We start from the raw sequence: 60948 nt of genomic DNA, 5'->3' as shown, positions 1-60948 counted from the left end.
GTTTTAAAGATTACAAATATGTTGATGCTTGCTATGATTTCAGTTTCATTTTGCTTCTACTAAAGGGTGGCTGCTGCAGAAATCCATTCTAACTACACTTTTTTAGATTGTTAGGGGTTTTTTTGACAATAAGCAGAAGCTAATGAACACTTTTTCTAAAGCATAAAGAATGACCTGGTCCAAAACATCTGCTGGAAATATTTGTAGATTTCATGGAAGCAGGAGGAATCATCCTTCACAGGAAGAGTTTGGCATAATTATTCTTAGGACACAAAAATTTACAGCTCAGTAATTCTTTCATAGATCTTGCATACTGAGATTATGTCACTACTGTGAGGTTACACTGGCAATGAACATTCCCAGGCACTGGAATACCATCACCTACATGACAGCTATTCCAGTCTTCCTTGACACAACTTCAGCACTGTGAAATAGCCCTTGCACAAATTTTTGGATGTTTTAAGAGTTTGCTATCCTGGCAGCAGGCTGCAGCATGCCAGTTAACCTCAGCATCCAGGAACATTCCTAGGCACATTTAATTGTACTGGTCTAAGTGCAGCTTCAGAGATTCAGGAACTAGTAATGCTCTGAGCCTTCTGAATGAATAGGAGAATGCACCTTCTGTCATGTGGTAACAAAGCACTTTTCCCTTCCCAAAGCTCTCTGTTCCCAAGTTTTTACTTTGGATTGCATAATGATTGAATTTATTTTTTAATTATTTCACAAAGCCGATGAGAAACTTATAATGTAAAATATTTTCTAACAAACAATGTAAAACTCTAATGCAATATTAACCTGTGAAAGAAGAATATCAATTAAATACTTTTAAAGCCAAAAATCATTTTTGCTTTTATTCACACCATTATTTTTTATTATTCCAGACATCTGTATTTAATAAACAATATAAAAAGATTTTTAAAATATCGTATTCACTTAGAAATCTGAGATAGTACCTTTGTAAGTATTGGCACTTCTGGCAAGATTTAAGTTTGTTTTCTGTCTGGGATTTTCAAGGAGTCAGTCTTTCACATATTATTACTGATATATTAGTTTTTCTGAAATGTCACACTTGTTCAGAACTGAACAAGGGTACCAGCATGTTTCAGGATAGAATCTAGAAATTTTGTATAACACCTTCTCCTTCAATCGATATTACTATTGCATTTGGTTGTTACTATCTTTGGACAATCATTTTATTCAGAAGGAAGATGCTTATATTCTTTTATCCTCTGGAAGACCAATTGTCTTGACATAAACTTCTTGATTTACGGAAGGTATTCACTGAAAACTGCTTGGCAGAAAGAATGTGTTCCAAAAAGTCTGTGCAAAAAGGAGAGCTCCAGAGAGTCTGTTCAGAATTATTACTTGTTATTGGAAGGCCTTCAGGAAAAAAATACCCTCATTTCCTCCCAGTTCTCAGTCAACTTGTTCCTCATTGATTTGCATCAAACCAGTAAGGAGATCAAGTCTGTGGCAGCCAAAGAGGGCTTTGGCAAGCTTTCCAACGGTGGCACCTTTGGAGCCCTCCCTCATTACCCACTTCTGCAGCATTTGGTAAACTTTTTCTTTTAGTCCATCTCGTTCACAGTCGTGATCAATTTCTTCAATCTCGGGATCAGAGAAGCCCAGTTTACGAGCACAGTGCTTCCAGTGTTTAGCCAAATTTTCTCTCACTAGATCCAGATGTTTCTCAGTCAGGACAGTAGTATTGTCTGCAAAAAGAAAGACAGTATAAGCAAATGGCATTGATTAACATGTCTTCTACATTTTGCGCTATAGCACCTGTCTTCTCCCAACTATTTATTGGTAATATCACGAGACAGAATTTTAGTGACACAAACAGAAGTGGGTTTCATGGAGGCAGTATTACCCAGTGATGCCAGGAAAGAAATGCCCACTCACAACACGTGTATTCACAGGTCAGTTGCTGGACTTGGTTTTTGATCTGAGGCTATCATAATTTGTCACTTAAACCTGCAAAATTGAAAATCTCCTTCTTAGAGTTCTGATGTCTGTATGATATGTTCTATATTCTGAAACACTACTTAAGAATACACAGGGATAGTTTAATTTGGTATTGACCAATGAAAATAAATTAAATTTCAAAATCTTCCTACCCAGATGAAGTGATCATGTCTACAACCCTGTCAGTGTTCAAGAAGCATGTAGACAATGCTTTTAGATACACAGTTTAACTTTTAGGCTTTCTTGTGTGGTGTCAGGTGCTGGACTTGATGACTTTCGTGGGTCCCTTTCAACTTGGGATAGTCTATGATTTAAACTATAACTCAGGTGAGGACCACCAATCCTAGCCATGCTTCTACCTCTTTGAGTGTTGTTATTCCTCTTGTTCTTGATGCATATACATCCATACTTGTACTGATCTCATAAGAGGTCATGAAACTACAGGACAAATGAGGTACATGGTATTACAGAACAGTATTAGCACAAACCCCTACTTATTTTATACACAGTTAAGTATGTATTAGAGAGGGATTCAAACAGCTGTTTCTCAGGTATGAGAGGGAGAAAGCTGTGCTACTTTCAAGCCAAATGATTCTCAGATAAATATATGGGGAGAATACATCAAAACTAAGGAGATATTTCCCTTACCAAATATACCCATTGCTTCATAATGCATATAAACTGCTTCTGTAGCAACAGGAGAAGTGCTGATGTGTTGATTTTGCTCTTCAATCTTCATGTGATTGTAGGATCCAATTTGAATTCCAGAACTGTTAGTTATGTTGTACTTGACTGAATCTTCTGTATAAGGGAATTTAATACAATTTTATAAAGAAACTTCACACTTTTCTTCCTTGTCACATGTGGCTCATAATCTAAAGATTCTAAGGGAAACCTGGGATTTCAAGTTTTCTTTGTGCCTATAAACCACTTACAACCTGGACAAACCTTACAAGGGTTAATTAAAGAGTGGAGGGTGCTCCAAACAACACAGCTTGAAAGGAGCATATATTAACAGTGCCTGAGGAACAAGACAGCATTTCAGGGGTTTAAAACAGCTAAACTGTAGAGACCTGTGGCCCAAGGAAGGCTGATCAGTGTGAAGCCTGCAGCTACAGATTTGTATTAAAAATCCAGAGTGAGAAAGGACAGGTGTTCCAAAGGCATATGTGGTTCAGGACTTGGGTAGCGTCACAGCAACTTGACGTTTAAACCAAGGAGGTGACTGGTTTAGGTGTACATGAGATCTTGCAATGCCTTTATGTTTTTAAAAGCTCTTTTACATAAAATAAGATGTTGTCTTTGATCAATCAGATACATGTTTAACATTGTTTACAGGTCATTCTAGAGACAGGAATTATTTTACATACCAGTACTGATAACTTCAGCTACGGTTAGAGGTATTACAGAATAACATAAATTATTTCAAGATCCTGAAGTTTTTTGCTGTACTGTTCAGGGTGCAATGCATAGCCTGTTGGCTACCAGGACAGATGAAGGCTACAGCACTTACCTGTGCTTAGTCTGGATGCAGAAGGATAATATGCAAAAGTTCCCTTTGTGAAAGAAGTGGAATCCTTGTTACCTAAACAAAGAGGGAAAACAAAAGGTGCTAAAAGCATTATGTAAATAAAAAAGCAAATGTACTTAAAAATGACTGCTGTATTTGTAACAGTATGAGTACCTAGTTTGTGCTCTTAAATACAAAGAGATGACAAGCTTTTTAATTAACACGACTTTATCTCCTTGAATAACTCTACTTAAAGCAATGATCTTGTTGTGGTTTTGCTCAGTGACTAACAGCTTTGATCATCCTTGGATCCCAGGGAAGGCTATAAGCTTCCACGTGGGTATATGAATTCCTCTCTAGTAAGCAGCCATGCGGGACCACAGCACACCACAGTTATGGACTGAGCTGCCTCATGTCAGGCATTGAAACTGGAAAATTCCAAACTCCCAAGTGTGCTCCTACTGCTGAGACTAATTGCAGTTTTTATTAACAGGATGCTTGTGACTGGCTCCAGCAAAGGTACAGGATACCACTGCATCTTCTGCAGTACCAGAGATGTAACTTCTTGCCCGGGGCAGGAATCAATCTGGATGCTCACAGCAGAGCTCTGTAGCTCATGATAGGGCAGGAACAGTGACTAGCTTATGGGCACCCAACAAGACAATGGAAGCTCTTCTGCATCCCAGCCTGATATCTGCTACACTAATAACTGTTTCCTTTTTTTCTTTTGAACAGAAGACTTTATTAGCTATGTTGACACTTCCAATCCCTGCCTTCTTACATGACAGCTCTCAGATTTATTTCAGTAAATGAATTCACATAAATCAGTAATTACAGCCTCTGCATAAATAATTTAACAGAGTAACACCTTTTGTAGCACTCTGTCTGTGAATGGCTAGGCATCGCTGATTTTTTTTTTCTTTTTTTTTTTTTTTTGTGGTACTATCTGGAAAAGAATGCCACACTAAAAATACCAAGCATTCAGAAGCAGGCTAATGTATCTCATGATACCTCTAGTTCCCAGAAGTTACAATTTATAGGCCTCTAGTTACCATTTATTTATACTTTTTGCCAATGCTCAGTGTTGTTTTCCTCCTTTGTCTCATACGTTTCTACTCCACAGCTCACTAGCAAATACTGACAGAAGCTCCCCATCAGCACCAGGTACAGCCCTCTAAAGAAACCAGTTAAGAGCCTCAGTTCCCTGCACTCAGGAGGCTCTTCTCATGCTGCAAATCAAGCTAAAAATACCCATTTTTTTTTTTTTTTCTGAAATGCTACAAATGTTGTTTCTGCACAAGCAGAACCTATGGTATGAATGTTACAATTTTGAGAGATAAAAGTTTTCCATTGCTTTCCTAGAATTACTGCTAGCAGCTCTTGGTTTTGGTAGCTGCTGTAGCATTATCTGCTGTCTGCTTTTAGATGATTGGTAGCTGAAGAGTTAAGTATTGGATCTGAAGCTCCTCTATTATGCTGATACTTTATAAATGGTTCACTTGAAGTTGACAGCCAGAAATCAGTGAAAGCAGCATAATGAAGTGAAAGCTAGAGTATTTTAGTGACATGAATTAACTTCAAGTAAACAAAGAGAACTTCATGAAATAAATTCACCCTTGCTGTATCACAGATTAACTGTTAGCAATAAGCAGGTCATTGTTACATAAACTACAAAACACTCTTGTCCACTTCAGTTTCAGAGAACAAGTGTAGTTTTAGAAACATAGGTGTTGAAGGAGGAGGAATCTCACCCGTATCTGTGTCTGCATTCTTTGGATACCAGTTTATGTTGGTCTGTGATGGCAGGTTTGGGCCAGATTCAGGCACAGGAGGTTTACTTAGGCTAAAGGTACTGGCTAGATGCAATCCATAGAGACCCTCTGTGTTTCCTATTGGAAAACTGTTACGGTTTGGCTCATAAAAAATATCTACAGTTCCTTGTTTTGGTGTTATTGCAGCTGGTTGTGGCCAATAATACGGATTAGTGTTTGATCCCATTTTGTCTGCTCTTGGATACAGTTCACTCCGTTGAGGAGTAGTAAATGATTTTGCAAAGGGATCGTAGGAAACTCTTCGTCTCCTTTCTTCCTCTCTCATTTCAGGGGTGTATGCTACAGGTGGAACTGCTTTATCCATCCGGCTCCCGAATGCATGGTAGTTGTATTCACACTGAAGTTTTCTTTCTAGGTTATCAGCATGTGTAAATGAGGTCTCACAACTCTCAGCCGGCTGGTTCTCAGGGGAGGCAGCGAACAGGGCTTGGTTAACCTGACTGGTCATGGGACCTTGAGAGCTGTGTAGAGAATTAGGCTGATCTGAAAGGGAGAAAAATGAAATATTTGAAATACATCCAAATGCAAGTATATAACTTTTTGCAATGAAACTGTAGAATCTATTATTTAATTTACCTTTAATATTATGATAATATATAAAAGGTGAAAATATATGTTACTTCCAGCATAAACTGTGTTTTATTTTACAGAATACTTTTACTGAGAAGTATTATTAGTTTCAAAATCTCACTTAGTCATGTGGTGCCAGAATTGCACACTCTGGTTATATTGGCATCAAGGCATCACTGAAAAAAACAGTTTGTGGAGGCATATGTAGGGTCTGATTTACTAGTGTGTCTCAACCAGCATTAACTGGAGTTTAATCAGTGCAAAATTGGAGTGTAACAGGATGGAAAATAACATCACTGTAATAGGTGTTATTTCATACAGCGCAAATAATTTGTCATTAAAGTCATGTTTGCAAATTATTATGTAAAATACCCCATCTGGGTATTTCATGATGCATCCTAGTTTATTTTTCATAGTCCTCAAGTATACATTTTTACAAGTAACACCTACCAGATAAAATAGTCTGTGCCATCTACATCTTTCAAACTAATTCTTACTATCAAAGGAAGCTCTGCTTCAGTCCTGAGTTATGATCTGGATCATGCTGCAGCATTCCAAGGCTAAACAAGAATGTAAAAATCTGCTTGTTACTACTTATTCTTGTGTTTTTAAGGGCAGGTCTACAGTTGCTTTCTTAAAAAGTTCTGAAAGCTTCATAGTAGTCTAAAAAATCTGGTACATTGCCTAAAGCAAGGGACCCTTAAAGACCACTGTAAAATTGGAGTATATGTTTGGGGTGTATGTTTGTGCTTCTGTTTTGTTCAGATAATGCCAGTGAACTGTTTTGTGGTTTTGTTTGTTTTCCAAATGACAAGAATTCAGTCCATATGAGGCAGGACCAAAACTAGTTCCTTTTGACGGCTGTATGTTAGTACACATTCCGTCTGACTTACTCTGCTGCTTTTGTTATTGCTGTTGGAGAGGGAGTGGGAAGAATAAGCTAATACAGAAACAACCTCATCAAAAGTGACAGCTATTAGCAATTCAGTATTAGTATAAACTATATGGCATCCATTCTTCAGGGCACACTTGAGATGTATGAACAGATCCTGTGGGATATCTTTCACTGCTGCTGTGTGAGTAATGCCCATTGACTGGAGAAAAAAAACTGACTTTGACTGACAGGCTGTCAAGATAGTATCTTTCTGCAGTGTAGATTCACAATAAAGCATTTCATACCTAATCCAAAAGAGCATCTTAATCTGCTGCAGTCATATATGATTATTTCTGCTAAGGAAATGCAACTATACTAATTTAAAAATATAACAGTGGGGCTGCTCTACTGAGTCCATCAGTTCTACTGAAGAACAGTTATGGCAAGCCTAGCTTTGGGGAAGATTTATTAGTTGCATGTTACAGGTTAACATCATTAATTTAATAATGTCTTTCAGATGCAGTGAGAAAACTTAGCAGGACTGTTTTTCTACTGAATTTGATATTGTTCCTTGTAAATCAGCGTTGCAAATATGATCCTATATCCTTTGCCATTAAGAAATTTTGGTAAAAGAATTCCAGATACACTACTACAAAACTGTAACTATCATCATGTATTAGTGAGGCAGCTCTCTAAAACACGTGAAACATGCAACTCATGCAAGATTTTTAGAAAATATGAGAGAAAATTCATCTATTAGTACTCCTCAGATAGATTCCATAGAGCAAGATCATAAACAAAGGAATATGTTATACTTATGCACCCTGGTCATATTCAGAGCATTCACAAGAAAGGCTAGAGTGGGAAAAAGGAAAGTCTTCCTGAAATTAAAGCCTACAGTCAAAGCACTTGGCATGACTGAAAGAACGGGAAGAAAGATCAAATATGAAGAGTAATTATCACAGTGACCATTGAAAAGTCTAGTGTTAAATAAAATTTATTGGAATAGGAAAGCAGAAGCATGTAAAATTAAATGGGTTCAAACTGTAGATTGTGGAAAATTTGAAACAGTAAGTATGACTTCAGGGAGCAAATTTAATCTCTTCCGTGATTACAATTCTCTATGAAGCACCGAACAATTGAGTTTCTCCATAACCCCTTAGTGGTGAGATTACTTACTTTGTACATGTACACAACTTTATCTTTGGCAGAATACACAGAATAATGATGTGCTAGTAACTGACTCACCTACTTGACCGCTACTGGTATCTTCTGCTACAGCATCTATTTGAAGGGACTGCATGCTGTTCAGCAGATGATCTGATTCTTGCTGCACATAAGGAAGAACAAATGATCAAGTTATTGTAGGCAAAAGCTTAACCAAAGAGAGTACCTGTAGGGTAGAACACAGCACAGCTTCTCAGTGAACTGACCTGAACAGATTTCATGAATCTGTGGGAAGAGATCCCATACTCTCACAGAAAGCACAGCCTGACAAAAAATACCAAGTGCGTTGCTACAGGTGGACAAAATCCTTCCTTCAGTGAAGGGAGGAAGGACTGCAATGCAACTGCAATACATATAATACTCTGAATTGGGCAAATGATACCCTTGTATATCAATACTCATACCAGCATGAGTTTAATCCATACAGAATGGTTTTGATTGTCTTTCTTGTACTTAATGACTAGACTTTCTGCAAGCAATCTGTGTGAGAGGATGCTGCTGAGCTAAAGGTAGCAAATGTGCATTCTGTTTTGTGAATTTATATTTAGTAAGTATTTTCATCAACAGGAAAGAGGCAAGGAAGAAGATTCACATTCTCAGGTATGGTCACATTGACTTTTATGAAGAGTATTAGGAACAAGGAGTTCAGAGCAAATGTTCACAAAGATATAGTACAATTTCCCTTCTCACCCTTATCCTCATTTCACTGTGAGTGAAGGCAAAATCCATTCCTGTTCTATTCTTTTGATGTTCCCATTATTCAGAATTCACTGGAAGTGGCCCCTAATGCCAGGAGTTATCACTGATAGCTGTCAGTACTACTGAGTGAATTAATAAAATCTGTGATTGAAAGCTTCCATAGTCAGCCCAATTGTTCAAGAACTTCTCATTCTCTTATTTCCAGTCAGGAAATCATTCTTTTTTTCATAATTTACAAAAAAATACCTGGAAAAATTATTTCTCAGTTTCCCCCAGTGCTTCTTACTTGTAAAGTAATTTCTAAAAGTAGGGTTTGTTTTGTTGTGTGTGTGTTGTTGTTTTTTTTAATTAAATGCCAGAAGCACTTTCACAGATTAAAAACAACTACCATCTCTTCCTCCCCCAAAAATCTAGTCCCTTGTGGAAACAAAAGATGACATTCTAAAGCACATTATAACCTTAGTGCCCTAGATTTTACTTGAGTAACTGAATTGCTTGAACATGGGGGTTGGACCAGATGATGTGCAGATGTCTCTTCTAACCTCAACCAGTCTGTGATTCTATGGTCCTTATAGTCAGGATGCTGTGGACTCTGCTTCTGTGATTGCTGATGGGCGGATGAGGAGAAGGCTGTGCCCAAATCCTCTAGCTCATGGTGCTATGGAAGCTGTATTAGTAGTTCACTGCACTGACTTGCCTTGGATGCTGTATTCACGTTCTGTGCCCTGATCAGAACAAATGCTTTAATTCCTGAGAAAGTAATAGACACATGGCCCATTTTCTAAATGGTCCTTTGGTCCCTATGATTTGAGAAGTATATTTGCAGAGAGCTAATGCAGCTAGTATAATTGGCCATGATTCTGATTTGGGACTGCTATCATAAATTAGATGTATATACTTCATGTCATGAGTTAAGTTCGGTTAAATCAGTCCAGGAAATCTGCTTCACCTGTTTCATTTTGCAAAACTCTATTGCTTTTTTGAACAGTCACTGGTGCTTCATAAACATCACATGTTCTCTAAACTAGAAACTTTCATTTCAACAACTGTAGACTGAGTGACAGAAGGAAGCACTTTAAAGAGTAAATGAACGGCTTCACAAAGCAAGTTGTTTTTATTTTCTTAGTTAAAATAACTGGGTATGTGCTCTTCTAACACCCACTTCACTGCAAAGATTAACCCCCTAATGCCAGGAGTTCTCACTGATAGCTGTCAGTACTACTGAGCGAATTAATAATATCTGTGATTGAAAGCTTCCATAATCAGCCCAATTGTTCAAGAACTTCTCATTCTCTTATTTCCAGTCAGGAAATCCTTCTTTTTCTCATAATTTACAAACCAAGCCAGAAAAGTAAGAGAAACCAACTTGGACACTTGGAAAACACATGCAATTTCAAATTTTCCCTGTTGTTATTACTGTGGTAAAGCTTATTGCTCTCAAGCAGTGTGGGACTCATTAGACGCTGCCTGAATGCAGGACTAAAATTACCAATAGTTTACAGAGTTTTTTATGCTTCTTCTAAATCAGATTCTGCCACTTTTGAATCTCTAGGAATAGCATTTTATTTCATGAGTGAGACTTAATGGAAATATGAGGAGCTTTTGCAAAGTATTAGCATAGAACCAGAGTGTCCCTCAGGTGGGAACAGACCTTGGAGGACCTCAGGCTGACCTCTTTCTCAAAACAGAGTCACTTATGGGATCAGAGTTGGTAGCTCTGAGATTTGTGCGGTTGTGTGTTGAAAGTCTCTAATGATGGTGACTCAACAAGCTCCTTGGATAACTTGCCCCACTGCTTGGCTGTCCTCATGGGGAAAAGATTTTTTTTTTCCTCTTACACCCAGTTTGAATCTCTCTTATTTCAGTTTATGCCCACTGTCTCTTGTCCTCCTACTATGCACTGCTGTGAAGAGCTTGGCTCTGTCTTCTCAATAAACTCCACACAGGTAGGGGCAGGCTGCTATTTATGTCCCTCAAAACCATTATATGTCTGGGCTCAAACAGCCCCGGTTCCTCAGCCCCATCTCATATGGCAGGACTAAAAAGTGCTGAGCAGGTCTGCTGCTGCCTGTGACACTGTTGACACAGTCTGGGATGCTGGTGGCCTTCCTGATGCCCAGGTTGCTGCTCACCACCACCCCCAGGTCCTTCTCAGCGGCACTGCTCGCCAGCCAGGCAGCCCCATGCTGGCACTGAAGTCAGGGGTTATTCCAGGTGTAGCACATTGTATTTGTGCTTTCTGAATTTCACAAGGCTTCTGTCATCCCATTCCTCCTACCTGCAGCTGGAAGCCTTGTCCTTGTGACTGTATTGACTGGTCCTCCTAGTTCGGTGTCACCTGCACACCATATGAGACCATGCTCCATCACTTCCCTGAGGTCACTGATAAAAGGACTAAACCAGGGAAGGTCCCAGTATAGCAGAAGCAAGCACTACTGCAGTTGTCACTGGCCTCTAGGTGAAGTAGAACCCATTATCTGCTGCCCTCTGAGACTCACCTTCTAGCCTGTCCATCCACACAGTAACATACAAACTTGGACACAAGAATATTTTGGGAGACAGCGTTGAAAATCTTCCTAAAATTTGGGTAAATGACATGCACTGCTCTCCCCTCATTCACAAATCCAGTAATTTTATCACAGAAGGAAACTGGGTTAGTCAAGCATGACCAGCCTCCAAATGGCAGAATCTGGACATAAGTGAAGTTGAGGAGAACTGACAATATAAATTGTTTAGAAAGTTACTTACTTTTAACTCCTTTAGATCACCTTCAATGTTTTTTTCTAAATTTTGATAGTAAAATGGCTTGTATCTTTGACAAATTTCTGCAAAAAGAAAATAATTAAGTGAATGTGGTTTTCAATGGAAAATAAGTGTGATTTATACTGCTAAAATTTTTGATGGATAAGGATTGAATAAATACTTGTATGAACTCAGAAACAGGAAAATTATATCTGTTCACATGGCTCATTCAGCCTTAATATAGTAACAAGAACAGGATGATTTCTATTTTTTGTTGTTGTTGTTGTTACATTGCATTTTAGGATCAAAGCTCTCTGTTTATGATCTGTGGCTGACAGCTCCTTTCCTTGACTTGACTGGCCAAAGGATTGGTTGCCACATTTTAAGAAATGAAATGCATTCAATTGCATTCAGCTATCTGATAAACAAATATCCCGTCTCTATTAACGACAGAATTGCTGAAATAATCTACAAATGTGAGAAATATCAGTAGTTTGCATATGAGAAAACTAGAAGCTAAAACCCAGTGCAAGCATAAACTCAATCCATTAACAGTAGATTATGCAGGTTAAATACAGAAACAGTAGATGAGTTTCTTCTGGTATGCACATTTCCTCTGAGTACATGCTTGTTGTATATGAAGCTCTTGGTGCCCCTGTCTAAATCCTCAATTTCCTGTTAAATGTAGGAGTTTTTTTGGTGGGTTGGTGTTTGTTTTTTTCTTGTTTTGTGGTGGGGTTTGTTTTGTTTGGTTGTTTTTTTGGCTTGGGGTTGTTTGTTTGGGTTTTTTTGGCACTACATATTGAGACAGAAAGAAGACACAAGAGGAGATAAAGACTTCTGAATTATTTGCTGAATGCTCAAAGTCTCCTTCCCAGACCATTCAGTCAAGACTTTTACTGACTGCAAGCGCTTTGAGAACTGACCATACAAAAGGATGATTAGTTAGTCGAAGACTGTTGCATTGCTCACGGAAGGCTAAACTAGGACAGCTTTTCAAGCTAGCTTCAATAGGGTATTTTCTCAGTCATAGCCATGATATACTATGTCCCTTGATATTAGCTTTTCTGTCCATTTCAGCAGGAAGATTATGCTATGCTGAAGGCAAATTATCAGCAGGTATAAAGTGTCTTAGCTCCATCCACTCACTAGTATTTGTCAAATCTCTAAATGTTGGACCAGATCCTATTTTTAGTCAGGGTACAGGGAACAGGCTTTACTGGGCATGTGAATTCACACTTTTATTTTCAAAGCAAAAATTTATATTTTAAAAGGAAAACACTGATTTGTTTTGCTGCATTACAAACTATTGACAGATACAGAACAAAAAGAATCCCAAAGCAATGCCTTACCTGCAAAGACTGGCCGTTTCTCTGGCTCTTGCTCCCAGCATTGTTTCATTAAGTCAATAATTTCCACTGGACATTTATCAGTGATCTCCTCTATGTCTGGTCTGTTGCCATTCATGATGCCAAAGCAAATCTGAGCTTCATTTATACCATCTGAAAAATAAAATTTCCTATCAGATCCTGATCATGGGTTTTGCTACATTTCTGTAGGCAGAACTAGTGAAGCAGCTCCTTGTGCATTTGTGGATATGTAAAAGAAGATTTCAAAGAAAGATGCCTGATTTACAGCTAAAAATCCCTCACATTGGTGAATCTGGATCCACTGTCCCAACTTCCAAAGATTAGAGATTTATTTTAAGGTTGATGGATTTACTTCTATATGCAAGACATGCCCAGTCTGAGTAAGGGTAACAGATTTATCTCTCTAGAACCTGAATCTCAGTTGTGCTCTGCACTGGTTATGAGCACAAAGATGGCCACACAGGCAACATTTAGCCATTTAGTTAGCAAAAGATCCATTAAAAATTATAAAAAATGTTACTCTGGAATTGTACAGTCTGCTCCTATTGCTTTAAATGAGCACATTACTGCATGTTGAGAAAATCACACCACAGGGCTGAGAAGCAGTAACTGGCTGTGGGGCCATTTCTGTTGAAAGAAAAACCACACGTAACTAGACCACTTCAGGAAATAGCGTAGATCAAAGTTTTCATCCTGGCCTGCACAAAGTTTGTCTAATTCTGTCAGTGAGTGCAGATTTATGACCCCACCATGTGGATGTGAATAGATTTGTTTCATGCCTGCATTTCAATTCAGAATTCTTGCATCATTCCTGACTTGTAAGCATGGACAACTAATGCCTCTTAATGGCCCTGAGGTGCTAAACTGGTGCTATTTCTGGGCACAGGCAATTTAATCTACTGATCTTAATTTGATAGTTTTAAATGCTTAACATTTGTAATATAATTTTATGATAGCATCCTTTTGGAAGTAACTTACGTTCGTATGGCTCTTTGTTAGCAAAAATTGCCCAGATCACTATGCCGAAGCTGTAAACATCTGATTTCTCCGTAGGTTTTACATTAACACAGCGTAAATGCTCTGGGGCCATATAGAAAAGAGTCCCAGCATTGTTCTGGCAAGTGCTCTTGATTTGCTTCTGTCGGACAGCCTCTTCTTTGGTCAGCCGACTCCAGTTCTTAAATGAGGCAACACCAAGATCTGCAATCTGAAAAATGAGACAAATCAGAGCTAGTGCTGTGATGAAGAGGAGATAAACAAGTATTTCATGCAGTGCTCAATTTTATAATGAATAGCTGGTCTAAAATAGCTCTTCTAAAAATGAAACATTGCAAACAATGCAGCTATGAGAAAGGAAAACAAACTATTTACTGTTTCATGGGGTTTTTTTGCCTAAATAAAGTATCACTGCCAACTGGAAACCATTAGGCTGAACCTTCATTATTAACTTAATCCTACTTGCAACAATTGCACAATGTAAAGAAAAAAGAAGTTTGGTTTTGCTCAGATTGACAATCACTTTCAAGATCCGCTTGCAGTGCTTGTTGCAGAAGATTCACATGAGAATAAGCTAGGATTCAAATCCAGAAGTAATCTATGAGATGGGCAGATATCCCTCCTCCCTTACTGCCCATTCCACTTAAAAGTCCATTTAACTCAACTTCCTTAGATCTTCCTGCAGAAAGAGGGAGGAAGAGGATCTAAAAGGATGTGATGTGTATGGCAAAGAAATGCAGAAAACGATGGAGTAAGTTAGAGCAGGGATACCTGGGTACTGTAAGCTTCACAAGGTGACATTACCGAAACCTTAGGGTTCAGTTTTACAACTAGACTAATGGCTGATGGCAAAGAAAGTAATCCTTCCCTCCTGTCTCCACAGCCTCCTGTTATGTGCTCCCTCTGCACCTCCTGTTCAAGCACTGCCACCTACCTGACACTGGAAAGACCTCATGCAAGGCCCTCAACCAGTTTGCTGAACCAAGTGCTCCTCAACAGAAGGGTAACGCTGCCAACAAGGCAAATCATCATCTGCTCCTTCGGCTGCCTAAACCAGGGCAGGGTGGTCAGTTTATAGCATCAGTGCTAACACAAGTGAACAGGAAGTCAACAGGAGAGGGAAAACAGAAGAAAATGGGATTGCCTCTCTCGGCCACAGGCAGCTGTCAAACTGAGTCATGTAACAAAATCACTTCAGATAAAACAAGGTGACACCTTGCCTCACTTCTAGCTTGCTTTTCTTTATCTCTTTTTGCCTCTAACTAGCTTATTGTTCCTCTTGTGTTTCTAAAGCTTTGGGCTAAATTTAGAGGTCATGTATTCAGAGGAAGAGGAAAATGTGACATCCTGCTGAGGAAAAGGAGTCCAAGTTCCTGTCTGCAAGTGAGAGGAGGTCTAACATGATTGAGGAAGATATAAATCTTCGTATATTTGCAGTTTCCTAGAACAACTATTTCCCTTTATAAATATCGTCAATGTTAGACCCATTCAGGCAGATAGATCATACAACAGCTGCCCTAAATTATAATTTTGATCAAGCTGCTTAAGGAAGTCTTATCTGATTCTGAATTTCATCCTGGGTTCCAGTTCAGTTTGTCATGCAGTGTGATGATAGCCTAGTTTGGTCCTGTCCATATAAGCAAGCTGAAACCCAAAAAAACCCCATCGAATTTACATTTAAAGCAGATTGTGATTTTTTTTTTTTAATTTTATTTTTGGCAAAAATAATATTTTATACCTCTTATCTGCAAGCTGCTCATATTGTACTGGGACTTGCTACTGTATTAACCTTGTCAAACAGCTTCTCACTAATTTATGTGTGAGAAATATCAAATATCAGAGCTCTCTCTACAGGAATTTATTCTGTAGTTTCAAACTGTAATGGGGTGATTATTTCAGCAACTCACCTTGACCAGAGAGGACATTTGATGAGGACTGCTGCATATTCTACTGAGGTTTATTCAGCAGTAGGCTGTGTATCTATGTGTATTGATCTAAAACCCCACTAAAGTAAATAGAAGGGCTTTGGAACAGGCTTGTAAACCATTCATTGAAGTAGTCTCCTGCTGCTTTTTTTGTAGCTTCTGGCTGTCATTTTAAAATGATGACTAAGGGAAAAAGAGGGAGACAAAAGAGGAAAAGGTAATAGGCAAAAGAAGGGAAAAAAAGGAGGGGGTAAAGACAGGAGGATAAATTACAGCAATAGAGGACAGAAAAAATGATCCATAAGTCATTCTACTTTGCTTCAATCTCTACATGTTAAGGTTTATTCTTTCTAGCTGTTTTGTTATTTGCAGTTCATTAATTCTCAACAATGTTATTCATTTTTTAACAACCTTAGTGGATTTTTTTCACAGTTGGGGGAAAATCATGCGCATCTCAGGCTTGGAGATTGTACAGGCCACCATAGTTCAGTGATCCACTGCTAACACACTTAGTGATAGCTCGGTAGACCGCAAAGGCATTGCTCTAGCAATGAGGAATACTAACCAATGCAGCTGAACTGGGTTCTTCAACCCAAATCACCAGCTCTCTCCAGTTATGTTCTAACAAGTACCTTAATGTGGAAATCCATGTCCACAAGGATGTTTTCTGGTTTTAGGTCTTTGTGTACGAAGCCTTGCTCATGCAGATAAAGCATTCCTTCTGTGATCTCCAGGACGAAACGCCCTTTCACTGACAAAGGCAGTGAGAGCTAAAACAAAGAACAAGAAGTACTATCTATTAAAAAATGCTACTATAGCCATCAAGTTAAAAAACAGTCTTTAAAAAAGCTTCTTCTCAGTCACAGGAGTACCACTGTTCAAGCTATGGTAAAAAAAAACTACGGTCCTTCTTGGATTTAAATTTTTGCATTAAAGTAATTTGAGAGTCATTCCATATTTATAAAAGCATTCTTCTTTAGCAAGTTCTCCACATATCCCTACAGACACTCCTATAGCTTTGAACCTATAAGTGTGGTCTGCTCATCTGTGATGGGCAGGAAAGCCATAGTTGTCCCCTGCCATCTCTAGAGAAGGCAGGGCTGCCCATGACTCTTTAATACAGAAAGGAAAAAGAGAAACTAAAGAGTCCATTCTCTGGAGATGGCAGTAACATCCTGTCCCTTTCAAGCATCTTATCAACTCCAAGGAATGGCAAGGGATGAAGCAATTCACTGCTCACTTTCTGTAGCACTTTCATCATGTTCCCCCGGTCCACATACTCCATCACAAGTGAGTAGTTTCCATCTTCCAAAATTATACCTAGTAGTTTTACAACACGGTCATGCTGCAGTCTGCGCATAATCCTGCCTTCTTCAAGGAGGGAAGCATTATATCTGTAAAACAGAAATGACACTGAACTTAAGTGCCCGGCTAGAAAGACCACAGGGATGAAAATGCTGTTGATTCATAATGAAAACTATGGCCAAAAATGTCAACATCCCTTGAGCCACTGTAAGATGAACCATACCTTCAGCTTTGTTCATGCCAGGTTCTATTCTCTAAGTCTGTGCTCAAAGGCCTTGCACAAAGACTGTCTGCTCAGCCTAATTTTAAGGCCTGCTTTTCAGAAAGTGTATTTGTGGGTGCAGTGCTGGTTGTGTTATTTCCAAATCACTGAACTGGGGTGAGATCAAGACAGGGCAGGGCTGAAAGAGCCTTTGAACAATGATCAAGACACACTCCACTACTTCTTGTACAGGAAACTACACAGGTCTCTTTCCCAAAGGGCTGGTATTCATGCTCGCATTCAAAATTTATTTATTACAGGGGATCCACCCACATACTGGATGATGATAACATTTACTAATGATTACTGGTGTAGGATGAACTCAAAGCCTAACTCTTTACCTGGGCCTCAGTACAACCCATCAATAGTCACAGGTATGCAGATTAAATAGAAGAAGGGGTGGTATTTTTACTATTGCTGTTGTTCTAGTCATGGGGCAAAAGGATGTAAGAAGATGGTAAGACTGTGTTTCTTGCTAATGCTTTCCTACCTCGTGACTTGAAAAGAAACTGCTTTCTTCCTCTATGTTTCTCTGTAGTACTAGAGAAGAAAATGGTTGGTTGTTTTGTTTGCATTAGGCTCAATTATAAATTTGCTTAATACTTTTTGGTTCAATACTTCAAGGAATAACAAATTTATGAACCTGTATAGTGAGAAAGTAAAACACAAAATCAAAAATAAACCTTGCAGGCTTGTCTGTTTTAACTGTGTTCATCCCAGACTGTCACTACGGTCTGCAAACTAGTAGAATCTCTTAATTTGCTTTCCATTGGCAAAATAAAAACTCTGTTAATTTATTTATCATAACCCAAAGTAGAAGAACATGGTCTTTTGTCTCTCTCCAGTGGATGACTCATGGCTCTGAGGTAGCAGAGCTGCAGTATGACCTGAATCCACTGAAAGCAACAGCTCATTCAATCCTTGAATTAAATCAGTTGGCTTGGCTCACTCTGCATTTTTTCAGAGGAGAGAGGGATGCAGTTTTTGTATTATACCTGTGGGTTTGCAGTCCTGCTGATAGCTCATGTGTGTTTAGTTCCTAGTGGATACCTATGGTTGGACAATTATATTGAAAATTAATCTGTAAACTTGAAAATATTGTGTGCCCACTAAGTTATTGTATTTCCTTAAGTGTGTAAGAGTCCACTTGATTCTTAACAATTCACAGTAGTGCTTATGTTGCAAAAGAAAATAAACTTCACTGGAACAATGAATTAAAACTAAAAAAGTTGGCTCCTGAGGGAAAAAGGGAAAATTTGCAGGACAGCTGCTAGTATTGTCTTAGAGTGTTTTCCCCACATGCAGTATCTGTAGGATCCAAAGATCTGAAATTATTACACTTTATTTAGATTTATCTCCAATGAGTTTAGAGGATTCCTTAGACTAACTGAAAGATAAAGATCAGAACTAAGATCTGTAACTTACTCAGTGCGCTGGGGTCCTGTATACACTTTTTTTAATACTACATATCCGTGTTTCTTGTGAAAGCATAAAGAAATTGTTCCAAATCCTCCAGCATCTAATTGTTCTTTTTCAAGCAAATCCTGGGTGTTCATGTAGATATCTTCCAGCGACATGTTTGCAGTCTTTGTGCCTTAACAATTAAAACAAAGTACCCTTGTGCTTCTTGACCTGTAGTAGAAAGGAAGAAAAGTGTCGTTATCAAGCATCTAGCTGTTCCACTAAATAAGTGCCTATGTAAGGAGTGAGACAAAAGTGTGTACTGTCGTGACCCTTAGGAACAAAGGGCCTCCATTTGAAACAGAAGATGCCGTGGTGCCCACAGCATCAGATCTCCAAAGATCACTATGATTTATCCTGTCAACCCCCTTCAGTTATATTATTAATAAGTCAATGTAAAACCATTTCTTTACCTGAAGTTGTCAAAGTGCCATTAAGAAATAGTTTTTATCCATATAATATGAAGTAGATTGGTACTGTCCCTACACTTAATATGTGCAAAAACTGAAACCCAGAAAAATCAAGGGCCATGATCCCCAAGGCATGCAGTGTCCAATGCTTCTGATAGATGTCTCATTTTCTGACTTGCCTGAACATGTCAGGTGCCCAGATATTTATGTAACTCCAAGCTTCTTTTTAGACATCTTTGAAAATCTAGCTCTACAGAGTTTGCTTGAAGCTTAAAACAAACAAAGAAAAGGTTTCTCTGGATGTTGAAAGAAAGAACTAAGCTTCTATGGGAAACTTATTTTCATAGGCCTCTTGAGTTTAAGCAAACAAATGGTAGGAAGGACTGTGGTGGGGATATAATGCAACTTCTCCCCTGCCCCTCAAAAAGAAAGAGGAACAAAGAAACTGTGAAGGTTTGCAGTATCTCCTAAGTGCACCAAGAAAAAGAGAGCTTGGAGGAGCCTATGAAATGGGTAGACGAGCAAATCCCAGTGGATGCCACAATAATTTTAAGCCTTTGATAAAGCTCTGATGGTTACTTTCCTAACATGTCTCTCAGGTGGTAAAACGTTACAAGAAGGCTAGACAGACAGTACCTTTGGCATATGCCAGCAAGTTGCATTGCTAGCACACGCATAAGCCACAAGCTCTGTTTGTTTGTTTGTTTTTTCTCCCTGAACTTTTTACCTTAAGCACCTTACATCAGGTACGGAGTCTGCTAAGAAAAGGTAAAGTCCAAAAGACTGGCAGGGCTGTTCAGTTTCTATTCCCCTTGGGGTGACTACAACGCAGGTACACAGAGCTGGAAGAAAGGCACCATTTCAAAGTTCCACTAGCAGCAGTAGATTGGCTCATTCGGGTAATTAAGAGCTCTAAACAGTGTAGCAAATTTTTCAGACCAACAAGTGAATACTAACTCCTGTAAACTGCCTTGCACATGTATCATCAAATCTCTGATTGAAAAGATTGCTTGAAGTTGTTATGAACATCAGCTGCAGCCTGATTACCACAGCCTCTTTCTGGAGCCTGGGAACTGCAGAGGTAGTGAAAGCATCTATAGAGAGTAGGTGTCTGAGGGAAGAGAGATGTTTACATGCAGATTTGGAAATTGTCTGATCAGTGTGACAAGCCAAAATAGGGAAGAATAAGCTTCATTAAAAAAAAAAAAAAAGTGCCTGTAGAAGAGAGAAAGCAAGAGCTTCCTCTTCCGAGTGTATATAGTACTCTGTGGGCTGTTGTATCGACAAGGAACTTCCTCTCTACATCTGGAACGGTGTGCTCTCTTCAGAGTTTTCTTCTTCAGCCTTCCTGATTTTGAAAGGATGCAAATTTTGTTTTGCTGGAGTGCTAGCTTGTGTTATGAGCACATGACTGAGGATATGGCTGCATTCGTTTGGTAAAAAGGTAAGCTCTGCTATGCCTAATATAGTTGTTAGGGAGGAGGGGATTGGTTTTTTTCATTTGTGTTTTTTAATTCCTTTAGAGTTAATCAAATAGTTGGGTAACATATGACTCATGGCAGTGCAAAGAATACCCACTGCTGCTCTCACAGGTGAGCTTTTGTCTCCCTGTAAGTTTCTGGTGATGGTTCTCTGGCCTTCTTGGTGTGATGCTACTGATTGTTGTGCAGATGAGGTGGATGTCACAAGTATGAAGGCCTGAGTCCAGTTGAGAGACTTTAATATAGCATGAACTACAATCTTGCTTCTTTATCTGGGGTCTCCCTTTCAAGAATTGGTTCAAAGTCACGTATCTGTGGTAATTTTTCCATGCTAACAATAATCTAGGTAGTAGTTATTCTCATAAGAATTGCATGTGCTCTTCTTGTGAATGCAAATTAAATGTGTATTTTTGAATGCTGAATCTCTAAAGTTGCGTTAATACTATTTGATAGCTTGGGGTTGCTGTTGAATACCATGGAACTTGAGAAAAACCAGCCCTGCTTCATACTGCAATAATATAGGACATTGTTCCTCTTTACTTTGCTAATACCTGTTCCTATCAAACAACTTATAATCACCACAACCAGAAAGCTTGGAAATTCAGAAGAAGTTATAACTTCTGAAACAATGAGACAGCTGCTGAAATGAGTTGGATAACATTAATAAGAGGGAATTTTCTCATAAGGTGGGAGGGAACTCTCCCCAGGCATGCTTTACTACTAGGATGCTATTACTTTTTTCTGTTGTTGTTATCAAGTAGTGAAGTACTCTGAGTAAAAGCTCTTTGATCAAATGACTTATTTCAAACTCTTTTTTTTTTTTTTGTAGGATAGATATCATAGGAAAGCAATCTCTAGCAAAGTTTTTCAGCAAAGACTACTTATTTCATTATACTGTCTAACATGAGGTATTGGCTGATGTTACCTGGAAAGTCAGATGATACAGAAATCAAGGAGGGGAGCTCAAAGCCTCAAATACATTCCAAGTTTACTGCTTTGTATTGAGATACAGTGATTCAAATGGATCCTTAGCACCTATGATACATCAGCACATACACTGTATATGTGTGGTTAAGGGAATGGAAATTTTGTGGTTTGGTTCAGTCTAACCTTACACAAGCTATGCATACTTCTAGAGGTTAATTTGTGCTCTATAAGGTCACCCTCATCTGTATACTTGGTATACAGATTTAAAGACAGCAATATAAAGCAATTTTAAAAAGATACTATTCTGAAGATCTGTATGAGGGTGGGGTGGGTTCATATTTAACAAGTGCCAAAACACGTTACGAAAACTTTGAAGACTGGTTGAAAACAGAGGGGTTTTGGCTCACAAATGTTAGGGTTTTCTTTAGAGAGGGATAAAAGTGTAATAACTGTTTTTTTCAACACCATGGTTATGTTCTCCTCTCTGACCCCCAAAGGGCACATAAACTCACAAGAATCATGACCTGGTCATTAGGTCATATCAGGCCTGATCACCATTCAAAAGCGGTTTGCTCTGTTTTAATAATTTGTTACTGACCTGATGTAGATCTGGTGTGGCCTGCGTGGCTAAGAAGGATTGCTGAGGGCATTAGCACAGGAGTTTGGAAAAAGGTCACACAGTAATTGCAGCCCTTTTGGTCTAATCATCCTGATAGAACTTGAGACATGTTACAGGATATAATCAGAGAAAGTGAAACAGGTTTCCAAACACCAAAACTTGTGGCCACTTAGTTATCAATTAGGAACAGAAGGGAATACAAACAGGAACCAAAGCTGGTATCACTGATACGGGTAACATGAGAAGCAAAATGGAAGGGTTCCTACAGCTGAAGACAAAAATAGTGCATGTGTAGAAGATGTTTAAAAAGCTATCAGTGCATCTCAAGTCTTGCTGTAACTCTCATAACCCACTCTGTCTAAACCTTTCCCTTCTGGCTCAGGCTTTTCAGTTGCTGCATCTTTTCATTGAGGAAGGATTTTTTTTTTTCTTTTGGAAACAGCAAAGCAAGTATCTATGTCAGATCTGCAGTAGGTTACATTAGGCATTTCCGGGAACGCAAGGAGGAGCCCAAGACAAGGGAAGCAAAGGTATTTCATAGGACCAAAGCAGAGGGATGGCAGAAAGTAGGGATGGGGGCGCAGCGGCTTGCACCAATACAACAGTGTCATAGTTGTGGTTTAGGACAGCAGTGGCCACATGAATGTGTGTTCATATGTGGGAATTGGAGTAGGCTGTCTCGGCAGAGGTACTCCGTACCGCCGCGGCTGACGCAGGAAGGGGCGAGCCGGTGTCGGGTCCTCCCGGCCAGGCCGAGCTCGGCCCCTGGACCCCGCGGACAGCGCCGAATGCATCCGCTAGCGGTGGCATCGGCAGGAGATGCGGGGTTGGCAAGCCCTAATGTGAGTTTTCTCCGCCTAGTTCCTCGTTGGCCGACTCAGCACGTTCTCCTCCTCCTCCCGGCGGCTTCCTGCCGCCGAGGCCTCCCCTCCGCTACCTCGTAGTGCAGTTTCCCGTCGCGGCGCTCCGGGGGTTCCCCCGCGGCCGGGCGACCCTCGCCTCAAAGCCGCCGCAGGCGTGCGGGGTGCAGCGCAACCCCGCCGGGTCACCTCGCCCCGAGGCGCGTCTTCCCACCAGCCCGGCACCGGCAGCCCCCTGGGATTCGGAGCCCGCAGCAGCGGCGCTTTCGATTTCGACGGGGCAGCCCAGGTCCCCCTCCCAACACCCCCTTCCCCGTCTGCTGTGCCTTACCGTGCCCGCGGGCCGCTCTCCTCCGTCTTGCCGCCTCCCTCGGGAGGACCCAGCCGGGTGCGGGTGCCCCGCGGCTGCGGGAGGAGATCCCGGCCCGCCCAGCCGCTGCGCCTGCTCGGAAGAGGCGGCTGCGTCTCGCTCAAGGGCGTTAACGGTGCTGCTGTTCATGGGGCTGCGAAGGGACTGGGTCTGTGCGACATAGCGCACGCCCTCCACCGGGAAAAGGGGTGTGATCCGTGCCCGCCCGAGCCTGTCAGGCGGCCGTACCCAGCGCCCGCCTGCATTGCCGCCTCTTGAGGGAACTGCGGAGCCGCCGGCACCCAGGAGGAGTCAGCTCCCGGTGCCCAGCCGCATATGTGAGCATGGTACAACATATGAATGGACCCGGCCAAGTTACTTAGACTGACTGCAGTTGGGGGTTTGGTGCGTGGTGGAAATGCATTTCTTCGTTGTGGTTTTGGTGCCAAAGAGGCAGGTTTTTGTTCAGGAAGGGTGGAGCAGGAAGGAATTTCTGTTTGTCAACAGAAAAACTGTAACAGATAACGGTCCTACAAACAGCTACAGAAATACATAGCCTAAAAGGACAGCCGTAAACCATCCAGCACATCTTCCTGCTCTACAGAAGTTAGTTGTGTCCAGGGCATCTCTTACAGATTTTATCTGGTTTGTTATTATCCTAACAACAAATAATATATAACATATTCTATTGTTGTCATTAGGAAAACTGTTCTGCTATAGAAATAATGGTTAATACATCTTCTTCAGATAAGACTGATTAATTTGTCTTTCCTCTAGTGAAATGATGGCCATGACAAATGACTCCCCTCTTTGTCATGACCTTTCCCTTTCTAGAGAACAGCTGCATTCTCCATGGTGCTCCATGGATGCTGTGGAGTTCATGGCTCAGTACTATTAGGCACTATGAGAACAGCAGCAGCAGATCCACGTGGGAGTGCAACAGCAGCCCACAACTTCTGCTTGAGGGAGCCTTTCTAAAACTGGAGGGCAAGCTTGACAGTGATGAGAGAACGAAAATGGTCCAGGTGCCTGGTCCCATTTGCTGGTGGAAACTGAGGCCCCAGACTGTCATAGATCTGGAAGAAACAATGGCCACAGAAGGTTTGATATACTTCTGTGCTAGGCCCCATGGTGGATTTAATGGATTGGGTTCCACAGCTGTGGAGGACTTCTGAGGCTATATTTGTACCTGTCCTATTCTTGCCACATACAAACAAAACATTAATAAAGAATAGAACCCCATTCAGTGTCATGAGGCCTTTGAGATTTACATGGGTGCACTGGTGTGTAATGCTGGCATATTCTGGGCCTCTGTCCTTTATTTCACCCTGAGATGGTCAGCAGTGCAGTATCTGAATTCTTAAACCATCCATGTACCATATCTGCCCTTCTAGGGGAAGACACAGTCTGATTTGTGCCTTTTGCTGGCCAGCATGTTCATCTGCAAGGGGCAGGTGGCTCCTGCCTTCCAGCTTTCCAAAAGCTGCCTCTTTGCAAGGATAGATGGGAAAGTAATATGCGGGCAACTGCAGTTTTGGAGAGGTAGAACAGCCTTGGTGATCACTTCCAAGCTGAAGTTTTCTCTCTGAGTCTTGAGATGGTTTTCTGCACCTTCTTGGACAAACTGAACAAACAGCTTATTTCCAGGAACTCTCAAAAAAATCCTGAATGCAATTGTTTCTACTCTATAAAAAAAATCTTGAAAATGGAACTGGCATGTGCCCTGGGAATTCCTGTATTGAGCCAGAAGAGTTTAATGCTCTGACAGTTTCAGTCGCAGGGGCTGATCACACCTACCATAATGAGAAGACTCAGGATGGCTAGTGAATTGCCAAGGTAAGCTCATAATAGGTTGAGTACAGACATTTCAAGTCCATCCACATCGTGAGGTATCATAAGGAGGGTGTTATTAAACCTGTGGTCCAAAGAATCTGGAATGTTTGTCAACTAAATAAAGCAAAACCAAATCCAGACGTGCTGTCTCTGCTAGGCCAATCATGCAGTTTTAGTCTTCTGTTGCAATCCCAAACATTACAGAAATCTTCTGATAACATTTTATTTTTGAGGTGTTTGTTTGTTTGTTTTCTGCTTTTGAGTTTTGCTTTGTGTATGTGGCTGAAGGCACAAAATAAGATGGCTAAATTTTTAAGAATTGTGTGGTGATTCAGTGGCAATTTGCCAGCCAGCACTAGGCAAAAAAAGACAGATTAGCATTTATTTGTCGGCGCTTAGAGTTCAGTGTTGTCAGGTATGACATTCCTTCTTGAAATGAATAGGGAAAATAAATTGATCTAAAAATGCAATCTGAATTTACGGAGAAATCTATTCTGATTTATAAGAAAGGAAGGTGATACTGAACTGGATGACAAGGCCACTACAGTTTTAGTGCTTTTCAAAACAATGCATTCATGTGAGCAGAAGTTTTTAATTTTAGTATTAATGAAAATAAAGTAAGCCCATTAGTTTTCTTTTTACTCTAAGTGAAACTTTCACTAATTTTGACAGAACTTTCATTTTTTTCCAAAAAATCTCAGCCCTCTTATTAAAACTGACAGGAAAAAAAATGTAAATACACAGAATTCTAAGAATTCCAAGTGCCCCCATCCCTATTTTTTAAAAAAATATGTAGCTGTTTTTATTGTCAGCAGGGTGAAAATTTCTGTATGGGAAATTTGCAGATTTCATTGCACCACTGGAAAAATCATAGGGGCTGATAAATAAAAACTGTCAAAACTGCACAGTGCTAGACCAAGGCTATCTGGCACAGTTACCTATCTCATTAATCCTAAAAACTAAAACCAAATCACAATAAGCTTGTGCTGTAATGGGAAAGTGACTTTGCACAGGGCTATTTTTCTTGTATTAATTTTGAAGGCTGTGTTGTTGTACACTTTGCCTACAGAAGTTGAATTTTTTCTGCTCCTTTCTTTCTACTTGCAGTTAGCTGCTCAGTTTCTCTTTAGAGGCTTTTTCCTCTTCACGTATCACAAGAATTATGCGCTCTGTAGTGACCTGAGCTTAACGGTGCTGTGGCTATGGCCGTCCTTGGCTAAAGGCTCCGCTGGGAGCAGCAGGGATGAGTGTTTCCACACACAGGCGGTTCCCAGCTCTGGAGATGAGTCAATGCTGGAATGTTAATTCTGGGTTCAGCAGCCTGCCCAGGACTCTGGGGAGGGGGATTGTCGGTGGGCGAAACTTGAAGGAGATATTTGTCAATAGTCTTTCTGTAATCTACCTTTTAATCTAAAGTATTATCTGGTCTGATTGATCCCACTGATTTGCCCTTGGCTTCATGTTAAGTTCCAGTAAACACACCACCTTTGCACATCTCACTGGAGTATATAGAATAGACAAGATTATTTCAGGTGTAAAGGACCTACAAGGATCATCTAGACCCAACTCCCTGAACACTTTCAGGGCTGACCAAGTTAAAGCATGTTGTTAAGGGCATTGTCCAAATGCCTCTTAAAGGCTGACAGGCTTGGGGCATTGACCACCTCACTATATATATGATTTTTTTTTTAAGTATTTTTTTATTTTTTTTGTACATCAGTCTGCACCAAGCACTGTGACACAAATTCTTCATTAGGTGTTTGCTTTGTATGTTGTTTTGTGGAGAATGTTCCTGTAAATATATGAACACCAGCAGAGTATGACAGAAGCAACAAAGCTATTGCAGGAATAGACATTTCCATGACTTGCTTGTGTAATGATCAACTACTGCCACTATGCTAGAGGATCTAAAATGAGGCTGCCGAAATCTGAGGCTGTTGCTGTGGTCTAAGCTCTCTTCTTCCCCCAATGTTTGTAGTCAAAGATTCTTTTATAACTTTCACTTGAGTTTTGGAACTAAGGCTGGAGTAGCTCTCCTGGTTACTTTTTATAGTGACTCACCTAATTTGAAAGGAAACATTGTGGATCTTGGAGCTCGGTTTTCTTATGGATACATTAAGTAACTTAGAATGATGATACAATTACCCAGCATTGAGAGCTCCCTAAGCTTAAGTTTTTTGCACGCCTTTAGAGCATCTTCTAACATGGTAGAAGTTGTACATGAAAAAGTTGTACATGAATTATGCATGATATTTATTATTGGCTGTTCATCTCTTCAGCACAACCTTTTGATAACTTGTGTATTGCAAAGTATACTCCTCTGCAAGCAGGCAGCTAGCCTCCATGACATTGTTCTGTGAATCAAATATTAAACGAAATAAATGTCTACACCTGCCTTTAAATGTTAATTTTTTGAAACCTTGGATAAAAAGCACCTTACTGCAAGAAATCAGTCTTGGTTTCTCTAGGCTATGAGGCTTCTTGATAACATAGTTCAGATAAGGATCTATTTGTTTCCCTGTGTTTTTCTGAAGTTGCAAGCAAATTGCGCTTGCCATTTCAGAATATTAAATGAAAGCAACTCAGTTATGATTTTTGGAATAAATTATCAGAGAAAAAGAAAGAGTATTGCCTGAAAGTATGTTGGAAGATGAGGACCACCAGCAACAAATCCCCAGACTAAGCGGAAGAGGAAAGCTTGTTGTCCTTATACCCTTCTCCCCAGCCTAAAATGCATGTACAAGCTACTCACCTAATCCTAGCTGTATTCTGGTGAAGTCAATGATGTTTTGACAGATTGCATTGGCTTTTAGCATCATGTGATTTAGCAGGGCAATTGTTCTTCAGATCAAAATGGCTGTAACATTTCCAGTGCTACTGTGAAACTAACACTGCCACTTCCTTTCTCTTGTTAACCACAGACCACTCTCTATTGCTTTTCTGCTTGGTAAAATTCTCCCTTGAGTTTCTGAAAGACATGTGCTAGAACACACATGCACCCCGGCGTCGTGTGCTGTATAGCAGGCACTGAAAGCATCTGAGGACAAGGACATTAACTCTCAGCTCAGCACCCAGTGTCCCTGCACAGTTGACTGGCTTCCAAAGCATTGCAAGAGCAGTGCCCTTCAGCAAATGTTTAACCTGTTGTGTCCACAGCTAAGATGCAGCTCACAGCCCTGATTGCCTCTTCTCTGAACACAAGCAGAAGAGCTAGACCCCAAATAAAGTGACAAGGATTATGAGGCACATGGAACAATTTCAGTATGAGAACAGACTACACAGATGGGGACTGAGACTGACTGTGGAAAGTTACAGTTGAATAGTGGTTCTTAGTTTCCCCTCGCATCTTATACCCCCTTGTACAGTGGCTTTCAATTTGGAACAATATTCCTGAATAATTTTCTTTAGGAGGAGTTAAAACATGCGGAGAGTGGTGATCTGACTGATAAAGTCTACTTACATTTCCAAGAGGCTTTTGATGAAGTTTTCTATCTCTTTTTTAAGAAAACTAGGCAGATGGGGATAAGAAAGAAGGTCATGGCATGGAGATGTGTTTAAAAGATAAGACAGAGGGCAACAGTAAATGGTCAGCTCTCAGAACAGAGGGAGGTTACAAGTGCAGGGATTTGAGCTGTTGAAAATGATCTGGAAAAGCATACGAGCAACGAGGTTGAGAAAGTTTGCTGACAATACAGATTACTCAGAGGAGGGGGGACAAAGCAGATTGTGAAGCGTTCTGGAAAAATTGTTGAGTGAGATGGGAAGTGAAATTCAAGTTATGTAAAAGGCTGCACACAAGGAAAATAATTACCCTAAATTGATATACGAAATAATGGCCCCTGAGCTGACTGTTACCACTGATGGCCAAGATTTAGGGTTACAACAGATGAAAACAGTACCTAAAGCAAATCATATGTCAGAGATTATAACGAAAGGCACAGAGAAAGTCATATGAATCCAAGAACCGTGGAATTGACTCTATGTGTACTTCTGCTCTCCTCAGTAACAGGATAGCGAGACTGGAGGAGTTCAGTGAAGAGCAACAAGGGTGGCTAATGGCCAATGCCTTCTCTTGGAAGAACAACTGAGCAGAACAGGACTCCACGGCCTGGGCAGGAGATTATTTAGGAAGGAAGCGATGCACATCTACAAAACTCTAAGCACTTTGTAAAAGAAAAGATGGAACTGATCATTTACTGTTGACTGGGAGGAATAAAATGAAGCTACTGGGAGCCAGGTGCTTCACCTTCCCTGGGATCCCTCCCTGCTCCAATGCTTCATGCAAGGAAAAAACTGAGCTGCTGAACTTTGCCAACAAATATTGTCTGCTTCAAGTTGGCATGAATTGAAGAGAAGACTGAACAAAATTCAGAGCAGAGATCCATTTGGCTTAATAAATACAGAGAAAACATAATTTCCCAAGCTAAATATAGTTGGAGCCCATGACAGTATTCAGAGGAAGTGCTTGCTCTTCCTGGTCTATAGCCACTGTGGAGAAAGAAACTGAGGTTGGAGGATCCTTGTTCTGACCTAATACAGCCACTCTTGCATACTTAAATTACAAATATCCAATTCAATACACACACTTAATGCTACCGTGTATGTGGGAACTAGTACGTGTCTGCCAAATAGTGTCGAGAAGTGTATCTTCATCATACAGGTCAGTCTGAGATTCTTCAACAGTTAAACCCACTAATCTCTGCAGTTGATCCAATACAGTAACATTTGGTTTGACAGTTGCAACTTCTGCTTTCATATCTGTAATTTCCTTCTTTCTTGAATAGTCTGGTAACTGAACACCGTGATCATAAGGATGATTCCTCTCCCATACAATTTTAATATCTGCATTTGTCCTTCAGTTTCTTTTGGGTAACTTAAGTCTTTTAGGCAAGAATCTGCTTTCCCCACAACTTACGTGTATAACTTTTTCCATTATATTCCCTTTCACTTTCTCTTTCCTACTCAAGAGCAATTGAGCCAAAGCAAATTTCTTGCTTGTGTAACCTGAAGACTTTGACTCAGACACGCTGAAGCAGACATCTGCAACAGCTTAGGGCAACACCGCTTCCAGGGCTCTGTCTCTCCTACTGGTGGTCTCTCACCTCATACGGTGACAACAGGAACATGTGACTATTTCCTTGCAGTAGCACTTCCCAATCTGGTGTATCATTTTACCCTGCCCTCTCCAAAATATGAGCTGAGCATGTTTATTATCCAAATAGCCCTTAAAGAAATATAAGGGTGGGGCATGACAAGGCTGCTACAAGGAACATATGGCAGGTGCATAGACTGTGTGCACAGGCCTAAATGTCATTTGATGGTGACGCAGAAGACCACTTCTTATTCAGGCTGTGTTCTTTTAATATCAAAGCCAGCTGTTAGGTTAGTTGATCAAAGCAAGAGATCTTGTAGCCAAGCAAGAAACCCACCCTTTGCCATATGCACAAAAAGGGTTAAGTGCTCACAAGCACTAAACTTCAAGGTAAAAATCACGGATGTTAAGAGTCAGTCATTTTGTCCCACTAGATCCTGGGTCACAGACAGATAGTGCTCCTGCACTGACTGCAGACTGCTGGTGCTGGGAATCTCCAAGGAAGCCCATCTACACTGATGCTGGAGGAGATGCACACAGTCCTCCAGACCTGAAAAGCAATATTGACTGCAGTGAAGGGAAAGGAAACAGATAGGACTCCTTTTTGTCTGTACTTAGGGTAACAAAAATAGAGAACTCCCTTCTATGGTAGGAAACCACATACTTTGCAAATGGGAGCTACATTCTGTATAGAAAGGCAATACATGCACATACTGGTATGGGATATTTTTATTTGTTTTCTTGCTTTTCTGTTATCTGTCATAACTTTAATACTGCTTTAATATATTTATAAATACATGGAAAAGCCTAAGGCTGTCTACAAGGCTTTCCAGCTATATAAGTCACTGTGCAACTGTACATCCTTCTGCATTATTTACAATCTGGCTTCATAGCTCAAAGGCACATGTGTAGATCTCTCATTTAAAAGAGAAGGATTAGCCATTACAAGGTTGAGGATGGGCAGTGTATTCCCTAAAAAAAAAAAAAAAAAAAAAGGAAAAAAAAAAGAGTTTTGTATCTATAATTGAAAAGAAACCCTCAGGAATCAATGAAGATAAATGCTATATTGTCAGTTAGGCAGCTAGCTGTAGTACTTGAGATACCTACAGTTAGGAATTAGGATTCAGATATTGAGATAAAGCACAAAAAGAATGGAAAAATAAAATATTTTTTCTGTAGTTTTGCACCAGAACATTACTTGAAATACCACTCAGGAGAGCAGTTGATGGGTTCTTCGTTCCAAAGAGTCTTCAGACGCTGGGCCCAGGCAATCAGCATCTCCTTCCTCTCCTCCTCAGAGGCATACTCCGGGGCGAAGCAGATGTGAGGGGCAAGGACTTTGACACCACAAAAGTGCATTATTCCATGCTAGACTCAAAGCAAAGAAAGAAACACTTCAGGAAGCAGTCTCGCACTTTGAGTTCAGGAATGCAGAAGGTTCAAATCTGAAACTGTTTCTCTGACTCAGTATAAGGCAGGCTTTCTAAACCTGTGCATTCATCAAGAGAAAGGAAATAAATTGCAAGAGTTCATTACCTATCCTGGCATTCAGTTTTGAAGGCTAGGCATTAAGCAGAGTGACATATAATACACCAAAAAATAAGGTCAACTTCCATTTATTCTGCTCTCTGGAATGTATTTTAAAGTGCTATTAAACCCACACAACTGTTCTCTTCAGCTGCTGTATGCTATTAAATTTGCAAGGATCAGTGACAGCCTGAAGTTCATTGTACTGTTTGCATTTCCACAGATTGCTCCTGAACTGCAGTGTATTTCTCATCTACTTAGAAGTATTTCTTTAACCTTTTGCCTCTGGTTTAGCCAAATGATTCCAAATGAAGGCTAGTGCCTTTCAAATCAGCTCCACTTGCCATTTTCCCTCTGTGTATTTCGGATAAAAGGGTAGCAATAAGAAAAAATGTGCTGTCTTCCGTATGCTGATGATTAATGCCAGGGTGGTGTGTGACTCCCTCCTGTCCCACATCCTACCTGAATAAGGTAGCTACGAGGAAAAGAAATCCTGCATTCTAGGGCTAAAGAAAATCCTATAACAACAAAGAAACTTAAAAGGCTGACAATATAACCTTTCTCGAGATTCCAATCTGGAGGAAGGGTCACAAAACAACTTCAATAATCTGTGGACTTGTAAAGTTGTCTCAGGACTTTAGGGCCAAATGTATAACCTGCAGATGTTTGGAACTGACGATACTTGCTTATTATATTTCATATAAAATGAACAATAATACAACTGTTAATGGGAGTAATACAAGGCAAACAAATGTACATATATTGTACCTGCATGGGCCACAGGAGATAGCGAATATCACCACTAATACCACCTTTTGCATACATCTCTTTGCTTCCTCCAGTGGTGAAAGAAAACAGGGCTAATTTGTTCTAGAATTAAGAAAGCAGCACTAGAATTAGGCATGTTTAAAGAAGAGTGGTTGTATAGTTCAGGTGATATTCAGGGGAACCTTGACAGTATAAACTTATAGAGGAGATGGTGTCCTCCTCTTTCCCAGACCTGATGCATAGTGGCAGCACTGAGGCAAAGATTGGTGGCGTACAACTAGACAGTGCACTCTGTGTCAGAGCTTTGGGCATACACAGGTTAAAATGAAAAGGAATTACATGTCTGACATGTTCTCCCCTCTGAAATGTTTAGAAAACTGTGGCTGGAAGGTACTCTGTTACGGAAAATATCTTCATTCCTGTCCTTCCTGAATGCAGTAATTGAATGAAACCCATCCCACTGCAAACTTGGACTTGCTTGTCACTTGCCAAAGAATAATTTGAGAACAAATTATTCCTCAGGTGCTTTAAAAACCAGTTCAGAACATCTGCTTCTGTAACTATGGCATTAGCCACAGGCTTGTGCTCAGCATCTATCCTCTCAGTTTTAGCTTCCATGATTGAAGTAACATTTTTTTCTGGCATGACTTGGTGCAGTATCCAAACTGCCTTGAGCCTGCACTCAGCATGCAGCTATGACCATTGGGGATTAATCCTGTTCATTTCAGCAGGGCAGCCATTTCTGAAATTTAAACAAACTGAAATGTTCGGAATTGTTAAGAAGATCAGAAATTACATGCCAGCCCAGTGTACTCTGATACACCTACCAAATTATAAAGCCTATTTTCTAGGCCAACTAAAAATCTCCAGGAGATTGCTTAAATCTTTAGGAACCGGTGCATCCTCCTTGTTGTATCACCTTTCAGACAGTTTTAACAAACCAGAAAGTTACTCAACATGTTACCAAAGCATTCCTTCAGGAGAGCATAAAAAGCAAGCTCTAAGCAAATATAATAGAAAAGAAAAAACAATATCCTCAAGAGCATTGTCCACATCTTGATCTTAATAAAACATACCTTGAGCAAACCAGAATCGTAGCAGTTTGGAAATTCATGAGCAAATCCTTGGACCAAGACTCTGTCCATCCAGCCCTTCATGATTGCTGGCATGCTGAACCAATACAAGGGAAACTAGGCAAAAAGTAAATTACCTTGTTAGCACAGAGGGTCTGGGCCAGCCTTAGGCCTGGCCTATAGGCCAAATCCTGTTCTCTTAATCTGTTCAGATATTGTACAGGCCTTCTACCAGCTCTCTGTCAGGAGAGGCTTTAACTATGCTTGGCAAAAATAACTGATGTGCTGTTTGTGGTTGTCTCAGGTACATACCTGGGCATCTGTAGCACACTGACGCCATGGTGAATGCAAGGGATTCTACACAAATTAAAGTTAAAATATGATGAAACAAGAAGGTGTCATTTAGTTCAAAATTAAGACTCTAGAGAATTGTGTCTCCTATTGCTGAAATGCAAAAGGAACATGTGATCTAATGGATGATCTGACCAAAATGCACAGAGAGAGCCTTTTTACCAGGACTGACATCTGGTGATTAGTTCTGATCTGACAGCCTGCTGACAAATGCCATAGGATCTTATGAAAAACTTACCTTCACACCCTGCTGACATGATGACCCTGAATCACTTAATCGAGAAGAAAACAGCTTCTTTAGTAGTAGGACCCTGTGTTTCTAGATCCTTCTGTTAATCTATGGGACTACAGCCTACCTATTGTGTCTTATTTGCATTATCCGGAATGCTTTATGGAATCTTATTCCAGGATGCACTGCTATCCCTAAACCTTTGTACACATTGCAGCATAGGAGAAGAAATTCTGTAGAAGCGTATCTATGTGCGGCTTAATTCAAGGTGGAAAAAATGTAGAAACTGGGCAACAACAACAGCTCTAAAAGTGGTGAGTTTAGTCTAGTAAATTTTAAATTACTTTATGGCTTCTTTCAGAGGATTTTTCCTTCTTTTCTGCACCAGAACCTACTCAACTCTTGATAGCATTCTGCAGATAGAAAGTAGAAAGCAACCACTTCCTTCAGGGGATGTTTTACTATACTTATCTCAGAAGCAATAGTGTAAAATGATGAAGACTTACAGTGAAATGCTCAATTGAGGTATGGTCATATCGTAAATATCATCTAGAATAAGACAGTGGAATAAACATAGGCTATGCCTGAGGTCAACAGGCACAACAGATACACAAAGAAATGTGGGGCTCTTATTGCCTTACCCAGTATTTCTGGGCCTCAGGGACACCAAGGACAGACCTGGGACAGTGGTGAGCGGAGATGGGGTGTGACACCAGTCAGCAAGTCCACATAGTGCTTTCGTGATTTGTCAATAAGCAACAGTCCGGTTGCAGAAGCCCAGATTCCCTGAGCCCGCTGGCTGGTCCCAGCTGCTCACCCAGACACTAAGCCTTGTCCTGCTGGCCTGTCTGACATCCATGGTCATGTACATCTTTGTGCATCCAGATATTAAGTTTGGCCCAGTGCTGGTGAATTAGTGGATCTGCTGTTGTAATGACCTGGACAACTATACTACTGATCTGTATTGATTACTATACCATTACTTAGAGAATTGTTTATTCCTAAAGCTGTTGGTCTGGTGTCTTTCACCATATCCCAAACTTATAACTTGGTGGGGCCTACTTAAGCCCTTACATGCATCTCTGTGCGTAGATCTGTGTTTGATTTGCATGATCTCCAAGACAAAGGGACAGTATGGGGCTGCCTGATAACATGGCAGGGTTCTCATATCGAGAATTATAGTATTATTTTGCATTCAAAACTTTCTGGTCTGAGTTGCTCAATGCAATCATTTTGGAGTGCAGGTAGCATGAAGACCAGTCTTCACAAAACCTGTGCAATTAGACTACTTTTGAATATTAACTTTAAAGTGAAGCACAGCTGTGAATTTCACTGAAGTATTGTAAGGTTCTAATTTCAGATGTCTTCCTACTTCCCAAAAAGGCCAGTTTGGAGCCACTGTGTGAAAAATTCATACTGGGCTACCATGAATAATGCTCATGCATGATCTGATATTTTCTGAAGTCCACATCATAGCAGCAAAACCTGACACCTTGAAATTGCTACACTGGATACAGACCATTTTGTGTTGATGATGAAGCTACTCTTTCTTTTTACTTTGGCTAGATTCAATGTTCCTAATCTATAATCTCACTTACTATTGCTTTTCTTTTGTTCAACCCTGTAAATTACAACTGAAGTCTTCTAATATGATTTAAAATAATGACCTGAAAAATCAGTAAGTCTGCTTCTTGCACCTTCTTTTGCTCTTCAATCAGATCATTGGACAAACCTCCTCTCTTGTAAGCTTCCCATGCCTCCACACCATAATTGAACTCTTCTGAGTTGTGCAGGCAACCTGTGGGTAGAAGTAAACAGTCATTACTTGTCCTGTTTCTGGTATTGTAGCCAAACAATAATTAAATACATGTTGCAATCTACAGTTCTAAACTGAGTTTAAATTGAGTTACTGCTTTCCATTTTTCCTCACTTTTTTTTTTTTTGTTGTTGTTGTTGTGGGGTTTTTTTTGTTTGGTTTTTTTTTGTTTGTTTGTTTGTTTTGTTTTGTTTTTGTTTTTTGTTGTTGTTGTTTTGGTTTGGTTTTTTTGGGTTTTTTTTGGTTTTTTGGTGGCTTTTCAGCATCATCACAGCTGATGGTGATTTGGTTTCAAACTGGAGATGAATGTAGTGTCTCAGAGTACTAAAACTTTTGCCTTTCTTTAACAACATATGAAGTGCAATAAGAGGACCTAATCTTGGTTCTAGACTCCAGTGATGCAGGTGGATGATTTAAGAGGATTTAAGACAACGTTGCTAATTACTCTGCCTCTGCATTAGAGATTAGTGAAACCACCGCACAGTCGCAAGCACTCTGTAGCTGCTTTTCAGCTTCCATAACTGGGAAACTCAGCAGGGGCTGGGGAACCAGTATGGGCCAGCTCTGCTGATTCCACTACAGTTGGGTGAGCTCATTCAAGTATGTCTGAATAAGATATATACATTCATTCTGCTGATTCAACTAGTCGATCATTAATCTCTAGCAGAAGAGAGAGGCAGCCTCCTGAACTAAACTCCAGCAAGTCACAGCACGGTAGCTGAAGGCACTTCTCACAACAACCCCAGGCAGCGCTACAGGCTTGGGGAAGAGTGGTTGGAAAGCTGCCTAGGGGGAAAAGGATCTGGGGGAGTTGATTGACAGATGGCTGAATATGAGCCAGCAGTGTGCCCAGGTGGCCAAAAAGGCCAAAGCATCCTGGCTTGTATCAGGAATAGTGTGGCCAGCAGGACTAGAGAAGTGATGGTGCCACTGTATTCAGCACTGGTGAGGCCCCACCTTGAATCCTGAGTTCAGTTTTGGGCCCCTCACAACAAGAAAGACATTGATGTGCTGGAGAGAGTTCAGAGGAGGGTGATGAGGCTGGTGAGGGGCCTGGAGCACAAGTCTGATGAGAAGCAGCTGAGGGAACTGGGGCTGTTTAGCCTGGAGAAAAGGAGGCTGAGGGGAGACCTGATCACTGTCTACAACTACCTGAAAGGAGGCTGTAGCATGGAAGGTATTGGTCTCTTCTCCTGAGCAGCAAGTGACAGGATGAGAGGAAATTGCCTCAAGTTGTGACAGGGGAGGTTTAGACTGGATATTAGGAAAATTTTCTTGACGGAAAGGGTTGTCAGGCATTGGAACAGGCTGCCCAGGGAAGTGGTGGAGTGGCCATCCCTGTAGGTGTTCAAAAGATGTGTAGATGAGGTTCTTAGGGACATGGTTTAGAGGTGGACTTGGCAGTGCTAGATTAACAGTTTGACTTTATTATCTTGAAGTTCTTTTCCAACCAAAATGATTCTGTGACTTCAGAGAATGCTTGTGGACACATCCTAACGCATTTTTCCCTCTCAGTAATGTCACTATGAGCCAAGGCCCATATTTAGGTGTGGGCTTTTAGAACTGCTTATGTCTGATCATTAACAGGATTCTTCTTGGTTTTGCCAGTGCTTGCACTGGAGCTGTGTTATTTCTGTTTGATTATTGTTTTAAAGAAGGAGTTTCAGCTGTCTCAGATTATGTTATGGCTTTTTGTTTCCTAACCTCAAAAAATATTGTGGCTAAATCCTAGTAAGAGCATAGTGAAAATATCACATAAGCCTAACAAGAGCATCATTGTTTTTCTCAAGTCTTAACTGCATCATCTAGTCATTTTTAGTAATCATATACTACCAAGGAATTTGGAGGTGCCAAGACAACTCAAAAGCCCAAGCAGTTAAGTGCCTGGAGCAAACTCGCAGAAAGTATTTGTAATGTTCGTAAGAAAGGGTGGCTCTTTGAACATCTCTGCAGTTGATTGCAAATACTGCAAAAATAATATTTTCCCTCATTCACTTCAGTCTAAAGGCAAAAGACTGTTTTACAGTTCTGTACCATACAGATATTTCATTTTTTCTGATTGAGGGGCCATTTCCAGTGACCAGATTTATTTAAATAAAGATGATACTTGTTGGGTTCCTACACTGAAATGTCTTAGTTAATGTTAACAGAAAATAAAAAGTTTGGTTTGTTAGTTGAGAGATATTTGTACAAAATAGTATCAACTGTTTTTTGGAGTACACTTAACAGCATGCTTCTAGATTGTTAGTGCGGCAGGATAAACAAGGTGAAAGTTTGTCTCATCATTATCATTGAAAAAAAGTGTATTTTGGCTAGTCTCACCAACAATATCATTTCTTGTGGCTCTCGGCTCAAACTGCATTGCATACAAATCAGAAACTGTGACACTGCAGCCCTGCTTGCTCAATTCTTCCACAGCAACGCTCTTCAAAGATCCATTCAGGGACTTGGGCTCTTGGTGTGCATAGACTATCAAGACCTTTTTCCCTGGGAGCAGAAAGAAAATCAGAAGATACCTTTGAGTATAAGAGGCAGATACAAAAGAGTTTGTGGAGCTGGGGCCTGGTCCTTCATTTTTCTGTAGTGTGTTTTCCAAGCAGCGCAAAACTAGTGAAAACAGAATGGCAGTGGCAGCATTTGACTCCTGCTTGGAAGCAATGAGTGACTCTTGAGGAACTAATCAGTAAATGCCCTCAGCCCAGCAATTTTGTGCTACACTGGGCTTTCCCAGGTGGAACTTGGTGTACAGTGGGTGCGTTTCCATAGCAGGTCACACTGCCCTACATCAGCACAAGCCAGTCCTGTCTCTTGAGTCAGCATTTGTGTTCATCTGATCCCACTCCTCCCGAAAAAAACCTCACCCAACAAGAGAAAAAAAAAAGTTGTCGGCTGGTTTAGCTCCCTAGGCTGGGTCTGATAAGCAACAGCACAAGCATGAGGGGCAAGCTGGGATCAAAACACTGCCAGCTTAGATTCCCTCAAACTTGAGAGCTCACAGCATCTTCCTACTGCAACGTGGGATCCCCCCATCTTGCAGCTCAGTGCTGCACAAGTGACATCAGATATTTAAGATGCCACTATCCCACTTCTGCATCATCATAGCAACTTCAACAGAAAGCAACATGATTTTTTCTTAGATGTGAGAGTGAGCTGTCTAGTGTATCTCAAAATGCTGACAAAATGGATTTAAGTTAAGTTGAGCAGCAAGATGGATGTGTTGGAGTCTGTGGGGAACTACGGTGGGTTTGTGCATTCCTTGACGGAGGGCATGGGAAAAAGAAAATAGCCTTGAAGATATTAAGGCCTACCCATGAGAAAGGTGGGAGTAAAGGAGTATCCAGAGATATTAAGGTGTACCCCTGAGAGAGAAGGGAGTAAAAGAGTAACATGGATGAAAGCAAAATTAGCCAATGAGATGTTATTACTGCAACTTGTAACTAATAGCAAAAAGACACTTGAGCTGGTAAAGACTATATAAAAAGGTATTTGTGTCAATAAGTGACTGCTGTTTGTACTTAAGAACTTGCTCTATGTTGTTTGTCGATCTCAACCACGACAGTGGTGAAGCTTCTTAAACTGATGTAACAATATGTATCAGAGTTTATTTGTTCAAAATTTTACTGTACATAGGCCATTCAATTTTAAGATTTCTCTAGAAAATCATTCATTGCTGAACACCAAGGAAAGACAAAATACTTTCATGGAGTAGTAATTATTTATACATAAATGTTGCAGAGAAGGAAATTTCCAGAGATTATTGAAAACTACTGGATCTGCACAACATGCAGCTCTTGATTCCTAACTGCCAAGACAAAAACTCAGGCATCTCCTGAGTTCAGCTTCTCCAGGAGACACAGAAGCTGTAGGGCCCAGAGCGCTACCAGGGTGACAGGTAAGTTTAAGGTATCAGAGATAATTAACAGAATGAGGGCTGAAGAATTAAAGAAACCATACTTCATTTTTTTTTAACCTAAATTATAAAGGGTGATTATTTCTTTAGTGTGCATAGCATTCACGAAACAAGTTTTCCCAAAAGACTATTACAATTTGTCATCAAGCATATAAACTATTTAAACCCCTGCTCCATAACTTATTCTGGAATATCAAGACCAGTTAATGTTGCTGTTCTGTTTGCTCTCAGCAAATAAGCAGTTCAGTGGGTGGAGATGATACACGCTCACAGATAGGATAAGATATATTCTGTGAGCTGCTCACTAGTTTCATATCGATGGAGCTGAGGGCACTCAGACATAGTGTTCAGGGACTGAAGTTTGCAAAGGCATTATTTACTGAAGTAATTTCAGTCATTTAGAAAGTAAAACCTTAGTATGTATACTTTACAGATATGTTCTATACTAGCATGCCCAGGCCTGAAGTGAATAGCATTTTTATTAGTATTTGTTCTTACCTGCCATTCTCCAGAAGCACTTCGTAGCTCCTGTCCTGAGAATCTGATACAGCCTGTAAACTCAAATGGCAAATTTGCTTATATGAGAAACACCAGGAAAAGATATCCGGAAATTCGCTTTTTCAGTAGAAAATGTGCCACTCCGTGCGGAGGTGAATGGGCTGCGAGGGGCAAACACTGTGTGAGTGCCTGTGTATGTGTACGTACACACCCCTACAGAGGCGTGCGCTGCAGAAGCCGTCGCAGGAGGCTGTGCCGGCCCGGGGGCGGTGTCTGGGGGTGACCCGCCACGGCCGGGCGAGGCGAACCCTTCCGGCCGCCCCACGCTCGCCTTCCCCGGCTGTGGGCCGGGAGCGCCCAGCCTGGGCTCCACCCGCCGCGCCGGACCAGCGCGGCTGCCGGACACCCGCTGCGCCCCTGCCCTGAACCGAACCCATCGCACCGACCCCCAGAGAAACAGCCGAGCGCTGCTCCTGTTTTTCTGACCACCCTCTCGCAGCCGGCTTCGAAACCACTCCGACCCCTAGGGCAAGCGGTGGCGCTGCCCCGCAGCTCAGCGCCGGCCGTGCCGCTCGCCCAGGCAGGGCCGGAACTCAGCCCCTGCGGCCCGGGGTGCTTTTACCTGCTACCCGCGTAGCCCTGCGGCGGAGCTGGGAGCGCTCCTCCTGGCGGCCCCGCTGCCCGCCCGGCCCAGTCCGGCCCCAGGGGCTGCTCCGGTGGGGCGGGGGCCGGGTCGGCGCCGCCCGCTCTGCGGCTCCGTTAGAGACCGTTCGGTGCGCGCCACCCGCTGCTCTTACTACACGTGGTAACTAATATCGTTTATTACACACTTACTGGCGCTTCTTTGTAACGGTTGCTGCTCCTCTCAGAGTGTCGGGTCATCGATGGGTACCTTTCTGGCTCCTTGAAGCATTTGGTGGGTCCTCACCCATCTACCAGGGGCCGAGTACCATCAGTCGCAGAATCACAGAATGTTAGGGATTGGAAGGGACCTCGAAAGATCATCTAGTCCAATCCACCCACCGGAGCAGGAACACCTAGGTGAGGTTACACAGGAAGACGTCCAGGTGGGTTTTGAATGTCTCCAGAGAAGGAGACTCCACAACCTCCCTGGGCAGCCCATTCCACTGCTGGTTTTCAAATGCAGAATCCAAAGTGGAAATCAGGTGACTGGGCCAACAACCTGGGAAATAAATGGCAGAGCTACTTGTGTCCTCTTGCAGTGGGGTGAGCAGAAAACCTCTGTGCAAAACTTGCACCTTCTGTGTTTTTCACCTGCTGCCCTCTATGCTGTCAGGGTCAGGGGAGACACACACCCCTCAGCTGTCTCCCCTGGCAGAAGGTGGCAGATATGGTGGTGCAGGCACTGGGGACAGCCCTTTCTGGAAATGGGCAGCAACAGCACCAGAAACCAAGGCTACAGCTGTCACCAACATATGAGTATAAAACATGAGCCCAAATTCTGCTTGGCTGCACTTCCTTGGCTGTGTGGGAAGCATCATGATAAAGAACTGGACTGGGACTACAGATACCCAGATTCCTCTGGTAGGATGTTTGTTTTGTTTTGTTTTGTTTTCCCATGCCTTCTGGTAACAGAAATAATGAGACCTCCTGACAAAGCAGTATTTAAACACTTGAGGGCTACTGATATTAGTATAGTGCTAGCAAGTAGAATTCACTTTTGTGAAACCTGGGCTAAAACTAGGAAAGATGCTGAAATGGACGTAGCCCAAAGACTTTGAGTTATATTGTTGTTTTATTTGAGCTGGTTTTTTATAGCTCATACAAATTACCAAGCCAAAAGCATGTGTTTTCCTTTACTTTTTCCCCAATGTGTAAGGACTATGGTAATAAATGAAAAACTAAAGGAAAAATGCTAGTAGTTTATATACTGCACCAAGGTAATATTGTCTAACAGACTATGTAACATGATACCTCACAGAAACAGTTTAAAAAATTACAGTGTCCATGCTAAATTTTCTCCATTCAAGACTCACTAAATATTAGGGTATTTCCAAGGGGTCCAAAGCTTTCTCTGAGTGGGAGCCAATGCATGCTCAGTGTTATATTAACATGGAGTATCAGAAACACTCCTGGATTCCCATCCAGGTTTTGACATAGCTCCTGGACTCACAAGTATCTTGTTCTCTTCCAGAGGTTTGATGTAAAGAGTATATGTGTACCTCTTGAAGCATGGAACATTTTAGTCCTCTCCAATACATATTGCTATCATATATATATGATTAATGTTAACAACATTTGAAAAGGTATACCTGAATATAAAAACAGGATTAGAAAGGGAGTGTATTTTTCTGGAAGAAGGACTTCAGAGAGCACATTAATTATGCACCAGATGGACAGACAATATATTTCTCTATAAAAGATTGACAGCAGAGATCTCACTGTGGAGATGACACTCCCAACACCTATTTTTGAATAGGATTGTAAAAGTTTACAGGATTAGTTCGTGTGTTAATTCCAAATATATCCTGAAGTATCTTTTTCTCAGTTATTGTCAGAAAGACCTCTAATAATTTTACAAAATTAAAAAAAATTCCATTCATGTTTATCTTTGGCCAAGGCTCATTACAAAGATTGCAGTAGCTACACTCAGCAAGTTCTTAGCAATCTTGTGAGGACCCATCATTTTTTCCAGAGCTCTTAAGAGAGTTCTTTATGAAACTCAAACTTCATAGTTTTAGGAATCCAATTATTTTTGCTGTTTGGGCAACTGAATGGGACAGAATGAAGTTTTTTGTAGCCTCCTCCTCCTCCCTCTTCTGCTTTCCCTGCCTCCTTTAAAGTTTATTAGCACTCAGGAAAGCATTGCAGTATCTCAAACATCTTCTGAGATTTTAATTTTGCAGGTTGGGAATGTTCCTTATTATTCTTACACACACACACACCTACCATTGCATTTGATATCCTTCTCTCTAGTTCTACTTTGCAATAAGAAAAGTTTTGGGGTTTGTTGGTTTGTTTGTTCTATTTTATTTTATTTTTTTAAATAAGATTTATTCTGTCTAAGGACTTAATTGTTACTTAGTAGTGAAAAAAAGTAGCTGTGGCTAAAATGGGAGAAAATTCTCCTGTTGCTGTCAGCCATTCATGATCATTGACTGCGTGAGCCAGACTTTATAGGAAGTTTGGATGTTTACAGTTTCTCTTGCTTTCGATTGACACAAACTGTAACACAAGACAAATAACAGAAGAAAATGAAAATTCTGATAGTGATTCAGACCAAGGGTCTGTTCAACCCTGCTGACAAATAGATGTGTGGGAAAGAGTAAGCGCAGGTAAGCATGTGTGATATGGATCCCACTGCTCTCAGCCTGCAGCTATCTTCAGCTCAAGCCTGGGCATGTTGTTTATATATAATAGTAACCTCCACTTTACCTCTCTGTCAAGCATGTTCTCCAATCTCCTTGTGAATCTGTGTCAATCCCTTAAATGTGCACCACTGTCCTCGGCAAGGTCTTCTGCAGACTCAGCTCCTGCTGTGTGAAGAACAGCCCCCCCCCGTTTTATTTTTTGCTTTGCATCTGGTTCCTATCAGCTTCATTTGATGTTCTTTAGTTCTCACACTGGGAGCAACAGTAAAATATTAGTCCCTGCTCATCCCCTCTGCCCATTGGTGATTTTGTGGACCTGTATCGTGTGCCTCCTGAGTCACCTCTTTTCTGAAGTGCAGGGTGTTCTTCAAGTGGTCTTTGTTCAGAAACTGCTCTGTACTTTGAGTCATGCCTAGTGTTCTTCTCTGCCCTTTTCCAGTTCTGCTGTATCATTTCTTGAAGTGAGGGAACCAGATCTACATATAATATTCACAGTATAGATGAACCTTGTATTTACCCAGTGGTATAATGATTTTGTGCTTTGTGATCCTAATAATTCGTACTGTAAACTTAGCTTTTTTGACCTCTATTGAGTGTTCAGCTGATGTCTGTGTGGAATTATCTGTCATAATTAGAAGATTTTACTCCTGTGTGGTGGTAGTCGGCTCAGAGCCCTCTGTTTTAGATGTGAGGCCAGGTTGGTTTGTTCCTCTCCCATTTGCACCTCTTAAGATTCAAAGAGACTAAAAATAACTTTAAATTGCCTGGCCTCCTGAGTGGTGTCCAGAACACTGTGCTAATCTTAGTTCCCATATAGGTTAGAAACAACCCTCATGCTCTGTGAATGATTCACCTGCAGGAGGAATTTGGCTCAAGTTGGTAGCTTAAATACTGTTCTTCAGATACATTTTAGATAAACTTCTGTACTCTTACCCAAACTACTTTTGATTTGTAGCCCCAAACCCTCTAGTGAAGATAAATAACTTCCCCCCCTGCCTCAAGAAACTAATCAAGGATCAGGCTTTTCTTTTGATTTTTATTGGGGCAAGGGGTTGGATATATAGCTGAGGAGGACAGAGATACTTGCCAAGTACTGGTTAAGAAAATCTCTTTGCTAGTAACAAGGCGTATTTGATGGCTTGCTTCTGTACTCTAGTGAAATTCAGTATCTTGCAAAATTGGAAAGAACATATAACTAAAAAGGGAGAGAATTGTTCATATCAACCTTTATATCAGAAGTTGATTCGTCATTCTCTTCCCTGGGATGGAGACAAATTTCACTGACTTTGTCCTGTCCTTTCCTGTGCTGAGATGTAAGGTCATGCTGTCTGCAGGCTCTTCCTTTCTTCTTCCTTCACTAGCTGACAGGTAGGATGTCAATTTAGATTGCCTTGGGCTGCCAAATGATATTCTGGAAGCCAGACACATTTCTATCTGCAGTTCATTTTATTCCTAAATATTTTATGCTTCTTTAAAACTAGCTGTTATGTGTAATGAGCCCATTAATACTTTCTTAAACTGTTACCAGTCTCATGAGCAATCACTGATTTTAAGCTACTCATTCTGCACGCAAAGCTCCATTTTAAAATCCTCTCTGTTTTACCAAGAAGCTTTTGTATTCTATTTTCAGTAATAAATATCTACTCTTAATATTGCTCTGAAGTTATTGAGTTTAGTAATTAAAAATGTCCATTATCATAAGGTGCATATAACTCAGCTCAGAACCAGCTCAGTGACCTGGCATACTTGTCCAGTGGCTGTGCTTTCAGAGAACTAAACTTCCTGAACCTGTGACAGTCCCTGTAAACAGTGACAGGACGTCAAAGCATTGTCATTGCTTTAGGAAGCCCACTTCAAAGATGCTGTAGTGGTGCAAATGTTATGACACAGGGGATTACAGTCAAGAATAGACAAAACTGTTTCAGGTGGAAGGGACCTACAAGGATCACCTAGTCCAACTGCCTGACCATTTCAGGGCTGACCAAGTTAAAGCATGTTGTTAAGGGCATTGTCCAAATGCCTCTTAAACACTGACAGGCTCAGGGCATTGACCACTTCACTAGGAAGCCTGTTCCAGTGTTTGATGACACTCTCAGTAAAGAAATGCTTCCTGCTGTCCAGTCTGAACCTCCCCTGGTGCAGCTTTGAACCATTCCCACGTGTCCCAGCACTAGATCCCAGGGAGAAGAGCTCAGCATCTCCTTCTCCCCTCCCCCTCCTCAGGAAGCTGCCGACAGCAATGAGGTTGCCCCTCAGCCTTCTTTTCCCAAACTAGACAAGCTCAAGTTCTCAGCCGCTCCTCATAGGACATGCCTTCCAGCACTTTCGCCAGCTTTGCTGCCCTCCTCTGGACACATTCAAGGACCTTCACACCTTTCCTAAATTGTGGGACCCGGAACAGTCTTCTCACTCTACTCCAGGCCCACATAACTACTCTTCACCTAGGCAGGCACGCAGGTGGGATTCTTCTCTCCTAATTTTAGCCATGTAAAACTTAGGGCATCTAGTCTGAACTCCCTCTAGAGCTGAGAGAGTCACACTCAAACACAATTCCTTTCACTGACAGTGGAAGGAGACGCAGCACTTGGCTTACAGCAGACATCTTGCAGCATCTAGGTGGCTACAGGGAGGTGAAAGCTGTCCTCCCCTGTTAGAAAACTTGGACTCCTACAGCCTTCTGAGCCATAGCTGTTGTCACAAGCATGTAGAAGACCCAATTTTCCAAGTGTATAAAGTCCATCCATATCACATTGAAGGGTAAGGAAATAAGGGTTATTTTCATATTTTACTACTGCACCAAGGCTAATTACTGTCTGGCATGGAGAGCTGTAAGAGCAGCATGATAAAGTACCTGAGGCCAGAATAGTTTAGGATGAGTCAGAAGCTATAAACCACAAAGCATTCTGGTAGGAAGTGTTTAGAGTGGGACCAGTGCTTATTGCTGTGACAGTGCCAGCAAAATTTATAGAGCAAACAAAGTACAGTAGAAGGAGGTGGACGGCTAAAAAACTGCGGATAACAAAGTGGCTGCAGGGGGAAGGAACCAGGTAGAGCCACGAGCAGGCATGGTACCAAAATATTACACTTTGAAATGAAGTAGGTTTTCCAGGTCAGAACAGTGATGGACTGGCACAGTGAGACAGGGACATCTGCAGCACTGCTTCATGCGTCATACTGCTTCGTGAACAGAGACCTTCATTCCCCAGACTTGTCTGAGTAACACTTCCTACCCTAGCATCCTGTAAGAAAAAAACCCAAAAAAGTGTTTGTCAATTGCTGGTAAAAAAACCCCAAACTGATAAGGGGTCAAAACAAGAGTATCTGTATAACTAAAAACAATTAAGTGCTTGTATTTACATTCTCTTCTAATATCTCACAAGAATTGAAGTAAAATTTTTGAGTAGATGGTGAGAAAGATAAGAAAATCCCGCATTTCAAATGTGTTTAAGAGAGTGGAAGTAAAGAAAACATTTTATTACCTCCAATTTATGTCCGTTTATGGCCTGACTTTAAAATCTGCATGCTAAGAATATGTTATCACGTAATATAATACGCTCTCAAATTCAAGAGCTAAACTACTTGGAAACGATCAGGTTTTTTGCTTCAAGTCAACAATGAACTGAGTCACAAACACTATTAAAAACATTATAGATGCCAGTGTAAAATACAAACACATACAGCACTTTGATTCTTTCAGCAACTGAACTAGGTTAGTGTTTTGTTTTCTTTTTTCCCTCACTTTATCAAATGATACAGCACATAATTTTGTGATCCTTAAAATCTGTTGTATAAATTCATGTGGAAATGCTAATATCATATTTGTGTGCGTGTGCATTTTTTACATACAAATTACAAAATGTGGATTAGGGTGCAAGGTATCGTTGTCTGTCTTAGAAAAGAAATCTATTAGAATATAACAGTGCAGGAACTATTTAGGTTTCCTTATGCCTTTTCCTAGGATTAGCACCAAGTTTATTGCACAAATTGCCCTGTCTCTGGAGTAGTATATTAAGGTTTTAAAATGTCGTGTACGCAGAGGATGTCTGTTGTGCCCTCTAGTGCCCAGTAGGAGGGGTTGTCTTTATGACAGAAGTGAAGCCTTCACCAAGGACAAGATTTTAATCTGAAGTACAAGTCCTCATTCTAGAGGAAATTTTAAAAGAACCTTTGTCATCAGTGATAATAAGAAGCAAGGAAAAACAATGCTAACAAAACGTTAGTATTAGATAAATTCTATTCAATGTTTTTTTTTCTGTGACTATTGCAGAGAACATGGCCATTGGGAGAGCAGCCCTAACCAATGAGTACTGTGGTTCTGCACTGAAAAAGGAGGAAAAAAGAGAAACCTAGAGGTAATATCCTACAGAAAATATCGTTGCACCAGTCTGTACCCCCATATATGCCACAATAGCACTCTAGTTATTCCTAGGCTTTGTTTGTCAGGTAATAAAGACAACAGCCACCCTCATGAAGATAGAATCATAGAATAGTTTGGGTTAGAGGGGACCTTAAAGATCCTCCAGTTCCAAGTCCCCCTGCCATGGGCAGGGACACCTTCCACTAGAGCAGGTGGCTCAGAGCCCCGTCCAACTGATCTCCCTCCTTGGAGCAGAAGAGCTGATGGGCTCATGCAGCAGGAAGGAAGCAGGTGGACTGCGTGACTAACAGCTGCTCACTGTGACCTGCTTCTCTTCTCAGTCTCTCTGTCTGGAAGCAAGTAACAGAAGCTGAAAGTGGTAGCCTCTGGGGTTAGCAAGTCTATAGTATCTCTAAATGAAAACCAAACCATTAACAGGGTAGTGTCCGAGGAAACAATTCTTATCGGTTGTTTAGCTTGTTTTTATACCTGATGATGTTAAATATTCGCTACTACTAAAATAATAAGTTAAATATGTATTTAAGGCTTTTATCTAGTTGAAACTTAATTGCAGCTCCTGCTAGCAGATTTTTGCCAGGCAGTAAGGGAACTAGTTCATCCAAGTGCAAATTCTGGGATACATGAATTTGTTACTTGTAAATTAGTAATCTTCTCTGCACTTTTTCACTGAGAAGTCTGGCCTCAGATATTACTTTGAACAGAGTCAAATCTCACTATAGACTTAGTCTTCATGTGCAAAGCATAGCAGATCTATGATTTGTCTTTACTTCCGAATGATGAGAATCTTTGCCGAGCGTGCCTGTCTTTCTTTGCCCCACTTTTGATCACAAAAAGCAATAGGGTGTGTCCGTGCTCTCCCTCAACTTCTTGTGAAATTGTTTGTGTAAATATAGAGTGGAATTAATATTAACTGGTATCTAAAAAGGTAATAAATAGGCAGTTTGATTTCCCGGGGAGGGCATTGTATGGAGTATTTGAACTGAGAGTGGCAATGTGTTAGCTGTGATATTAAAAAACTTGACTGTATTTGAGCATATTTTTCTGATGAGGTTCTTTAAAATCTTCTGATGTGTTTCAGATCCACCTGTTTGCATTTTAAAGGTATTTTTCTTTTTCAGGGGAGAGGTGGAGGAGGAAGAAAGTAAATTTTCTATGGCAATAATTCTTCCCTTAGAAGAAACATAAACTTGGGAGAGCTGTTTCTATAGTCATTACACTTCAAAGTTACTTTCTCTCCCAGATGTAAGATTTACATTTGTCTATTATAGAGAAAGAGGTCATATATCAAGTTGACACTCTATTTTCATATTTGGCTTGGTGCTTCTTTAGATTTGAAAAATGAGGCTGGAAAGGAGCCCAGTTGCTGGGTGAAGTCTGTTGTGGTGGGAGATGAACATAATTCTGTAAAGTCGATAAACTCTAGTTAGGCACAAGCAGATACACAAGGTGCTGCCACTGGTGAGTCCAGCAGTGTGTCATACAATGTATTTCAGAAGCAACTAATTTTAGACATTCTTTGCAAAGGGACTTTTGCAGGTTCCTTTTACATGTCAGAGTACTTGTCTGAAACATCCTCTGAGAAGCCCCTCCATGCAGCTGCAAATCACCTGGGGAGAAAGGCAACAAAATGAGAGGGAGCACCTGCTTGCCTGGTGTGCCAAGAGCTCACCCTGGCAAGGCTTATTATGGAACAGACCCATGACACTAACTTGGTTATTGCTTCCTGGTTACTGTCATGTCTTTTATTGACTTGGGATCAAGCTACAATAGGGTATTACATCCTGTACGTGAACACACCATCTCGTGATCAGAATGCTAACCATCCAGGTTAAAAAAGGCTATCAAAGTAAAAAAGTTTTAACACACAGTCTCATATGCAGGCTCAGGACAAACAACCTGATGTTGGAAATAGTGAGCAGCTCAGTGATGATTATCTTCTAAAAAAATCCATCTCTATAATCAGTGCTCAAAAGAACAGTTATGCAGAGGACATAATTTTGGGGGAAGGCTCCTCTAGATTTCTGCCACACGAAGACTCTCTAAGGCTTCAACAGGAGGCAAGTTTCATTGTCTTTAGCGCCTTAACATTAAATAACATAGCCAGTGGCGAGCAATAGAGAAGGGAAGACGGTGCTTAGCTGGTGGAAGCCCAGAGGAGGGTGCTGTAGAGCCGAGAACGGCGCTGTTGAACACCTTGAACTCCTTCAGACACACTGAACAGCAGATCCACCCCCATCCCCGTGTGTTTTCTCCCGTATCGGTGAAGCTGCAAAACAAATAGGGAATTAATAAATATCTTTCTTATGTTTGCCAGGTACTTTATGTATGTGAGTGCTCGTCCTACACGTGCTGTCTTTCAAATTTATTTCATTACTCCTTTTCATAATTTCTGTGTGATTCTGCTGAACAGCTATTTTGTTACCTCCACCATCCTTTCTTGGTCTGTATTCTATGTCAGATGAAGAATCGAGATATCTTGAGTTTCACCTGTACATTTAACAGTTTACTCACAGAACAGATATTGTTGCCATAGTATTCGATACAAAAGAAGAATACTAATTTGTATTTGATATATACGCAACTTATGCTTAGAGACTGAGGGAGAGACTCAGCAAATGATACAGCTACCTCCAGTCTTACTATAGGTAAAATTTCAGCCCTTTAAATTGCTCTGCTGGCTGATCAATCACACTTAAAATTCACCTGGAGTAAACTTTATGACTTAGAATTTGCCCAGGAATGTCTTAGGTAATGATTGTGTTGCATGAAACATAGGAACAGTCCCTGGAGCTGGCGCTGGGATCCAGACTTCTCCTCTCTGCACTGACAGGGGCAGCCACCACACTACAGCCTTGCTGTGCGGGACCTGCTGGTTCTGTGGCTTTTTTCTACAGGTTGAAATCTCTCCAGCATGGAGCTGCCCTGCCTTTGTCTCATCCTCAACTCCTCCTCTTCTGCAATATCATGGGGCTTGGTGGCTGAGGTGCACTGAGGTGCGAAACCTGTGATAAAAAAATCCTCTCTGGGGAGGCAGGGTTTGAATTCCTGTCTTAATAGTTGCACTATAACGCAGAAGGGGGAAAATGAAACAATTCCCTCCTCATGAAAAGATATATGCTGCCTTCTGGGTATGGGAGTGGAGGTTCACTTGGGATGTGCCAAAATGCAAATGATTCAAGCCATGTTCCTGATATTACTTGCTGTTGATTTCCTCTTGCTTAACTGCAGGTAATCTGCTTTTCTGTGACCCTGTGATTCCCGATCCACACAAGATGCCACTGCACCTGAATGTCCATGGCAGTTCTTTGTTAACTGCCTGAACACAGGCTACAGCCAGCAAAGGGGCTGTCCTGGGGGGAAGCTGGGGTGCAGCTAGTGACCCCCTGCAAAATGGCTGCTTGTATTCCAGCCTCTCAGCCTCTGCCAGCTCAGGGCCCAAGCGCTGCCATGGACTGCAGGCCTGGGCTGTGATGGTTGCCATTTTGATGCGCTTGGATAAACACAAGCTTTTATAATGCTAAATATATAATGTACACATTTGTGGGACTGGAGCATTACCATATCTGATAGCTACTCAGAGGTGTAAAAGGGTAGTCTGAACAGAAATGTAACTGCTGCTCATATGTACCTCCTTCCCATGCACAGAAATAATAAAGGGATTCCCACAGAAGGAATGTTATTGCAGTAGACATGCAGGACCTGGCCCGGTAAGCTGCCCAGCAAGCTGGAATACTACAGTCTTACAGACCAAGCAATACGAGTTTTTGGTGAATGGCAGAGTGGAGGTACCTTAAGGTGATGTAAAGTAACATATTCATACAAGCTGTTGTTAATTCCATGATTTGCATATGCTTAGTGTTTACTCTTTGAGAAATGTGATTTTTTTTCTATAATATGAACTAAAATCACCCCAGTGTGCCCCATTACTTTAGACTGCCTTCTGTGCTTGATCTGTGTGACACAGACGTAGTGTATAGTTCAGAGAGATCTGTCTCATGCACTTAGTGGCATTAATCATATAGATACATGCATGCTTTTGTCTTTTTTTTTTTTTTTCTTTCTTTCATATTGCTGTGGGGTATCCCCGTTTGTGCCCAGACCTCCTACGCAAAAGGCACAAGCACAAACTTCCCTGCAGCGTTGTAACTGGTCGTGCAGATCCACCACCACTGCAACAGCACTGTCACACTTTAGAATTACTTCCTTACCATACATCTGTGCTGCCTGGCCCCTTCCCCTCCCCCCTTTTTTCTTTGCTACCTGCAGTACTGCAAACCCCAAGAGCAATGAGCAGAGCTGAGAAATCCCCCAAACTCAGTTATCCGTGCAGCTACTCAGTGTAACATTCACAGCACCCAACATGTGCATTGCTTCCCCCCTTGGTTTTTTTGACCTTTTCTGTGGCCTATCATCGTTCATCATGCTGCATCACACCACCTCACAAGCCCAAATAAGTTGTTCTGGGATTAATTGCTGTGTTTCAGGGGCTCAACCTAAAGAAAAATGTAGCAGCTGCTATGCAGCAGTCAAAGCTGACAACAAAACCCCAAGTGGAAAACTGAAAGACAGATGAGCTCCTCTCCCTTTCCACCTTCCTTCTCTCCTACAAACTCAAACACTACAATTCAGTACATTTTTGGATAAAGGGACATCACGGTAGTCTTTTTTTTTTCTTTCTTGTAATTGCTCTGTCTCAGAATCTCTCACTGCTGCAGTTTTACTTTGTGGGAAGATAGCATAGTAAAATATGTTTGGTTTGGTGTTTGTTTGTTTGTTTTCCAATTTCTCTCTAACTACTTCTATGGCAACAGAATTTTATCCAGAAAATTGTGCATTAATGTTTGTGGTACTGAATACGATGGCAGAAAATTATTTTGGTTTAGAGGCAGAACAGGCAAGAAGATATGTGCAGGATTAGGAAGCAAGAACATTTCTGCCACCCATAATCTTTTTGTGCAGGGGGAAGTTGCCTAGACTCTTGTTTTGAGTGTTCATTCATTTAATATGGGTTAATTTATCTCGCATTTGGATGCCTATCTTGAAAAAGATGAGGAGTGCCAAAGGGCCTCATAAGCCCTGTTCCAATGGATTTGTTAGAGACCCAGTGGTTTGTGTTGGGCACCCAGAAATGAAAAGCTACTTTTGAAAAAAAAGGCTTTAAAGTGTTAGTGTTATGAAAATGCTGACTACCATGAATGCTTATTTTAAAGAGGTAGGCTGGTGCCCAAGGTGAGTAGTTTAGGAGAGTGAAGGAAGCAAGGGCAGCCAAACATCCACGGCTGTTTCCCAGTCTCCTTTTACTCCTGCTTTCCCTCTGTCCCCGCTGGTTGCAGGAGAGGCACCACCTCTGCTGTGCCTCCCCTGCTGCTGCTGTTGCTTTGGGGAATCATGGGCCACATGTGGTATGAAGGCCGACAGCATCGTGCCCCCCATGTGAGAAGAGCCCTTGGGTGCCGAAACTTGCACACTCCCTGCTTAAGGATAATTTTGCTGTAACAGAGCAATTTTGTGTTGCTTCACAGGAGAGCTGTAAATTATGATGGTGGTTTTGAGTTGATCTTAAGAGGTCTTGCTGCCACACAAACATGGTGAGGTGGACTGCGAACTGCTGAAGGAAAGAAGCCAGAGAGTCGTGGTCAATGGGGCAGAGTCCGGTTGGAGGCCTGTATCTAGTGGAGTGCCTCAGGGGTCGGTGATGAGGCCAGTACTGTTGAACATATTCATCAATGACTTGGACGAGAGACTAGAGTGTACTATCAGCAAGTTTGCTGATGACACCAAGCTAGGAGGAGTGGCTGACACACCAGAAGGCTGTGCTGCCATCCAGAGAGCTGGGCGGGGAAAAATTTAATGAAATATAACAAGGGCAAGTGTAGAGTCTTGCATCTGGGCAGGAACAACCCCAGGTTCCAGTATAAGTTGGGGAATGATCCATTAGAGAGCACTGTAGGGGAGAGGGACCTGGGGGTCCTGGTGGACAGCAGGATGACCATGAGCCAGCACTGTGCCCTTGTGGCCAAGAGGGCCAATGGCATCCTGGGGTGTATTAGAAGGGAGATGGTTAGTAGGTCCAGGGAGGTTCTCCTTCCTCTCTACTCTGCTCTGGTGAGACCACACCTGGAATATTGTGTACAGTTCTGGGCTCCTCAGTTCAAGAAGGACAGGGAGCTGCTGGAGAGAGTCCAGCATAGGGCAACCAAGATGATTAAGGAAGTGGAGCACCTCCCTTATGAGGAAAGGCTGAGGGAGCTGGGTCTCTTTAGTTTGGAGAAGAGGAGACTGAGGGGTGACCTTATTAATGTTTACAAATATGCAAAGGGTGAGTGTCACGAGGATGGAGCCAGGCTCTTCTCGGTGACAAACAATGGTAGGACAAGGGGTAATGGGTTTAAGCTGGAACATAAGAGGTTCCACTTAAACTTGAGAAGAAACTTCTTCTCAGTGAGGGTAACAGAGCACTGGAACAGGCTGCCTTGGGGGGTTGTGGAGTCTCCTACTCTGGAGACATTCAAAACCCGCCTGGACGCCTTCCTGTGTAACCTCATCTAGGTGTTCCTGCTCCGGCAGGGGGATTGGAGTAGATGATCTTTTGAGGTCCCTTCCAATCCCTGACATTCTGTGATTCTATGATTCTATGGTGATCTCTTGACCTGAGTTATTATTTTAACTTTAAGAGAGGATTTAAAAAAAATAAATATCAATGGAAAGATGAGATAAATGGGAACAGGAACATGCACTACATGTTCCTGGTCTATGTAAATGACTCATAGAACTGAGCTTAAAAAAATAATAAAGTAACAGAAACCTCTGAGGATAACTAGCCATCTGCTGTATTAGCACTATGACAGGGGTAAAGCAGGATCATTTAGCCTGGGACTAACAGAAAGTGATTTTTTTCCTTGTTTTGTTTGTCTACCAAAATGTTTGACCAAGATGCATCTACGCCGTTCTCCTTCGAACACCTATATTTCATTATCTGTACCAGTACGGGCAGACCTGCATAATATTGAGTACCTAATATGATGGGCTGTGCATCACAGTTGGTTTCCTCTGAATGTTGCTCTAATAAAAATTGTAGGACAAATACCAAACCGGTTTTGTAACCTCTTAGGTGTCAGTGGTTACGCTGCAGAGATATTCAGTCAAACCATTCTCCCCAGTGACACGTTCCGAAGTACAGCATTGTTTTCAGGCCTGCTGGAAACACGCCAGGTTCTTGCTGAGCATTATGTGTGCTGGGGCATGACTTAGGGAAAGGCTGTGCGAATATATTGCCTGCAGTGTTCACTAATTCTAATGCTTTCATCACTTGTAATATAGTGACTCATTTCTTTGTGTGCATGCACATGGCAGGTAATGCTCATAAAGCTCTTATGGTTTCTGATGTGGGTTGATACTTGACTTGCTAATGTCAGTGTCCTCTCTTCATGACATTGCTTTTGGAAAAGATTGTTCTTTAAGACAAATTTAAATTTTGTTTTGATTACCATATCCAACCTCCTTGATTGACTTACCACCCCGGAGCAGCATAAAACCTAAAATCATTCTTTCACTATGTTGAAAGGTATCTGGAGAACAACTATGTCTTAATAGTTCTTTTGTTGTCCCATAGCCTTGATTATTTGCTTTACCACTGCTGCAATACCATTTTATTTTGGAAAACTGCCCACTTACAATTACATGCTAGAATTCATATAAAAGATTATGAAAGTATCCTTTATATTGTTTGAAACAGATGTGGGTTTGCATGTTTGTCTGTGTCTCCAAGATCTGTCTATGCAAACACCTTGCTGACAATTTTTTTTTTGTGTGTCCATATCACCATCACCATCATCAGTCAGCATCACCTACTGTTCACCTTCCTATAAACCCCGCTGAGAGCTTTTCTTGAGGTGTGGAATCCATGCAATGAGAAGGAAATGGCAGTGGAGACTAAGGGGGGACCTTATTAATGTCTATAAGTATATAAAAGGTGAGTGCCATGAGGATGGAGCCAGGTTCTTCTCAGTGACAAACAATGATAGGACAAGGGGTAATGGGATCAAGCTGGAACACAAGAGGTTCCACTTAAATTTGAGAAGAAACTTCTCAGTGAGGGTGACGGAGCACTGGAACAGGCTGCCCAGGGAGGTTGTGGAGTCTCCTTCTCTGGAGACATTCAAAACCCACCTGGACATGTTCCTGTGGGACCTCATCTAGGCATTCCTGCTCTGGCAGGGGGATTGGACTAGATGATCTTTTGAGAACATACTGTGTGTGATACTGTGTGTGATCTAGTCAGATATCAAATGAACATCATGTTTTCCTTGCCCACAGCAGAACTTGCAGGCGATGGCTATATAGAAGAACAGTTCAGCTTGAAAGTACCTCACCCAGTACACCTCATCCCTCTGCATGAGGGAACAGATAAGCATGTTATGTAGAAGGGAAGATGGCTCAGAGCCAGCAGCATCTGGCAGAAATCATGGCAGTTGTAGCGGTGCTGCTATGTGTGAGAGATGTTACTTGGAAGGTTTCCCCTCTTCCCTGTGGGTTAGGGACATTTGCGGAGCCAAGGGTTGAGCTATAGTGTGTGTGTGTGTGTGTGTGTGTGTTCAGGCTTTGGGCATTACAGACTAACACTGTCCTCAGATCCCAAGATCACACAATAACATGTGCCAAATCTTCTTAATAATTTTGGTTCTTAAACCATGGGTATGTGGAGGGAAATGATTGTATGTAAGTGACTTCATGCAACGGTGAAAAAAGAAAGTGAGCTTTTATTGCCCTGTGTACACAATATTCCAAAAAGAGCGACCTTCGCTGCCTTCAGAGCTGGTACAGGACTAACAGGAAAACAGCTGTAGGCATGAAAACCAAGAAAAAGTCTTCAGTAAGACCCAGAATCAAAACCAAATAACTTGAATGAAACTAAGACTTGTGAGTCTTAGATGTAAATCTTCACTATTGACAATAAATGAAACCATTGTTTTGTCAACAGAAGGACACACCCTCACTTGGGCATGAAATCTTTACTTGCCCTTGACGTTGGCAGGGTACAAGGTTTAAGCACTCGTCGGCTTTTACTGTTTAATAGCCTGTGTTTATTAAGCCAATGCACATAGTTCAGATACTGTTTCTGTCACAAACATAAAAATCATCATTTTTACAGGCAGTTTATTCAATATCAGAAGTCATCATGTAGCATTAATTAAAATGGCTATGCAACAGTGTACATAATTACTGCAGACAGCCTAAGCATGGCTGCACTCTATAAAAAAGAAGCCAAAAGATTTTATCCCAGTTTTCAATGAAGTTATGTTTCAGTGTCTGTTTTGCAAAACTTTTCATTGGAAAGGAAGCCATATTCATAAAAAGCCTCACATCTAGTTTGAAAGATGGAGAAGATGATGTTCTTGGGATTTGAACCTCCACTGTCAGTAAAACTAACATGAACCTAGTGACAGAATTTCAGCTGATCAATATCTGATGCTGTAGGATTTGCTCCATGGGACATGCTAGTTTAATATTTCTAGTAAATAATAATAAGACTCCTGGTAGCATTACAAAACAAACAAAAGCAAGGCATCTTGCAGCCTCTGTCAGCCATTGCTTTTATGGAGGAACTGTTGCAGAGGAGTTGACTCATCTGTGTTGTGTAGTGTCTCTTCCGTGTAAATAGTTGAAGAAAAATACTACCACAACAAGATTTTCGAAGTACCCAACTTAATACTCAACTCCAGGAGTTTGAAAATCCTGTGTAGTGAATGAATTGCATCAGACTGCAGCCTGATACTGTAGCTACTTTGCAATGCTGGCCTGCAAAAGCACTCACAGGAAGACCTTGTGAAAAAGAAGAAGTTGATTAAAAGTCCTGTGCTTCCTTCCTTCCTCTCTTGGGCTGCTGTAGTAGTATCTAAATCCTGCTGCCTACTTTGGGGTTCATTCAGCTTTCTTTGTATTTGCCTTGCTGAGGGTTATGATGAAGGATTCAGAAGACAAGAGATTTGAACTCTCTTAGAAACTGCAGCAAACGTGGTGGAAGCTGCATGGAGGGGTTAGAAAGGGACAGATCCTGAGGAGACTGGCAGTCAGGTGGAGGCTGCTCCCAGTGCAGTAGTAATGTAATATCTTAGCATGTGTATTGCACCAACGTTTGAAAAGGAAGTTGTGAGAGAAAGCAAAGGGCTCACATACATAATGAAACTATGTTATGAGTAATGAAAGTACCACCTAGCCTGTGGGCCTCCCTTTCTCCAGGAGCTGTCATTTCCTTGTATCTGTATTCTGCAACTGGACGTTGTTTCATTTCCATGCCTGTTCAGAAAACTCTTTCCTTGTTGGTGGCTCAGAACATCTCACATCTGAGTAGTGCCACCACATTCACTATGGTGACTTACTGAGGCAGCATCTTAGCAAGGACCAGCCTAGTGCCAGTACTTGCCTGAAGATGTCGAAGCCGGATAGAGGTAGACAGAGATAGAAGAAGTGGGAGATGAGATATGGTGTAGTTTAGAAGAGACTTCACATGCTCTTGGAGCAACAGAAGAATGGTGGAAGCGACTGCTGCTGTTGCCCTGAGGCAACCACTGCCTCTGAATACACTCATTGCTTCATCAGTAACCAGCCTTGCTTTCCAGAGCTTTGACAAAGACAAAATTCGGCCATTAGGATATCCTCCCTATGTCTTCTGGACCTTATGCATACCATCTTTTCCTTTAATTCTTCAGAAATTGAGTGAAGCTGCACAGTTCTCCTTTTGCTCCTCTTATATTCCCTGTAGGTGCCCACTTTGGCCAGCAATGGGATTTTGTATCAGTTCTTCTAGCAGGCAGCCAGCTGACCAGACTTGCATTGTAATTTTGTGGCTAATTTCTAAGAAAATATCAAGAGCCATAATTTTACCTCAGAAATGTGAGCTGCTACATTGTGCTGTTTGCACCAAATTCACAACCTTCTTGTTATCCTATTGCTTTAGAAGAGCTTTTCAGGAAGATGAAGGTATTTCCTGGTAAAGGAGTGTGTGTAAAGTCTGATGAGTGTAAAGTCTGGCCTTCTTGAAACGTGAGTAGCTCTGGTTTAGAATGTCTGAGTTCTGAGAAGAGAGAAAGCTAAAAAGCTCATCTGTTAAGAAATTAATTTGTGGTTTGGAGAAATCATACAAGTGTGTGGGGATAAAGCATGGGATAAAGCCAAAAATAAAATTCCAGTAATTTATTCTGAAACAAAATTTTTAAAAAATTACCAAAAAGCCACCATGTCTACTTGTTAAGGATCAGCCCTATAATCTAGCAAACTTGCTAACTGTCCTTTTAAAAAATTAAACCACTATGCTTTCCTCTCTTCTCGATCTTTCTTCAGTTCAATTTACTTGTGACTGTTACAAAGTCTGCTAAGGATGTTTTGCATGAAGTTATAACTTATCACTGATACTTTACAATTTAGACAAATTTGACTTCTGTCAATCACTTCTGTGGTCGCCAGAAGAAACTGAGTCTTGACTTCAAAGATGTATCAGAAATTGAATAGCAGTGTACTGATGCAAGGGAAGTCCCCACTTGATGGTGAAGCAAAGCTAGACCCTTGAAGACACCTTTTGTTTAGAAGCATGTGAAAAAATTTCCCCTCTGGCATATCAGCTCCAGGAAAATCATTACGGTCTATCATTATCTCTCCCATTCACCCCATGCAATTAGGGGACTGAGTGTGTCACAGATGTTACAGAAGGCATCTTTGCTTGCTGTGTTGCTTCAGCAGTGTGCCAGGCATAACCTATTCAGATCCAAGTCTCCAATGAGCTCGTATGTAAGAGAAAAACCAGTACATTTCCAGACACATGTATCTGTCTTGGTTTTCTGTGATTTTATTTTTCTTTTAGTCACTAAAAATATGTACATATGTGTGTACTTGTATGAAAAACATATATTCACAGAAGTAATAAAAGTAAAGGAGAGAATATAAGGTCTGCACTAAAGCACAGAATCCTCATGTTTTTTCAACGTAGAATTTGTTGTTAAATATTTACACATAACTAACTCAATGAAGATGAGGTAGCCATTTTCCCCTCAATGTATGCAATAAGTATTTCCTTTGTGAGAGGTGCAAAAGCTTGGTACATTGACTAGATATAAAACATAAAAAATCCTGAAATGAAATCAATGCATCTCAACCGGTTCTGTGACCTTAGATCTTCCCTGGCTGCTTGGTGGAATCCCACATGCTTTTTAGAGAGAGAGTTTTTCCTCCAAGTAGAATTGTAGCTCTTCAGCTTTTGTTTGTAGGACTTACACAGTTCCTTTTGTAAACAATTCATTTTCTTTTCTCCTCCATTAGAAAAGTTAATTTCATGGAGACCACTTGGGACAATCAATAACCCAGTTTCCACCAGTTTTCACAATATTACAAATATGCAGGAAGGTAAATTAGTTGTGTAGATTTAGGACTTGCCTGGCAAATTTGAAAGTACTAGTCTCACATTTATGTAATTTCATTCATTGCCAGGAATCTTAAGGTTTGGCAAATATAAAGGGGGATGACAAATTATATTTACTGTGCTCAATAACAGCATCCAAACAGCCAGAGAAGAAAGTTATGAATGAAAGTGAAATGCAATTTCAGTTTTTATTTCAAGTTGATTTCAATTAGCATTTGATCCAGTTAGAATCTGTGCTACTGGGAATCCATAACTGATGTTTTGAATTTGACCACCGTACTCATCTTCACAGCCTACATTTGCCAAAACTGACAGACAAACCCTGATGTGTTTTCTCTCCTTCCC

At 41.1% G+C, this 60948-nt stretch overlaps 2 protein-coding genes across 3 annotated transcripts; both read right to left on the bottom strand.

Moving 5' to 3' along the window:
- Positions 1 to 618: 618 nt before the first annotated feature.
- On the bottom strand, positions 619 to 23516 carry RIPK1 (receptor interacting serine/threonine kinase 1). 2 transcript variants are annotated; one of them, XM_080339100.1, is made up of 12 exons: positions 23367 to 23516; positions 18703 to 18909; positions 16951 to 17104; positions 16343 to 16480; positions 13768 to 13996; positions 12772 to 12921; positions 11426 to 11502; positions 8000 to 8081; positions 5227 to 5790; positions 3479 to 3550; positions 2614 to 2766; positions 619 to 1712 (listed from the first exon to the last, which is right to left on the bottom strand). In XM_080339100.1, the coding sequence occupies exons 2-12, from the start codon at positions 18852 to 18854 to the stop codon at positions 1417 to 1419; spliced, it is 2067 nt and encodes a 688-aa protein (XP_080195226.1). In that variant the 5' UTR covers positions 18855 to 18909; positions 23367 to 23516; the 3' UTR covers positions 619 to 1416. The 2 variants fall into 2 exon arrangements, with proteins under 2 accessions (XP_080195226.1, XP_080195227.1); XM_080339101.1 differs by lacking the exon at positions 2614 to 2766.
- A 7555-nt stretch (positions 23517 to 31071) lies between these two features.
- NQO2 (N-ribosyldihydronicotinamide:quinone dehydrogenase 2) lies at positions 31072 to 38539 on the bottom strand (the record flags this gene model as incomplete). The annotated part of the gene is given in 6 exon segments (XM_080364311.1): positions 31072 to 31677; positions 32605 to 32706; positions 33681 to 33794; positions 35925 to 36055; positions 38396 to 38515; positions 38518 to 38539. Coding segments are annotated over 6 exon segments (663 nt in total). The 3' UTR covers positions 31072 to 31503.
- Positions 38540 to 60948: the final 22409 nt, after the last annotated feature.

This window comes from Nesoenas mayeri, assembly GCF_963082525.1.
Source record: "Nesoenas mayeri genome assembly, chromosome: 2".
In the NCBI taxonomy this organism is placed as follows: domain Eukaryota; kingdom Metazoa; phylum Chordata; class Aves; order Columbiformes; family Columbidae; genus Nesoenas; species Nesoenas mayeri.
The sequence above is the reverse complement of the archived record's forward strand: the minus strand, read 5'-3'. Positions and strand labels throughout refer to the sequence as shown.

What these genes read in the sequence shown, in the direction of transcription:
- RIPK1 (XM_080339100.1), bottom strand. Translation starts at nt 18,854, where the DNA reads ATGTCGCTGGAAGATATCTACATGAACACCCAGGATTTGCTTGAAAAA. An exon ending in ACATGGATTTCCACATTAAG is followed by an intron (nt 13,997 to 16,342) that starts GTACTTGTTAGA and finishes CTCATTTTTCAG; the next exon opens with ATTGCAGATCTTGGTGTTGC. An exon ending in GTGATCTAAAGGAGTTAAAA is followed by an intron (nt 8,082 to 11,425) that starts GTAAGTAACTTT and finishes CCTTATGTGCAG; the next exon opens with CAAGAATCAGATCATCTGCT.